Source organism: Leiobunum rupestre, chromosome 5, assembly GCF_980474605.1.
Source record: "Leiobunum rupestre chromosome 5, qqLeiRupe1.1.hap1, whole genome shotgun sequence".
Classification (NCBI taxonomy): Eukaryota; Metazoa; Arthropoda; class Arachnida; order Opiliones; family Sclerosomatidae; genus Leiobunum; species Leiobunum rupestre.
In genome coordinates this window covers 33,118,865-33,190,953 of record NC_143388.1, presented here as the reverse complement: position 1 = coordinate 33,190,953, position 72,089 = coordinate 33,118,865, and the positions used below count along the sequence as shown (strand labels likewise).

The following is a 72,089-nucleotide window of genomic DNA, read 5'->3' as shown; positions in this document are numbered from 1 at the left end:
TTCATATTTAAAAAAATTGTTACTTCTCTGAAGGGAGTAATTTTTTAAAATTGGGACGCATTTTACCTGGTTGTTTTGACATGAAGATAATATGATTCGTTTTATAATTTTAAAACTAAGATGGTACATTTAATTTCTTATCGCATGGTGTAACATTGGATGCCATGCCATACCTATGAAACTAACAATTAAGATGGTACATTTAATTTCTATGAAACCTTTCATTTCGGGGCAATCCAATAATATCCTTATTGATCGAAATTATGTTATATGTCCTACTTTTCGTAAAACGTTTCATTTTGCCATACCGATTATTTTTGCATTTTAAAACATTTTCTGACAAAAATTAGACTAGAATAAACGTTAGTCTGAAGTACAAGTACACTTAAAAATGAATAACACTAGGTAGTGGCCTGCACTTATAGTTTGTAAGAGCCAGCCATGGAACTCTTTTCATGGTTAAAACCGGTTATTGGCTTTAATATTTTTAGACTAATTCTCGAACTATACATATCTACGATTGGTTTTATTATCAGGTGGTTTTAACCAGTTATAACCATTGTTTATAACTGGCTTTTTAATTAAAAACAGGTATTTTGCCAACACTTTTACATTTTGGCAACATTTGGAAATTCATTAAATCACTTTCACATAATATTACAAATTCCCAAAAACTAAATTTATTAAAAAAAACTCATTTTTACATAATACTGATTCAAGGATTTCATTACAAATTCCCAAAAACTAAATTTATTAAAAAAAATTGATATTCAGCTAGTGATCCTCTACTTTTAACGTAAATTTAAACATCGGTATATTTTCTATAGTAATGACTTTATATAACATCAACTTAAATTTGAACAAAGTAAGAATAAATATTACCACAGCTGACTTCAGTTGCATGTCTCCTCGATTCTGTCGCTTTTATGAAGAACGTGTAATATTGAAAAATATTGACGACAGCATTTTTGCTATTACTAAATTTTCGAGTTTTCCTGATTGTCTCTGGTATTTCGTTTCATACTCTAATCTTCAATTTTACACGACATTACAAGAAATCATATTATATTGAATTCATTGAATTTTTCTCCACGGATGGCCAATTTTTGGGTTTATCCGCGTAAAATGTATATCTGCCTTAACCGTGGACAATGACTCGTGACAAATGGATTTAAATTGTGTTATAATTCTTTCCTAGTTTAATTTAATTTGGATATGGCTTTACTTTTCAGATTTCTTTCGGGTTTATTTATTGTTAATATTAAAAAAAAACTTTGGTTTGTTTCAAAAGTTTTTAAGTTGAAAATATTTGTTTCCTTCAGATCCTGTACCGATAGTTGATTAAAACAAAGGTGTTTTTTTGGTTTATATTTAACTTAAGTAGATATGGGGAAATTTATTTTTTAAGGAAAAGTGTTCTTAAGTTTAATTTTTTCCTTTTACCTTACTACCGTAATACAAATACCATTTTTAGATGAAACAGTTTACAATATAATCACATATAGCGAATGTATTAAACTATTGTGTCGAAAAAATATGATTTATATATAAAAAATTTAAAAGAATGTAATTTTTACATTCCACATCTTTCAGCGGAGTAATACTTTTCTCATAATAGAGATATAATAAAATTGTGGTTAAAATAAAGTTTAGCGGCAATTATCTTTCATATCAACTTTAATAACTTATAAACTGTACAGTTCTATTTTCGACTACATCTTGGTCATTATTTAATTTAATAAATAAAGAAGTAAAGGTCGCGAAGGTCAACTAGAGGGATGACGGACAAGATTATTTTCCAATTCCGTGACCATGATGGATTAAAGCGGGGTGCTGAATTTGGTGACCATACGCTTGTTGATGACCATGATGTCCGTGTCCACTGTTCAAGTGTACATGGTGACCTTTGGAGTACATTCCGATAAGTAACACGTTTTCGATCGTTTATATATATTTTAAAAGAAGTAAAATGATTTACCATGGCCGTAGCCTCCGTTATGAGCTTGACCACCGTGGGCAGAGTGACCAAAGTTGCCATGTCTGAAAAATGGTATATCTTATAGTAACCAAAAACTATCGAATTTAAAAGAGAAATATTTTACCCAGCGTGATGGTGGGAGTTCAATCCACTGTTGGTACCATAGTTACCTTACAACGAAATGATTTATTAGATTACCAAAGATTCAATTAAGTACAGAATATTAGCAAACATAAGGGCAATGGTCAGTAACCAAATACCTCCGTGAGCATTGTGGTGACCTCCGATATCGTGGACAGCGTGGATTTTATCATATCCGTAAGACTTTTCGTATCCGTAGCCCTTGTTCCTCGAATAAACACCTCGGTTGTGATGATCGGCGTTCAAACCGTGATGTCCTCCGTGAGCGCTATGGTGTTGGGCTAATGCTCCACCGTGGTGACCTTGTGAGCCATGAGCTTGATTGCCGAAATGACTTTGTCCACCTTTGAAATAAACAACATTTGGTTATCAGGCAACACTACATTTTAAAAATGTAATTTTAAGAATTGGTTTTACCGTGATGTCCATGCCCGTATCCACCGAAACCTTGGTTCAAGTGTCCTTGTGACCCGTAACCTCCTCCTTGTCCGTGGCTAACCTCTTGTAGACCTCCTAGTTGTCCAAGAGCGATTCCAACAGACAGGAAGAGGAGGGCAAGCTACCGACAAGAACAAATAAAAGTTCATTAATCGCGTTTATGAATTTTAAGCTCATTAATGCTAAACATAGTCCATTGCACTATTTTGAAACTTTGAAGTTCCAATCTATCGTATTATTAATTAAATTAATGAGATTTTAAATAATTTTTACAATCATTTTTACTTTCTAACTTCTACAAATAAGAAATAACTTTTAAATGAAACGTTACATTTAAACATATTAGTAAGAAATATTTTTCATTTTTGCTATATAAATGTATTAGCAAACCCAAACGAATTATAAGAACCATTTAACTACTGTTAGCAGCAACTTACTTGGGCAATCATGGTAGTTCTTGTTGTGAACGGAGAGTGAATGATGACTTTAAACTCTGTTCCATTACCTTATATACTCTAGTCCGTTTCTACAAATCACGTAAATAGTTTACTAGTTGAAATAACTGAGTGTCATTCTGGCGGAAAACTGAGGCGCGTCCAAAGGTCAATTTCACTAAGCGAAAAACCGCCCAATTGAACAACAATTGCCACTATTAACGAAAGTTTCCGATAAGTTACTTCGACCAAAAAAATTCAATTTGTACCTAGATTCGAGGTCAATTATTTTTCGAAATTATTTTAATGGTTGGGTGCACTGAAGCTTATAAAACAGCGTTTTGTTAGGTATTTAGAAATTAACATATTTGTTGGTCGATCATTTTGTACGATTTACAAAAGTAAAAGTTTGTGGAAAAGTTATATTGTCCTTCACGTATAATTAAACTGATTTTGACAGTTTCTCTTTTAAAATTTTCCCATTTAAACGCTACAGGATAAACGTAATTTTTCAAACAAATGATAAATGATACTATAACATTAATTAATAGTTAGGTTAGCAGTGCTATATGCGTTGTTAAATTGTAGGTTAAAATAAAAACTTCGTTATATTTGCATATATTTAAAACTTTTATTAAGGCTTAAGCCTTAGTCTGACTAGTTTCTGAAGATGGCCAGCTAACTTGAGCTAAGCTAGCCGAAACTAGTCAGACTAAGGCTTAAGCCTTAATAAAAGTTTTAAATATATGCAAATATAACGAAGTTTTTATTTTAACCTACAATTTAAATGATACTATGTTAGTATAAAGAATAATTAACTAGGCTAACACCCAAGGCACCACCTTAGGCACAAGTTAGCTAGTAACTTTTACTGCATTTAGTTCAGGTGGTTATAATGAAGGAGGTTGCCACGCGAACTAACAGCTCTATAAATTAACTATTACGCTAATCTCAACACGTTTTTGTGGAAAGGGAAAACCGAAGAGCTCGAGCAAAATACCTGTAACTATTATCTTAACCTAACATAACGTTAGCCTATCTAACCTAAATTCACAAAACCTCTGTGAGCGTCAGGCAATTTGTTTTAAGTTAGACAAGGCTTGTTTGGATTTTAATTTAAGGCATGTGGTTTATTTCAGTAAATTAAAATTGTTCCATCTTGAAAGTTTGCTATCCCGCCAAATTTTATGACTTTCTATAGTTCCAATAGAATATCTTTAATTTCACATTTACCACCAAAATAGTTTTGAGTTACTTTTAGTAACTAGATTAGTTAATTAGATATTATGTCGTAAGTTAGGGATAGTTGTCGTCCTTAATGATTTTCCTCAAAACGATACAATTAAATAACTATTGAATTTAAATCTGTAGTTTGTTCGAAAACATTACTTCTGTAAACCACGCAGAATATAAATTCAAATTCAAATTCAAATTCAAATTTTATTTGCAGTAGTAGTTGTTTTACATTTGTTGTATGAATGACTTGTAAGCCCTCTCTTTTTTTTACATAAGATTAATCATAAGCACAAAAACCAAAAAAAAATATATAAATTAAAAAAACAAAACAAAACAGAGAGAAAAAAAATACAACATCATAAGGAAATATACAAAATTTCTATATAATTAATACAATGCAAAAATACATTAAAAAATTAAAAATAAAAATTCAAAAAGTCAGTGGGATAAGATTATAGATTTATATTTTCATTTAGTAGTAGTGTTTTAAGCCTTTTTTTAAAAAGGTTAAATTTTGTATTTATATCTATGTAATCCTTCGCACTATTTAATAGTTTCACCCCGTTATACATTATTGATGTGATTTTTTTTGTTGTGTTACACAGAGGGAGAGTAAAAAGGTTAAAATGTCTGATAGAATCAGAAGATAGCGAAATTATACAAAGTGTTTATGAACGAGTAAACTGTGGAATGGCGAGTGTGTATTATTGACCATCTTAATACTGTTTGTATTGTATCGCGTATTGCCTATTGTTAAAGTAACAATATACTATTGTTCCAAAGTGATTTAACAAGTGACTGGAAATACAACAATTATATTGTATCACACAAAACTGGAAAATAACATTGTATTGGTGAACTCATTCTTAATCAAACAGATTTGTTCAGAGCAGAAAAAAATTGCTTACTTTTTGGTCATTTTTTGCCGTTAGAGGTTTGATATTTCGTGAAGAAAATCAAACAATTATTTGACCCTTTTTTGAGAGATCATATATAACCCTAAAAAATGCTGGACGGGGTGGCCCAAAGTATCTAACTTCAAGGGAAGAAATGAGTCAACGTATTATTGAAAACATATTATTCTTGGTATGTCTTGCATCTTTCAGCTTAGGTCAAGAATGTAGGATTTTAGAAGTCACAAATATAACGCTTGAATTGGTGTAAATTTGGTTTTGACTCAGGTAAATGTTTATCATTATTCAGAACACAAAACCAAACTTATATATTCAAAGGATGATAAAATTAGCAAATGTGTAGATTAGTCCATTATGAAAAGGGATAAAAAAGCTAAACCCTAAACAAATTTTAAGATATTTAAAAACTTACTAATTAGCTCGTACCGATAGGTCTTCGAGCAAACAAAAACTATTTTTCTAAATACTTTAAAGTAACAATTTGAATTGGTATAGTAAAAAATCTGTAAAAATTATGTTCAGTGGAAAATAAGCAAACTTAAGTCTTCTACATGCTTTTGAATGTATCAAATTGTAATACGTTTCATTTAAATTTAGTTGCTTCAGTGCTGCCAAATCTTGGGAATGTGTGTTCTCTTGATGGATCAGAAGCAAAACCACATTCTCCGTCAAATTAACCAAACAGATAATATCAAAAGCGGAAACCATTCTTATTCACACTTTATTGCAATTCGTACAAAAAGGAAAATAATATCACTGGATTATCGTGTTTTTTTCCTACCGAATCGTGTTCAGAGACTACACTTAAACAAGCCTAGAAACTGCCATGATGTGAGATTCCAATATCATGACCGATTCCGCCTCCGAAACTACCCAAGTCACATCCGTGATGGCTGATTATTTACGGTTGTTGGTGGTGTTGCTGCCTATGGCCGTATTGATGCCCATGGTGGCCGTGTCCGATGTTCAAATGTCCCTGGTGACCATGGCTGTGACCCCCGTGATGAGATTGACCGTGATGTCCGTGACCTCCGTGATGCTTTTGGGCGAGTCCACCACTGGAACCATCTTCAACTTGGGGATAAGAGATAAAAATTAAATTCCGAATTGTGAGACAGAGTTAAAGGGTGAATTACCTCCAAAGGCGTGTTTGTGGCCTCCTTGCTCCTCGTGTTTGTTGACTTTGTCGTAAGAGAAATGCTTCACGAAACCGGAGCCGTGGTCGCGGTTGTAATGCCCCTTTTTGTGATGCTACATAAATAATACCCCGCATTAAATCCATTTCCCTTTCAAAAATGTAATGAACACAAGTACCTTGGCGTCCACACCATGGTGACCTCCGTGAGAATGATGGTGTTTTTGCAAGGCGCCACCTTGATGACCTTAAAAAAAGGTATTTGACCATAAATTAAGTTCCGTAAAGAGAGATATAAGAGTGATTTTCCTAACAAGTCTTCCGTGGGATTGATCACCGTAGTGTTTGTGACCTCCGTGTTGTCCGTGAGAATGACGTCCATGACTTTATAGAAGATGTCTGTGTTTTCCGTGAGAGCCACCGTGTCCGTGACTTTCTTCGTGGCCACCAGGATGTTGAATTATCTGTTGCTGGTCACTGTTTTAAAAAACCTTTTTGGGTTTACCATTTTTCTTAACCGAATATTTATATAAAAGTGCGTAATAAATGAAAAATATGTAACACAATGAAAATATTTTTTCAGTCGTCTATTGTGTAAATCCTAATAGAGGAATAATTTTAATTACAGAGTACGAAAGAATTGTTTTATGTTTAAGAATTGGAATGCAACATCATGTTAGGGATGTTTTAAGTTTACCTCAATTAAAATATGTTTGTCGATTGCAAACGATGACAAGCCATTCAATCCATTTGCACAAGTCCAGCTCTGGACTATTAATGTGCGACATTATCGATTGATCAAATACTGTAATTCCACTGGTGGTGTGAAACCACCATTTTGGTTGCCAATCGAAATATTGCCTTATGAAGTTAGGACAATTATAATATTTACGAAATCTTACAAATTACGCATTAATCTTGTCAGTAGAGAGTGGATAATTAAAATCGTACTTTTCTAACATGATATTCAAGAATTGAAATAAATATATCTGGTTTAGCAATTTTGATTTTACGAGTTGATTGCATTTAATTTTGTAGGATAACATTAAAGTAACTGTAAAATGAAATGTAATTTTACCGTAAAATCTCTGACTTTTTACGGTGAAATATACCAGTACAACTCGAGGTCACAGATTTAAGTTAGTAAAACCGCGTGTTAACATCACTATTCTGATCCGCTGTATATATTGTTTTTGTAATTATTAACTTAATGGTTTTTGTTATTATTAACTTAATTGTTTTTGTAATTAGTAACTTAATTGTTTTTGTAATTATTATATATTTATTTCTTATTGTATTATTGTGCATTCTTTTTGTACTATCTTCTGGATGCTTATATACAAGCCTTCTAGGCTTCTTAAGCAGTTGACATGATAAATAAATAAAAACAAATCAACATTTGATAAACCTTTAAATTTTTAGTAGTAATTCAGTCATTTTAATTGTACCCTTGTCGTTATTTTTTGTTTTAATTTAGCTAAATATTTTAATGACCATTTGATTATTTTATTTTACGGTCAAATTACTGGATAACTAGCTGCCAGAAATTTGACCGTAAAAATTAAGGTAATTTCTTAGAGTGAAGTTGTGATGTGAAACCCAATGAAGCACGGCATTTTATGTATCGACGAGAAAGCAAATAGAAATTCTTTAAAATGGGTCTCCGCTCTCCGATCGAAAGGGCTGATCGTATCAAGCGCGGGAAAGGTGAGTACTGGCACGTGTGTCTTCATTCGCTTTGTTGTCAAATATGACAATCCGATAAGGGCGGATTCCACTCAGAGTCTGTCGAGCATTTCATCATGTACATTTAATTTCATTCCTAACTTTTCTCATTAACAAAGACTTTTGCAGGCACTTGTGAATTTCTTGATTGAAAACCATATTCTTCTATCATACTGCAGTGATGAGTCGTATGACAATGCGTCAAATATGAGTGGACACTATACACAAATCGGTCATTTGAATCAACTCTCTGTCTAGTACCAGTGTACTCGACACAGGTTGAAAATGTTAGAAGTAAAAACATTGTGGTCTACCTATAGTTCATTTCTTTGTCGGTTTCAGGTGAATTTACTTCTTTTATTACATTTTACCACGAATGTATTGATTTCTACCATGAATATCGAACTATCATTGCCCTTTCTGTTTCTACCATCTTGGACTAAGATGGGCCATGTCTTTCTGCCAATGGCGAAATACCCAATAGCCGCACAAGGCTTGGGTCTACTGCCTTGTCGTCTCTAGTGCCTTAAAACTTACGCAACAAAAAAAATTAACTGAAAGCTCCTTATAATAAAAATGAGCCTAGGGCATAGTCGTCTCGAGGGGGGCCTCAAAAAAAAATATAAAAAAAAATATCCAATCACGAGATAGCCGCTTGTCGTTGACTCAATCCACTAAACATTTCCGGAATTCGATGTTTTAACGGGCCTCGGAAATTAGTTGTATTTCATTGAAAAATACGTTTACTACTACAAAATCAGTTGATAATCATAAAAATAGATTTTTTTGTCAATACTTTTACCGATTTTCGTTCAAAGAAAAGGTGCGTGTTAAAATTTACAAAAAAAACTTTGCTCTAAGCCTTGGCAATTAAACTAGCGTTTCTTGAGGCCCCTTCCATCGTAGCGAATGAGGCGAAACTACCTAATGCAATTCCATATTCATATGCCCTATCACGTGACCGGGATGTTCTGAAGCTATCTTTAGGAAAATATCATATTGTTTTCTTGTATTGTACCTAAAATTATATCGGACGATATCAAATCTGGAATTTCCAAATGTTACAATAGTTTTGAGAATTATCATATAGAGTGTTGTCGTCTGATACGATTTTGAAAACTTGTAACGTCACAGCCGTAGTGTTAATAGTGGCCGCCATGACAGTTACCATTTTTAATCAATAGGCAAACGGTGACGTCGCAGGGTTTCAGACGACAACACTCTATACATGATAGTGACCAATTGAAAAGGGTAAATGTCTACCTGAAAACCATTGACTTCAGTCCAATTATAAATCAATAGTTCTTTTTATAAACTAACGTGGCCTTCTTGTTGAAATGTTGCTCTTACGTCACAGTCTCTTACTTTGACAAGCCTACGAGCGCGCACTACAGTCGCGAGGAATATAGCTTTTTCTAGCGCGCGTGCAAATCGCTCGTGCGAAGAATACACTAATAAAGCTGGGTCATGTGACGTAAGAGCAACATTTTAACAAGTTGGGCAAGACCACTTTTTATTTTATAAAATCAACTATTCTCTAATAGGGAAGTAAAGAGGTGCAAGTTGGAACCTTCCAGAGAAATAGATAAGGGTAGCAAAGGGGTGGCAGTCAAGAAAAAAATTGAAAGCCGAGACCAGCCGGAAAAATAGATAAGGGAAACAAGGAGGCAAAAGTCCAAAGTCGAGTAAAATAAAAATAAAATTGAATTAGATTAATAACCATGTGGGGTATTTGGAATTAGGCTCGTTTAGTTGGAAATCAGGCCCTGAGCTAACCGAGGTTTTAGGAACATGACATACAAATAAATAAATAAAAGGACAAACTTTAAGACTAACAGTTATAGATATATAAACGAAAGCTTCCGAAAACCGCCGCTTGAGGGAAATCCACTCAATACACCATTTTAGTTTCGCTATAGACTCGCATGAGATAAATCAAGTCAACAAAAATAAAAAACAAAAATAAATAAACACCAAACTAAGGTGATTGGAAATTCAACTTCGATTTACATTTTATATAAATTAAATGTTTATTTATTTAAACCACGTGTTCCATTTCACCAAACGCCAGTGTGGCCCGTGTGGACCCTTAAGCTCATTTTAAAGTATAGTCTGAGCCTCGTAAGTCTTTGGAAAAAAATTGAAAAATCCGGTCTACGGGGCTGTCTCAGGCAACTATTTATATTATTATGAAAACAAACCCTAATTTGTGCCCTAAAACTAATTTTTCTAAATGCTTAATAAAACCGTCTTCAAAACGCAAAACTTAAATGCTACTAAATGATGCAAAGTGCAAATTTGCTTTCTTGGGTTTTATATACAATTAGTTGCTGCCGTCTAGGAGCAACAAGCACAGCACCCCACACAAGGAGAACGCAACCCGTTAAAAGTCGTACATTTTATGGTGTACGTTTTTCATTGGCTAGACGCTTTAGCGCCCTCTGCCGTCGGAAGGGAAAAATTCGGAAATTGACTTCCCCTTTTCCGTAAAACGTTTAGCGGAAAGGTTCGTCCAATGAAATTTGTACACAACACTGCGTTAGCGTGTTTAAAGGCTAGCTGCGTTCTCCATGTGTTGCTCCTAGGTGCCATCTTCTGCAGTTTTTTAAGATTTACAGAAGGGGCAAAATCCCAGGGGCCTGACGGAAATAGGGCGTGCTTTTAGGGGCTTATTGTCTTGATCTTCACCCGAACCCCCCAGTTGGAAATTTCAGTTAGAACTTGGGGAGGTAGGCCATCCATTTGGAGCCCCCCCCCCCCAAATTATGGGGCTTGTCTTCCTTGATGAATAGGAAAACAAAAATGTTTTTTACCAACTCAACCAAACGGATTTTATCGAAAACATAATTTATTCACATTTCAACTTTATTGCAATTCGTACAAAAAGTAATAATCATATCACTGTGACACTGGATTAGAGTTCATTATTTCTAACAAATAGTGTTTATGGACTAGACTTAAACGAGACTAAAATCCGCCATGATGTCCGAATCCAATTTCATGACCGATTCCGCCTCCGAAACCACCTTCTTGTCCACCTCCGGAACCACCCAAGTCACCTCCATGATGATGGCCAACGTGATGGCTGATTATTTGCGGTTGTTGGTGGTGTTGTTGTCCATGGCCGTAATGATGCCCGTGGTGGCCGTGTCCGCTGTTCAAGTGTCCGTGGTGTCCGTGGCTGTGGCCACCGTGATGAGATTGACCCCCGTGATGAGATTGACCGTGATGTCCGTGACCTCCGTGATGCTTTTGAACGAATCCGCCACTGGAACCGTGTTCACCTTGGGGGGAAGAGATTATAGTTAGATTCTCCAATGTGAGACAAAGTTGAAGGGTCAATTACCTCCAAAGGCGTGTTTGTGGCCTCCTTGCTCCTCGTGTTTGTTGACTTTGTCGTAAGAGAAATGCTTCACGAAACCGGAGCCGTGGTCGCGGTTGTAATGCCCCTTTTTGTGATGCTACATAAATAATACCACGCATTAAACCCATTTCCCTTTTAAAAATGTAATGAACACAAGTACCTTGGCGTCCACACCATGGTGGCCTCCGTGAGAATGATGGTGTTTTTGCAAGGCGCCACCGTGATGACCTTAAAAAAGTATTCGACCATTAATTAAGTTCCGTAAAAAGAGATATAGCGTGTTTTTCATACCATTGCTTCCGTGGGATTGACCACCGTAGTGTTTGTGACCTCCATGATGTCCGTGAGAATGACCTCCGTGACTCCGTTGAAGATGTCCGTGCCCTCCGAAAGAACCACCGTGCCCTTGGCTTTCTTCATGACCACCAGGGTGTTGAATTATCTGTTGGTGGTGTCCGGCTAACGCCACAGCCGCGGACAGAAGAACCAACGCGATCTGAACAAAAAAAACAAGGTGCACAGATTAGTAATGAGCAACAATGCTTAACGAAAATGTTATTTTGGGGCTGGAGTTTTCTGGAATCTGTCAATTCACTTGGGACTAACGGGGAAAAATTGTGATTCTACGTTAATAGTTTCAGTTTATTTCTGCTCGTAAAGTCGCAACTTATGGTCGAACTGTCGAAGTTTTGTCAAATTACGGATTCACTTATTTTACCATACAATCATGGTCGTAACTAGGCCAACGCAAAAAAATGCGTTGTTTATAGAGGGTCAACTAGAATCACATCCCGGAAAAAACGTCTTGTACATTTTTCTGCTAGCACAGTACCGTTTGGAGGTATTGTATCATTTTTTTTTATGATAGATGGGGTTGTTAATTTATCATTTATTATCCAAGAACCTTTTCATCAAGCAAAGCGCCGCTGTTAAACTAAAAATGAGGAATATTTCCCTTATGCTTTGCAAAAGAAACTGCAAGAGCTGTGCTTTACCGAGAGTTTCATAGTTTCCGTTTGGGCAGAGGAGAAGTTGTGATGTGAAACCCAAGGAAGCAAGCCCTTTTATATAGTCGAGAAAGCAATTAGAAATTCTTTAAAATGGGTCTCCATTCTCCAATCGAAAGGGCTGATCGTATCAAGCGCCGGAAAGTCCGAGTTGACTTTGACGGGCGACCAGAGCTAGACGGTGATATGGTACCGCTGACATAGTGACGCCAAAGGAAAATGTAGCCATAGCCTATAAAGTAAACAATAAGAAAAATCTTTACTCTAAACTTGGAACTGACGAAACGTGCCGAAGTTTATTTTTGATTGGAAATTTAATTTCTTCCGTCAATTAAAATCCATTGGTATTAAACAAAATGATTTGGCTAATGCGTGTCATCAAGACCTTGACAATACTGATATTTCAATAAAATGTAAGCAATTCAAACTTTGGAGGACTCTAAAGCCCAGTTCACACTATACAATTAATTGGGCCACTTAATTGTATAGTGTGAACTGGGCTTTACTCTATAGTGTTTCTATCTGAAAATTAAATTGGACTATGTGAAATATGTTGACATAGCTTCAAGACTAATCATTTTGTATGATGGCGACCAACTGAACATTGAAAACGACCCTGTGAAGCTTGACCAATGATGTAATAAAATTATAATTCAATTGTACACAAAGAATAAATTATATAGCTTTATAAAATTTATTAATTTATAAATCTTAAGATATTTTCCCCGATGGAATAGTTTAGAAAGTTTGTATAATATGTATTTTGCTCCTCATGTCTTTTGGAAAATCAGCGGTGGCCTACGAAGTTACATGTTTCAAGCGAATAATAAGCAAAATCGGTAGATGAATACGTCTTTTTAAAAGACAATACTTCAGCTTGTACTTAATGTAGTTACATATCAAATTTAAATAAATCTTTGTGTTGGATAATTTGTTTTACTCATAAACCTCAAGTTCTATAATATCATTGTCGTCAGTAAAGTATTTCTTCAAGCATTTGAACTTTTTAATTCCTAAATGTTCTTTCGCGTCGATATTCTTTATGTGAAAGTGTCACAGAAATCGTAATTTCGGAAAATGACACGCTGAAATCCGAGATACAAAAATTAACAAGATGGACCAGATCGGAATGTGAGGGCTACGCGTGAATAGACGAGTAAAGAAAACTTATTTTCGTTTAAAATATTTTTAACGAACTTCCGAGGGAATTGTGGGTAGGACAGGAGAACCTGATTGGCTATTACGGGAGTCTGCGCAGAACCTATATTATCCTTCTTGTACACTTTTACAAAATGTTCCGGCGAAGTGGTGCTACAGTGTTTAATGATTAAAACGGTTTTGAAATATTAAAAATATAGCTCCTGAAGATGAACTTAACATTGGTGTCTAAGGCTCTAGCCGACACCATATCGCGGTACTATCAAAATAAAAAGATGAACATAACAACTAGAAAAAAAGGTATGATAATAATCAAATCTAACTTTAAAAATGTTTTTCGGACAAGGCTTAATTCATCTTTCAATGTAAGACGGCTTTGAATTTTTTTAAATTGATTTTAAACGAAGATTTAAGTTTACCAAAAGGAAAGCTTCTACAACTTTTAACGCAACACTTTGAACCACCCTGGACACTCATAAAACAAAATTAATTTAAAGAAATTATATTTAATAATAGTAAAACGATAAAAGATCTTTTATGTAAACAAAATCTGACAACATAAGCAGCCGACGTTCATAGACCCATGAAAAAAGGTTGATAGTTGTAAAAATCAGCCGTAAGATGTCGCTACTATCACCAATATCACGTGACTAGTGTGGATAACCCTCATTTTCTTCCCCCTTTTTCAAAATACCTTTCACGTGAAAATTAAAGAAAAACTGGCAAACAATTTATTTACTCGTATATTTACATCTTTTGGTTTAGGTTAAAAGTGTAGGATTTAAGCAGTAACAATTAAAAAAAGTTAACTACATACTGCTTCGATCAGTGACTTCAATCTAGAGTCATTCGGGACCAGATTTCACATAGATAAAGTTGGTTGTTATCTCAGGTAATTATTTAAAATATTAAGAAGACAAATCTAATTTGCCTAAAACTATTATTAAAAATATCTAATAGAATCATCTCTTTTAAATCATGATTTATATCCTGATTACTAATTAAATTGTCAATGGGCCGTTAACACAAAACGTAAAGCGGTAAGTTCCTGCCAGCGTTGCTAAATGTTACTTAAAATATCACAGTCTTTTACTAAAACGTAAATTTTGATTTATTTTAGGTCGCAGCTGCAATTTAGTACTTGTTTTTATCATTTATAATATTCTGATTAGTTTTCTATAAGTAAATATAAATAAATAGGCTTAGTTATGAAAGATATTTAAATATATTAAGGTTTATCTTGCTATGATAATTAAGGGCTCAGAGTATTTTTTATTAAGTAATATTTTTGCGTTACGTAATTTGCGAACAACCTCTTATTGTTAATCGAATTTTAAACTGAAATTAATAATTATTTATATTGAACTTTATCTGAGTCATGGCTTAATTATTGTTAAAAATGATTTAATCAAAGAGACACCATGCTTAATGTACAAAATTTTGTTTTATTAAACATGAGGCCATTAATCAAACTTACAATAAACAAAATTTATTTATGAAGAATCGGGTCCCTTTTATTAAATAATTTTATTTTAACTGAAATGACCAAGGTTTCTAGGAATTTGATCAATCAAACACCAATAATAATTTTGTTAAATAGAAAATACGTAAAATTAAATCTTCTACATGCTATTGAATAACACAAAGTGCCATGCTTTATCAGGTTTTATGTATTAATATTTGGTTCTGTGCTGTTAAATCTTGGAAATCTGTTTCCATTGATAGATTAGAATCCAAAACATTTTCTTATATTCAGATATTATCGAAACCAGTATTAATTCACATTTCAACTTTATTGCAATTCGTACAAAAACTTAATATCATATCACTGGATTAGAGTTCATTATTTATACCAAATGGTGTTTATGGACTAGACTTAAACGCGACTAAAATCCGCCATGATGTCCGAATCCAATATCATGACCGATTCCGCCTCCGAAACCACCTTCTTGTCCGCCTCCGGAACCACCCAAGTCACCTCCGTGATGATGGCCAATTTGATGGCTGATAATTTGTGGTTGTTGGTGGTGTTGTTGTCCATGGCCGTAATGATGCCCGTGGTGGCCGTGCCCGCTGTTCAAGTGTCCGTGGTGTCCGTGGCTGTGGCCACCGTGATGAGATTGACCCCCGTGATGAGATTGACCGTGATGTCCGTGACCTCCGTGATGCTTTTGAGCGAATCCGCCACTGGAACCGTGTTCACCTTGGGAACAAGAGATAAAAATTAAATTCCGAATTGTGAGACAGAGTTAAAGGGTGAATTACCTCCAAAGGCGTGTTTGTGGCCTCCTTGCTCCTCGTGTTTGTTGACTTTGTCGTAAGAGAAATGCTTCACGAAACCGGAGCCGTGGTCGCGGTTGTAATGCCCCTTTTTGTGATGCTACATAAATAATACCACGCATTTAATCGATTTCCCTTTTAAAAATGTAATGAACACAAGTACCTTGGCGTCCACACCATGGTGACCTCCGTGAGAGTGATGGTGTTTTTGTAAGGCGCCACCATGATGACCTTAAAAGATTTTCAAGTATTTGACCATTAATTAAGTTCCGTAAAAAGAGATATAGTGGTTTTTCTTACCATGGCTTCCGTGGGATTGACCACCGTAGTGTTTGTGACCTCCATGATGTCCGTGAGAATGACCTCCGTGACTCTGTTGAAGATGTCCGTGTCCTCCGAAAGAACCACCGTGCCCTTGGCTTTCTTCGTGACCACCAGGGTGTTGAATTATCTGTTGGTGGTGTCCGGCTAACGCCACAGCCGCGGACAGAATAACCAACGCGATCTGAACAAAAAAAACAAGGTGCCCAGATTAGTAATTAGTATATTAATGGTCCAAAATACGTATTGTTTTATTTTGAATTATTTCAATTAACGAAACTGTGATCTTGAATTTGTTGCACTAAGGGGAACAAAACGTGATTTTAAATTACTATTTATCAAATTATAACTGCACTTATTATTGCGTAATTGCTATAATAGTTGCAATTGACCACTAAATGATAGGGCACGTATTTTTCAATTTTTAATGTCACCTAGTATTTTAGTACTAATTTCTATAATTTCTAACGATAGATGTCGTGGTCATTTTCTCATTTATTTCTAAGTAACGTTTTAACCGATAAACATATTTCTACTAGCATTATCTAGTTACATTCGAGCAGAATCACGACATCCGTATGATCTACGGATCTGAAGTGCACAAGGAAATTTAGGAATATTTTTCTAATGCTTCCCAAAAGAAATTGCAAGAGCTGTGCTTTACCGAGAGTTTCATAGTTTCCGTTTGGGCAGAGGAGAAGTTGTGATGTGAAACCCAATGAAGCAAGCCCTTTTATATATCGACGAGAAAGCAATTAGAAAATGGGTCTCCGTTCTCCAATCGAAGGCGCTGATCGTATCAAGCGCCAAGTTGACTTTGACTCGCAACCAGAGCTAGACGGTGATATGGTACCGCTGACATAGAAGCGCTAAGGGTAACAGTAGCCATTACCTAGTCCTTCGAAAAGTAAATAATTAATTCGTGCCGTTGTGTAGTAGAACTGGCGTGTCAATAAGAAACAAATATGGAGTCTCTGAATTTGGAACCGACAAAATACATTTTGTTAGAACTGTCAATTTAAACACAGTTAGAAAAAAGAGTTTGATTATAAACCCCCAAGGTTCTTAAAAAAATTCCACAAATTCAAACCCCCAAGGTTCTTAAAAAAATTCCACAAATTCAAACCCTCCAAAACCCTTTAACGGAAATTTTCAAACCCACAAGGCTTAAAAATGAGCACTTTTATGATTATCAATTGAACCATTAGAAACCCCTTAAAAACTTCCTAGGGTTTGCAACAAACTCCCCCCCCCATCTCGTGTATTTATAGATTACATTAAAATTTATTAATTTAATTTACGGCTTGATAACAAACTTTGGCGATTACATCGGCCGCGTTTCAAACCCAAGTCCTCTAGCACGACAGGCGGGCGTTTTACCACAGAACCACCGAAAGATGTATGATTGCAACGATGTTTAGTGAAACCATTTTGGGGAAAGTCCGTCTTCCTTTACGTTTTATGAAATTATTATAAGGCTTGATATCAAATTTTGGCGTAGATGGCGTGAGATAGTTTAAAACGTGCAGGGTTTGAAAAGGGTTTTAAAAAGTGATAAATTATTATTTTTTTTCTATAGGTTCTTAAATTGGAATCCTAAGGGTTTTCCATTGACCTATAGGGGTTTCCTTTAAACATTTAAACCCTTTTCAAACCATGCAAGTTGCCAAAACAAACCTTAAGGGTTTATAATTTTTTCCTAAACCTTTTTTAAACCCAAAGCAAACCCTAATAAAACCCATGGAAACCCTTTTTTCTAACTGTGAACCTTTGATTTTAATGAGTTGAACAAAGAAGATTTGGTTTCCGTATCAGAAATCTGGGGTAAATTTTTTCGAAGTGGCTAGCCTCCCGGTTTGTACCTCGGAGTTTGCCAGTTCTGAGTTGGCTGTTAGTCGCCGGCCGAAACGGTCGCGCCAGATACGAGATCCAGCACGCCGCGCAAATGAATGTAAGGGTCTTATGTGCTAAATAGCTTTTGATGAACTCTAGTTATGTTGTACCTCAAAATGAAATCGAACAATGTGAAGTCTGATTTTCCAAATGTTGAAAGAGCTTTAAAAGTACTTCAATCCAGTTATAAATCAGTTGTATTCATATTCAAACTATAAATTACTCTATATTTTCCACATGTTTATAAAATCACTAGAATATATACATCTATTTTATTCCTACGAAACGGATTTTGGGAAAGAAGATTCAGGTACATGTTTTAAAGGAAGAATAAGATTCAGGTACATGTTTTAAAGGAAGAATAAGATTCAGGTACATGTTTTAAAGGAAGAATAAGATTCAGGTACATGTTTTAAAGGAAGAATAAGATTCAGGTACATGTTTTAAAGGAAGAATAAGATTCAGGTACATGTTTTAAAGGAAGAATAAGATTAAGGTACATGTTTTAAAGGAAGAATAAGATTCAGGTACATGTTTTAAAGGAAGAATAAGATTCAGGTACATGTTTTAAAGGAAGAATAAGATTCAGGTACATGTTTTAAAGGAAGAATAAGATTCAGGTACATGTTTTAAAGGAAGAATAAGATTCAGGTACATGTTTTAAAGGAAGAATAAGATTCAGGTACATGTTTTAAAGGAAGAATAAGATTCAGGTACATGTTTTAAAGGAATAATAAGATTCAGGTACATGTTTTAAAGGAAGAATAAGATTCAGGTACATGTTTTAAAGGAAGAATAAGATTCAGGTACATGTTTTAAAGGAAGAATTGGACCCATTTCGGTTGGACTGAAATACTATAATATAACACCCCCTTTAAGCAATTTATAATACTAAATCGAATTTATCTCATAAATATCTAGTCTAAGAAATTGCCCAATTTCTTAATACCAATATTATTCGGTTCAAAAAGCTTTTCCAAAAATCGTACTTTATAAAATCATTTAAAAATTAAATTCCATCCTGATTAATGTTCAAAATGAAATCTATTTATATCTAGCACAATTTCCTCGTACGACGTGCTTCACTCAAAACATTGTCAAAGGAGAAAGTTAACTACATTTTAAATGGCGTATTTTATCAACTGTTTAAATCTTCGTGCAATGTAAGCAGAAAATAATTAACTTTAGGAAAAACCTTTACAAAATAGGTAACGTAAAGCAGTAATACTTAGTGCTCGGAATTGTTTATTCATTACCCACAAATTTTCCGAATTATTTAAAAAAACGTTGGTAAAAAGAATATCATTTTAACTTAATTAATTATGTTTTTTACGCAACCAAGCATTTATTGGAATAAAAGTGGTATTTATTTAAATAATTGTTTGTTTTATTTAAATAATAGGTTTATTCACTTTCGATTATTTAAACATTTTACAATTTTTATTCAACTATTGGTTATTTAAATATCGTCGAGCTAATTTTATTCATGGATAAAAATTAATCGAATGCCGACCACTAGTAATACTTGGGCAAAATGACTATATTGATAATATTGGAGTAAGTTACTTTCCCCTAAACAGAATTAAATTAGACAAGTATCTCTTTGGTTCCCTAAGAAGCGATTGAAGCACACGCCAGTGACAAATTTCCTTCCCCCCCTTTAGTACCGGAGAAAAGATATCCAAGGATTATCTAAGCATAGCCATTATTCTTAAATATAAATAAATACGTTCTTGGTTACAGATATCAAAGGTGATCTATTATTAGGATTCGTCGTCAGTAAAATATTTCTTCAATTCCGGTCTTCTCCACTGTCGTCATTAAATTCCTAGCTAAACTGGCCAACACAACATAGCACTACTTCAGTAGGACTTGCAAACTTATATATTATTTGATAATTTGGTTTTCTTTACCCATAAAGTCTATTTTAAAAAAATAGTTAAGGTAGCCTACGTGAAGATAGTGTATTTCAAAATATAGTAAGTCTATAACTGAACTATTTACAAAATCAATGACATATAGTTAATTAACTATTTATTATGGTTCATATAAAACTATAACCGTTAAATGAGTTGGATTTTCATCAAAATCCACTATTTATCCAGACAACTAGGTTGGCAGGTTTGCCAGATAATCATTTTTTGAGCTTCCCTGGTTCATGAAAAATCGGGCCAAACCTACGGCCTTTCTATACACAACAGTAAATAACCACAAAAAAGTATTTTATAGAATGGTATATTTAATTTTTAACCATGATGAAATCAGAGGTACCAAACTAAAAGATGAACCAGGTCAGACATATTATACACTGGGATAGGCTATAAATTTTAAAGTGATTTCAGAAATCAAAACCCGATTTTCGTGTTCTGTTATTTCAGGCTGATTTCGAGATATTGGAACTGAGTTTCGCCAAGATTTCGGGATTTTCAAGTAAATTTCTAAAATAATTTCTTTCTAGAATTTTATCTCGGTGTGAGTTCAAATTGTGATATTTATCGAAAGGTAGTACACATTAAAACATGTTTAGATAAAGAAAAATTTCAATTTTAACTATGCCGTAAAACACCATCTCAAAATATAGGATAGGTTTTTAAATTAGATTTTATTTTAGGTAAAATGTTAAATTAAAAAACAAATCTAAATGATTAATTAAACCATCTCCAATAAATGATGATTTACATCGTGATTAAATATCGTCACTAATTAAATAAACAATTTAATATTGTGGAATTATTTATAATTGTTTTATCAAAGCGAAATGACCATTGATAAATGTTTATGTCATTTCTTTCAATAGGAAATATGCATAGCTTCTACATTCTATTAAATTATAAGTGCAATGCTTTATCAGGTTTTATATACAATTATCTATTGATATTAAACCTTTGAAGAGTATTTTCATCATAGATAAGAATTCAAGATATTCTTTGGTAACTTAAACCAACAGATCAAAATCGAAAACGAAATTTATTCACATTTAAACTTTATTGTAATTCGTACAAAAAGTGAAAATCATATCACTGAATTGGCGATTGTTATTTATACAAAATGATGTTTAGGGACTAGACTTAAACGCGTCTAGAATCCGCCATGATGTCCGAATCCGATTTCATGACCAATTCCGCCTCCGAAACCACCTTCTTGTCCACCTCCGAAACCACCGAAACCTCCTTCGAAACCACCCAAGTCACCTCCGTGATGATGGCCAATTTGATGGCTGATTATTTGCGGTTGTTGATGGTGTTGTTGTCCATGACCGTAATGATGCCCGTGGTGGCCGTGCCCGCTGTTCAAGTGTCCGTGGTGTCCGTGGCTGTGGCCACCGTGATGAGATTGACCGCCGTGATGAGATTGACCGTGATGTCCGTGACCTCCGTGATGCTTTTGAGCGAATCCGCCACTGGAACCATGCTCACCTTGGGAACAAGAGATAAAAATTAAATTCCGAATTGTGAGACAGAGTTAAAGGGTGAATTACCTCCAAAGGCGTGTTTGTGGCCTCCTTGCTCCTCGTGTTTGTTGACTTTGTCGTAAGAGAAATGCTTCACGAAACCGGAGCCGTGGTCGCGGTTGTAATGCCCCTTTTTGTGATGCTACATAAATAATACCACGCATTAAACCCATTTCCCTTTCAAAAATGTAATGAACACAAGTACCTTGGCGTCCACACCATGGTGACCTCCGTGAGAATGATGGTGTTTTTGCAAGGCGCCACCGTGATGACCTTAAAAAAAGTATTTGACCATTAATTAAGTTCCGTAAAAAGAGATATATCATGTTTTTCTTACCATGGCTTCCGTGGGATTGACCACCGTAGTGTTTGTGACCTCCATGATGTCCGTGAGAATGACCTCCGTGACTTTGTTGAAGATGTCCGTGTCCTCCGTGAGAGCCACCGTGTCCGTGACTTTCTTCATGGCCACCAGGATGTTGAATTATCTGTTGGTGGTGTCCGGCTAACGCCACAGCCGCGGACAGAAGAACCAAGGCGATCTGCGCAAGATGGATCACATTGATAATTAGTTTCCAACGTAATTAATATCGAAAAATATTAAATCTTAAATTTTTCCAACACCGTTTAACGAAACTATGATTTGGGGCGATTCTAAGCTACTAATTTTAACTAATTCTGCTCCCAACGTTACCACGGGTAAAAGATCTTGTGGAACTGTCAAAGTTTCATCTAATTACGTTTGCACTAATTGATTAGTAAGTAGTACCACATCACTAAAAACGCGTCCTGTTCAAAGTTCTAAGTTAAAGAAACACCGTCGATGGCTTCAGTACCAATTGGAAGCTACCCTACAATTACTGACGATAGATAGGTGATCATTTACCCAAGTGCTAAATTGTGCTATTAAATAACCTTTTCATATCGCTTTAACTATCTACCACAATCACAATTTTATCCTAAAATGCACCGGAAAATGGGGAATATTTCCCTAATGCTTTACAAAAGAAATCGCAAGAGCTGTGCTTTACCGAGAGTTTCATAGTTTCCGTTTGGGCAGAGGAGAAGTTGTGATGTGAAACCCAATGAAGCACGCCCTTTTATATATCGACGAGAAAGCAATTAGAAATTCTTTAAAATGGGTCTCCGTTCTCCAATCGAAAGGGCTGATCGTATCAAGCGCCGGAAAGTCCCAGTTGACTTTGACGGGCGACCAGAGCTAGACGGTGATATGGTACCGCTGACATATAGGCGCCAAGGGTAACAGTATCCATAACCTAGTCCTTCGAAAAGTAAACAATTGGCAATTTGTGCCGTGGCGTAGTATACCTGGCGTGTCAATAAGGAAAAAAAACCATCCGGCCAATGTGCTCTAATTTTCGCTTGGCGAAGTTCGCTGGAATGAGAATAATTGCGATAACCGAGAATTTTAAATTGTAAATTATAAGTTAACAAGGGTGTGTTTTAGTTATACGTTTATCGATTATTGATTATCCAGAATGACAATTGTAAATGACGTTGTTAATTTTTTTATTTTCCTTTCGTTACAATAATTTGAAACTCGACTTAAGAATTTAAATGGTTTATAGCCATAGGAAATAAAATAAACTAAAAATGCGACAGAGAAAAATTTCAAAATGGGTTTGTTAAATTCCATTTATTTATTTAATAAAATAAGTCAATGCGCTTGATTTAACATCATTAATTTAGTTGGAATACGTAAGAAATTATCTTAATAATGGTCAAAACGACGATAAACTTTGATTTTCATCCATTTTCGATGAGTTTAAAATTTGCTAATAAAGAATTAAACGGATTAAGAAAACGAAAACAGGGTGTTTCAAAAGGTTATGCAAAAATTTGAAGGAGTTGTAGGGGGTGAGTTGAGAAGTATGCCTGTTTTCCCCCATTTTCCTACGATGAGTTAAAAGAGCGCCAGAGAGCCTCAATGTGTGGCCTACTAGCCCCTGGAAGTAGGCTGCAACAAGCGCACAACCAAGAAGCAGGGACTTTAAATACTGTTTAAGTTTACCTTTTTACGCTGATTACCTCGATTTGCTTACAAAGTCCTTTTTTACCTATCACACGTACACAAACCTTAATGTTCGCGTTTCCCTGCTGCTTGGTTTTGCGCGTGTTGCTCTTAACGTTGGATTTCAACGGAATCCCGAGCGTAAAAGATGTCTGCTGCATAGCGATCCTAATGCAATAATTGGTGGAAAATTTCACTATAAATTTCAATGAACTGCTCACATATAGGGCACCTAGAATGTATATTGGATTTACTGGTACCAGCAGATTTCCCCGATTTAATATTAATTACTATTTTTCTTCTCAAATGTGTATTAAAATATCGGCGGGAACTTAGGAACACGTTTCGAGCGAATAACGTGAGCAGTATTTTGGCATTAAATGGATTATATTTAAGATTAAAATTAAATCTTACAAACAAATATCTAATTTTAAAATAAATTATTCAATGAAATACCGAAAATGTAAAATTAAAACTTTTCACGCAGCAAGTTGGCTACGAATTTGACATTTAATGGATTCAATTTTACATTAATATTTATCGTAAAATTAAACAGGTGTTTAGTGCGTAGTTTAAATTTTTCTTACAAGTATCGCTGCCTACCGACCGAAATCCAAATTGAATATATGAAAGCTGTCTGCTCGTTCAAAATTATTTCTGCGCAACAACTGAAAGTATCAAACTGAAAACATTGATATTCAAAAGTCGTCTGCTATTTCTTCACATAATTTGTTGACTGATATTAAGGCAGATGGCGCTATATTACCTAAGCTCGAAACTTATTCGGTTCTTAGTATCAAGGAAAAAAAGGAGCGAAAAACTTGTGTTAGGCCTAACGGAGATTTTTGCATAGGCCTAACGGAGATTTTTGCGTCGACACGAAAAATATATAATAATAAGCTGTTTATGCTTTGTCGGTTTCAAACGAAAATGACACGCAGTGCCTCTCATGGCGAGCTCGCGCGTAACTTGGTTAAAAGTTTTTCCACGCCCCATTGAAATTAATGTAAAGTTGGCGATAATTAAACGTTAATTAACCTACCAAATGATATAAGAAATATTCCACTGTCAATTTTTCCGGTTTATATGAACTGAGATGTAATATAAAATCGTCTTGAAAAATCGTTTATCGCTTTATAACATTCAAAAATAATATTTTTAACGGGCCATGTAGATAATCGAACTGCTGCTCGTCTAGGTAAAGTTTGCGTTGTCAACGCGCGTATTAGAAAGCAAAATGAGATTTTAGAAAGTAGGTTGTAATTCGGAACGATATTAATAATTTTCTCGAATTTTGTCATCAGTGAATTATAAATACTTGAGATAAGTTTCAAGGTTTATTTAAAAGCTAGTTTCATAAATTTTCATTCACTGGTTCGTTCACAATGTATCTTTTAAGTAGATGAAAATTTTAAGGCGGTGAATTTTGCCCAGTCTTAAGCCTGGATTTAATTAACCGCGTATTTTGAAACGGAAAAACCCGAGTACTATCGTTAAATGATGGCGAACGCTAATTGTAATACGAAACAAATAACGAAATAGTGGGATTTTTGGGGTTAAATGGACTTGGAACCTGTTTTAGAGAATCTACGAATAGAAAAGGTCAAGCTCTTTTGGAAGGCAATCGTATATTTAACGTTAGTTAGATCAGTAGTTCAAGGGAAATGCGTACGAGAGACGTCGGTGACTAAAAAGGTCTACCATATAACAATTAATGAAAATAATTTAATTTTAATTGTCATATAATTTCTATAAAATATTACTCTAGGCTGTAAAAGATAGAAGTATTTAAAATTCACCGGGAATCACCGTTCTCTCCCTAGATGTATATCTAGGCATACGCATGAACTTTCGAAAATAAAACGATAAATATATCTTAAAAGCTTTTTTAGGTTTCTTTGAAATTAATTTATTATGTAAAAATGTTTATCAAATATTTTTTTCTAAAAAACAGTTTGTTAATTTACTTTAAATCATCGCTATATTTACATTAGCTTCAACGGTAATTGTAGTTTATTTTTAACCAAGTTACGCGTGAGCTCGCCCCTAGAGGCGCTGCGCGTCAATCGCTCGTACTACCATGGAAACAAAATGGTCAAAATTTTTCAAAGCTCTTTATCAAAACGTATTTCACTAACTTCCTTAACACGCGCTCTTCGTCATGGAGTTGAAAATGTAGAAATTTAACTACGTAGTGAACCACATGTTTCCGGAAAATTTGCAGTTGCCTGGGAAGGTACACGATTCAAGGAAATAACATAAGTAGTATAGATTGGTGCGCACTTCCGTCGTAGTAGTTTGTGGAGGAAGTTAGACGGAGGACTCGCCTAGTCCAATACAAATTTACAAGTTGCTGAAATGGAAACATTTTGTACGGCGTAGTAATATGTTCATATCTTATTATTAATTAATTTAAATTAAATTAACATCATTCTTATTATTAATTAAATTAACTTCATTCTTATTATTAATTAAATTAACTTCATTCTTATTATTAATTAAATTAACTTCATTCTTATTATTAATTAAATTAACTTCATTCTTATTATTAATTAAATTAACTTCATTCTTATTATTAATTAAATTAACTTCATTCTTATTATTAATTAAATTAACTTCATTCTTATTATTAATTAAATTAACTTCATTCTTATTATTAATTAAATTAACTTCATTCTTATTATTAATTAAATTAACTTCATTCTTATTATTAATTAAATTAACTTCATTCTTATTATTAATTAAATTAACTTCATTCTTATTATTAATTAAATTAACTTCATTCTTATTATTAATTAAATTAACTTCATTCTTATTATTAATTAAATTAACTTCATTCTTATTATTAATTAAATTAACTTCATTCTTATTATTAATTAAATTAACTTCATTCTTATTATTAATTAAATTAACTTCATTCTTATTATTAATTAAATTAACTTCATTCTTATTATTAATTAAATTAACTTCATTCTTATTATTAATTAAATTAACTTCATTCTTATTATTAATTAAATTAACTTCATTCTTATTATTAATTAAATTAACTTTATTCTTATTATTAATTAAATTAACTTCATTCTTATTATTAATTAAATTAACTTCATTCTTATTATTAATTAATTAAATTAAATTAACTTCATTCTTATTATTAATTAATTAAATTAAATTAACTTCATTCTTATTAATTATTAATTAATTAAATTAAATTAACTTCATTCTTATTATTAATTAATTAAATTAAATTAACTCCATTCTTATTATAAATTAAATTAAATTAAATAAATTAAATAAATTAAATAAATTAAATTAAATAAATTAAATTAAATAAATTAAATTAAATAAATTAAATAAATTAAATTAAATAAATTAAATTAAATAAATTAAATTAAATAAATTAAATTAAATAAATTAAATTAAATAAATTAAATTAAATAAATTAAATTAAATAAACTAAATTAAATAAATTAAATTAAATAAATTAAATTAAATAAATTAAATTAAATAAATTAAATTAAATAAATTAAATTAAATAAATTAAATTAAATAAATTAAATTAAATAAATTAAATTAAATTAAAATAAATTCATTATTATTATTAATTATATTAAATTAAATTAACTTCATTCTACGACATTATTTCTTGGGGAGGCTGTGCTGTTTATCTTTTTTCCAAAATCGAAAATGTACAAAAAAAAGTTCATAGAACTGGCGCACACCCACTTCCTCAAGAAAGAGCCTTACATTTATGGTTATTTACTGGGGGGCTTGGGCATTGATACTATCCGTTTATACTGCGCTAAGAGAGAGATTGCCTTTTTATGGAACCTCCTTCGCACCTCTTGTCACTCTGACTTACTGTCTTGCCTAAATTTTTATGTACCAAATTATAAAACCCGCCATATGTACACGTTTACCGGTAAATCTTCTGATTCACCACTTCGACGTATGCAAACACATTTAATTCCTATTGTAACCAAATTGATTTATTTTCCTGTAAATATACCGCTATTATGCAATTAACTTAAACATGTTCGACTGTCAAGTTGTCTATATGTTTCTTATTTGTTGTACGTTGTAGTGTTCTACCTTGTTGGTCATTTTGTACTGTTGTAGTTCACTGTAAATAAATTCATTTAATTTCATTATTATTAATTAAATTAATTAACTTCATTCTTATTATTAATTTAATTAACTTAATTAACTTCATTCTTATTATTAATTTAATTAACTTCATTCTTATTATTAATTTAATTAACTTCATTCTTATTATTAATTTAATTCACTTCATTCTTATTATTAATTTAATTAACTTCATTCTGATTATTAATTTAATTAACTTCATTCTTATTATTAATTTAATTAACTTCGTTCTTATTATTAATTTAATTAACTTCATTCTTATTATTAATTTAATTAACTTCATTCTTATTATTAATTTAATTAACTTCATTCTTATTATTAATTTAATTAACTTAATTAACTTCATTCTTATTATTAATTTAATTAACTTCATTCTTATTATTAATTTAATTAACTTCATTCTTATTATTAATTTAATTAACTTAATTCTTCATATTAATTTAAATAACTTAATTAACTTCATTCGTAATATTAACTTAATTAACTTCATTCGTAATATTAACTTAATTAACTTAATTTTCAATATTAATTTAATAAACTTAATTCTTAATATTAATTTAATTAACTTAATTCTTAATATTAATATTAATTTAATTAACTTAATTCGTAATATTAATTTAATTAACTTAATTCGTAATATTAATTTAATTAACTTAATTCTTAATATCAATGTAATTAACTTAATTCGTAATATTAATTTAATTAACTTAATTCTTAATATCAATGTAATTAACTTAATTCGTAATATTAATTTAATTAACTTAATTCTTAATATCAATGTAATTACCTTAATTCGTAATATCAATTTAATTAACTTAATTCTTAATATCAATGTAATTAACTTAATTCGTAATATCAATTTAACTAACTTAATTCGTAATATTAATTTAATTAACTTAATTATTAATATCAATTTAATTAACCTAATTCGTTAAATTAATTTAAGTCACTTAATTCTTAATATCAATTTAATTAACTTAATTCGTAATAAATATTAATTTAATTAACTTAATTCTTAATATAAATTTAATTAACTTAATTCGTAATATTAATTTAATTAACTTAATTATTAATATCAATTTAATTAACTTAATTCGTAATATTAATTTAATTAACTTAATTATTAATATCAATTTAATTAACTTAATTCGTAATATTAATTTAATTAACTTAATTATTCATATCAATGTATCAGCAAGTTAACACACAGTTTATCATGTATAAACTGTGTTAACTTGCTGATACAACCCTGTATTGTTTTAATGCACATTAAACCACTTTTTCATTTCATTTCATTTCAAGTTAATTCTTAATATTAATTTAATTTATTATTATTAATATTAATATTAATTAATAATTTAAAAAAAAATAATATTAATTCTTAATATTAATTTAATTTAATACTTAAAATAAATTTAATTTAATACTTAAAATAAATTTAATTTAATACTTAAAATAAATTTAATTTAATACTTAAAATAAATTTAATTTAATACTTAATATAAAACTCTGTTTAGAGTAGGCCTATAAGTCTATTGAGACTTGGCCAACGACAATTTGTAAATAAATTGGTAAATAAATTGGAAATTGGAAATTGGAAAATATTAATACTTAATATTAATATAAATTTAATTTAATACTTAATATTAATATAAATTTAATTTAATACTTAATATTAATATAAATTTAATTTAATACTTAATATTAATATAAATTTAATTTAATACTTAACATTAATATAAATTTAATTTAATACTTAATATTAATATAAATTTAATTTAATACTTAATATTAATATTAATATAAATTTAATTTAATACTTAATATTATTATAAATTTAATTTAATACTTAATATTAATATAAATTTAATTTAATACTTAATATTAATATTAATTTAATTTAATACTTAATATTAATATTAATATTAATTTAAGTTAATACTTAATATTAATATTAATATTAATATTAATATTAATTTAAGTTAATACTTAATATTAATATTAATATTAATATTAATATTAATATTAATATTAATATTAATATTAATTTAAGTTAATACTTAATATTAATATTAATATTAATATTAATTTAAGTTAATACTTAATATTAATATTAATATTCATTTAAGTTAATACTTAATATTAATATTAATTTAATTTAATACTTAATATTAATATTAATTTAATTTAATACTTAATATTAATATTAATATAAATTTAATTTAATACTTAATATTAATATTAATATTAATATTAATATTAATATTAATATTAATATTAATTTAAGTTAATACTTAATATTAATATTAATTTAATTTAATACTTAATATTAATATTAATATAAATTTAATTTAATACTTAATATTAATATTAATATAAATTTAATTTAATACTTAATATTAATATTAATATAAATTTAATTTAATACTTAATATTAATATAACTTAATTTTAATACTTAATATTAATATTAATTTAATTTAATTTAATACTTAATATTAATACTTAATATTAATATTAATTTAAATTTAATTTAATAGGGTCAATGGAGGTAAGTGTTATCAAAACATTTTTTTTGGGAGTTTACTTGAAATTACTCTTAACCTAAAAATAGCACCCTCTTAAGAATTGGTACCATTAATACGGCCACTTTATCCTACACAACCACGCAATCAAATATAATATCAATTAAATAGTGATATAAATATTAATTATTTAATTTAACTCTGTTACCGATCACACTCACCCCCAAAATGCGGGGCAAGTGTGATAGGGAGGTGGGGTAATTGTGATCACTTGAAATCTTTGACCAATCGCAATGAAATTGCACACAGCGGATAAATATGATGTCCCAATAAAGCTTAATTTTTTTCATAGCTGTAAAATAATATCTTCGTGTGGTCACATTTACCCCGCACTGCAAATTTTGAAATACTTTTTTCAGATTAAATTTTGAAAACCTCAAAATATTAGCAAAAACACCAAATTTTCCTAGCATTTAAAAGGTTAAGAATACTACAAAATACCAAAATTTAAAACCGGTTTGTCAGTTAGAAAAGAAATTACAGAACTTTTCTTTTGGGCTTAAATTCTCTAAACACGAGTAGAAGAGTATAACGTTTTTCAACTTAAATTTTTAAAAACTAAATTTAATTTAAATTAATATTGAAAATAAACAAAATGTGTATATTTAAAAAGTATATTTCAATATCCATTCATCAAATATTTTGTTATAATAAGATTTGGGGAAATTATAAGGGGTGATCACACTTACCTCCATTGACCCTACTTAATATTAATATAAATTTAATTTAATACTTAATATTAATATAAATTTAATTTAATACTTAATATTAATATAAATTTAATTTAATACTTAATATTAATATTAATTTAATTTAATACTTAATATTAATATAAATTTAATTTAATACTTAATATTAATTTAATTTAATACTTAATATTAATTTAATTTAATACTTAATATTAATTTAATTTAATACTTAATATTAATTTAATTTAATACTTAATATTAATTTAATTTAATACTTAATATTAATTTAATTTAATACTTAATATTAATTTAATTTAATACTTAATATTAATTTAATTTAATACTTAATATTAATTTAATTTAATACTTAATATTAATTTAATTTAATACTTAATATTAATATAAATTTAATTTAATACTCAATATTAATATAAATTTAATTTAATACTTAATATTAATAAAAATTTTATTTAATACTTAATATTAATATAATTTATAATTCTTAATACTTAATATTAATATAATTTATAATTCTTAATACTAATTTAATTTAATTCGAAAGTTACACTTCTATGTTTAGCCAACAGGCTCACTACATAAAGTGCTCCATAAAAATTAAAATCAGCTAGGATAATACCCAAGACATCTGCCCCTTAAGCGACTTTCAATTTAATTTATTCAGGTGGACGGGTTACAATGAGTAGGAGGCTGACAGTGGAAAGCTCTTCGTACCACGTATGCCAAGTTGCCAACAGCTCCCTACATTTACTATTACTTGAAGCCAGTTTGCTGATATCCAAAGGCCGCCGAATTTAGAAATCTGCGAGTTGGGGCCTAGGCCATTATTTTTAATTCAAATATTTATATACTTAAAACTTAAGCAAGAAAATATTCAGCTCTAAATATTTAATACTATATTTATTTTAAAAAAGTGTTCTTTCTAATACCTCATCCGTCAATGAATTCATAGATAATAGTGTTGTTAATTTTCCGGGAAAATAAAATAAAATTTTCCGCAAATCGGAAAAATAAAAAATTGAAACATAAATTATTTTTAAAGGGTTTTTAATGTTTTTAACTTTTTATCGATATAAATTGTCTAATATAAGTAAACATACTAAAAACATTAATAGTGTTACATTGTTAATCAGTTTAAACTAGTCTAGAGGTTTAGTTTTACTTTAGATTCGAAAAAATTAGCCGAAAATGCCGCTTTATTTAAATTTGTAAACAATATATTAGACTAATCATGGAATGAAAACTTATTTAATTTTTTTCCGGAAAAAAGGTCTCGGTCATTTTCCGTAAAATTTTCCGACTTACAACACTGATAGATAACCAAATTTCAGAATAATATATGTGTACATGGATCAAGGCTAGATTATTAAGCCTTTCTTAGCCACATGCATACGAATGTATTTTAGGCTACCTAAATAATTGGGTGAAACAGGGTACACGACGACGCTATGTTTTGTGTTTGGACGAATCTATCGAACTCAATTTTATGCTTATTTCATCCTAATGTTACCTGCATGTTCAATATTAAATAACTTCTGAATTCGGACAGTGATATTAGAAATTTTTCCCTGATTGCAATTTATCATTAATTTTATATCTGTAGGGGCTCTGCCCCCGTATGTTTTTCTCTGTGAATGACTTAGTGTCGTAAGTCGGAAAATTTTCCGGAAAATGACCGAGGACTTTTTTCCAGAATATTTTCTGTATTTTTCCGAAACAATTTTAAAAAAAGTTTTCATTCGATGATTAGTTGGCATTTTCGTCTCATTTTTTTACAATCTAAAAGTAAAACTAAACCTCTAGACTAGCTTTAAACGAAACACTATTAATGTTTTGTAGTATGTTTACTGATATTAGACATTTTATATCAATAAAAAGTTAAAAATATTAAAAACCCTTAAAAAGTAATTTATGTTTCAATTTTTTATTTTTCCGATTTGCGGAAAATTTTCTGGAAATTATTCCGCATTTTATTTAAATTAACACCACTAACAAATGTTATCATTCGCAAAATATTTATTTAAATTTTTAGAAATACGCGACAAAATTTCCCTTGAGTAGATTATTTTTATCCTTGTTGTCCGGTGTTGTCCGGATCCGTTTTCTGCCGTTTCTTTTGCTTGTTGTTTTTCTTCTTCCGCAATTGCTTCTTCCGTTTGCGAGCCCCGCGAAGGGCGGCTTTTCCTTTGAATCCCCCGAAGGCTTCCCCGTACTTCTCTTTCAGTTCCAAAGACTGGCTGACCACCCCTTCCAGTTTCTCGAACAACAATGCCCCAGTTTTGGTGTCGGCGAATTTTAACAAAGCCTCCGTCGCATCTCCACCTTCGACAAATAAAATAACTACCTCATTTTGTAATTCCAGACAAACATCTACTATAGACCAATCATGGATTAACAATAACTCACAGGGATAGAACTATCATTGTCAGCCAAAAATACGTTTTCTACAAACTCTCCCCCCCCCCCCCTTACAATCCTACACTCCCCACTTTCCGCCCCAAAAACGATTCAAATCCGGAAATAGTAACGCCATCTCGTGTCTGAAATCGACACTATGGTATTTTAATATGGTTTTTAAATATGGCGATTGTCAGTAAAATTGGTCCGCAGATTATTTTATTCGGAATTTAATAGGATTTGTCATTGTTTAAACCGTAAATTTTATAACGCATAGGTAAATAGTAATTAGTTTTACATTAATAAAAATTCAACAGTTATTGGATTCTATTATTATTATTATTATTTAAAAAACAATTTACCTGATGAAAACATTTTAAGTTCTAAAAACAGAAACGCGATGCAAAAAATTCATTAGATTTTGCGGCGCCAAACAAACTGCCCGTCTGCTCGCCGAATTGACGGCTTTTAAAATTCATTTTGCGCGTGAAAATACCTCTATATGTTATGGTAAAAAAAGGACGCAAAGAAGGCTGTGTGCCCAAGACATGTTTCTGTAGTGTCGCGCGCTAAAACGTCATTTCAAAATCCGTCAATTGAATCGTTCCCGCTTAGGCCTAGTTCTGATTTCACCCGCTAGGACCGATGGCGTTTGAATCAAACTTATTTTCGAAGAGAACTATCCCTGTGAGTTTAGGCCATGGTTTAACTGAGTTATTGTTAATCCATGGACCAATACACAATTTTACAAGAGAGAAGATGCTTTGGAAATCGTTACGCCATTAGAGAGCCATTTTTAAATACCCGAAAACTTAATAGATGGCGCTTACGTAGAAATTTTAAATTATATAAAAACTTAATAATAATAATTTTGACGAATAGGCGATAGCTAACTTGTTAAAATGTTTCCGGAAATTCGACATAGCCAAACTTCTATAACGCGCTTCCGCGATCGGGGTTGGCCATGGTCAAAATATAGAGGTTACCTAGGTTAAAAACGTGTTCTAGAACTTCTAGTCTGAGTCTTTAATTATTTAACAATTTTCTAGTCACGGACTTAACATTACTATCACAATAATAATGCTTATTTCCGAGTCGTCTTTAAATTAAGTTTAACAAATTAATTTTTTTTCTCTTAAAAAAGTATATTTAAAAACATAACTTACCTCAAAAATTTTAAGTTATGACTTTCTTTAAAAGTTAAACTTTTAAAAATTTATTTAAATAATAAAGCTGGAAATCGCTGTTCAACGGTAAACTTTAAAGCAATTTTATAACCACGTGACTATTTTTAAAGGTTTCTACCGTTTGATGACGCTTAAATGTTACCCGAAAGAAATTTTACCCAGTATACCTTGCAATTTTTGCTATCGCCTAACATTTGGGAAAAGGACTACATGGAAACAATCACCCCCGCCACGAATAATGTCTAAAGACGTAGGTCTAAGGGAACCAATTTGATGTCTTAATTTTCTTAAGGGAAGGCGATTACCTTTAGTAGAGGACGGGGACGGTTTATCATTATCCATGATTAAATTCATTTTTTTCGGGAAAAAATGTAAACAAAGAAATTTACCGGTTAATATTTCGGAAAATGATTAAAAAACATGTATTATTCGGAAAATTTTAGCTTTTTATCGCAAAAAACGTCGTTTTTCCGATTAATTTTACAAATCTATCAAAAAATTAATCGGGTAATACAGAAATATAAATTACTTGATCAAAACGTTTTAAGAATAATTTTGAGAGCTTTATCTATTGAATAAAAGTTAACCATCCCCGACCTCTAACCTTTAGAGCAAAGCTAAATTTGTCTCAACACTTTCATTCTACCAAAGTACAAATAAATTCATTCTTTGTGTTACATAAAGCATTTTTTCCCTGTACGCAAATTTGCGAAACGGTCAATCACTTTTGAAAGCCGCGTATCAACAAACCTCGTGCAATTCCTTCGAGAACTTCAATGGCCACTCGTATATCTCCATCGACTAAGAAGGCCTGCGCAATTTTCACAAAGTCCGGGGCTGTGAAACTGGCGAAACTATTAACCACACTTTGTATCAGACCCCCGGCATCTTGCATGAACTGCGACACCTTCGACAAATCAAATCCTTGTCCCGATACCACCGCCGCTAAATAAACGTACGCGAAAACCACGAACACAATCTGGTCCACTAACATAATAGGGGGATGCAGTCCCCTTCATTGGACTTCAACTGTCAGACGACACGACTAACTGGCGTAAGTTTCAATTGCCGCTGTGCAATCACAACTCTTCAATAAAAATTAACAATTAAGGGGAAAGTTAAAAATCATATAAACACGTTTTAATTTCATTCTCTGGGCGGAAGAAAACGAACCAGTACTTCGTTCTTCCACGCAACCCCTATTCTTAAAAGGTTCATTAATATCTCTCCCCTTACTACTTCCGAGACAGACGGGCGCTAACATTATTGACTCACCAGTCATTAAACCAACAAATGAAACCCTGTACCCAAAACTCGCGTTTTTGCTGGAAGAGTAATATTCTAGAATTCATTCTCTCGATGTTAATGGTTTCTGGTTCTTTTCTAAGTAATGAAAAGTCTATAATATCTCGTACAGGTATTAATATAGTGGAATCGTACCGCGACTCTGAATTGATGCCAAAGCACGTTCCTGTATGACGGCCAAAGTACGACTAACTGACGCGCGATCGCATTACTCGAGTACGGTTTGAGGTTACCCTCATCTTTTTGCGCATTTTTGTAACGTGAGAATGGATCTAGAACGCCCCAATTTGGAATTATTGGATTGAACGTCGGTGGAAATTTAGTTTCGGTTTTGACTTTTTAGGGGCGTCGCGCAACGATTATGAATGACTTTAGATTAACGAAATTGAACCTCATATGTTTATGATATCCTAATATATCAGGTACGTTGGTATATTTCTGTATATATTATTAATATTTTAATTTAATTAACAGTGTAATTGAGATATAGTACTTTGGCACATCAAGTGTACATTTCGATATTAAAATCGAAAGAAATTCAAAGTGAATTCAATTAAAATGGAAAGAAATTCAAAGTGAATTCAATTAAAACGAAAGAAATTCAAAGTGAAATCAATTAAATTCGAAAGAAATTCAAAGTGAAATCAATTAAATTCGAAAGAAATTCAAAGTGAATTCAATTAAAATGGAAAGAAATTCAAAGTTAATTCAATTAAAATGGAAAGAAATTCAAAGTGAAATCAATTAAAACAAAAGAAATTCAAAGTGAAATCAATTAAATTCGAAAGAAATTCAAAGTGAAATCAATTAAAATCGTAGAGATCATATTAAAAATTAAACAGTTGAAAATACAAAAAAAAAGTGAAATCATTGTTGAAATTAGTTGAAATAACATATACAAAGTGAAATCACTGTTTAAATTAGTTAAAATCCCAAATACAAAGTGAAATCATTGTTGAATGTAGTTGAAATCATCAATACAAAATGAAATCATTGTTGAAATTAGTTGAAATCACAAAAACCAAGTGAAATCATTATTGAAATTAATTGAAATCAGAAATACAAATTCAAAATGAAATCTTTGTTGAAATAGTAAAAATAAATTCCAAGTTAAATTAGTTGAAATTCAAATTCCAAGTTAAATTAGTTGAGATAAAAATTCAAATTAAAATCACTGTTGAAATTAGAGGAAAGGTGAATATCAAGCTAAATTAGTTGAAATACAAATTCAAAGTGAAATCACTTATGAAATTACAGCAAAAAATAAATTACAAATACAAAATTCGACACGAATCAGATGAAATAGAAAAATTAACGGTAAAAAATGGTTTGAAAATCGAGCAAAAACCCATCGCAACTTGGAAAAACAAATGTAGAGGAAAAGTTGTAAGTACTAACGTAGAAGTTGGGCAAATATAGCGTACTTCCTGTCGATTTTCGACACCGCATTTTTAAGAGATAGACGTTTGCTAGAATCACTCTCGGTTGTCACTAACAGCATTTAGTTCTATCGATTACTTAGAAGCAAAGATGGTCGAAAGTGGGCCGAGAATGAGAGCTTAGCTGGAAAAGCGAAACTTCCTCGTGACTAATAGGAAATAAAACTGATAGCGTTAGGAGCAGAGTCGACGCCAGGGCGTCCGCTTCTGTATCCTTAGATACGCTGATGACGGGAAGAGTGGCTTTAATGGGCTGTTGGGGTTTTTGTTGACGAGAATCCCGCCGGCCAGTGAACACTTCAGCTGACGTTTTCAATTGTTTCAAAACACTCCCCGAACTCCGTTGAAAATTAGAATATTTACATTATGTATTTTTACAACTCTTAGGACGAGAAGAATCGAATAGACATGGATCCGAGACTAAGCACTTTACTTTATCTTGGAATTTTCGTCGCCTTTACTAAATCTACTGGTAAATATACTTCCCAATAAAATAAATATAATTATTTAACAACATTAAACAAATATATTTACAGAGTCGCCAACCTTGATAACGACTGAGGCTGAAACGGCGAATGGACCACCTAACGTTGAAACAGAACCTCCAGCGATAAACCCAGCAACGATAAAGGTCATTGAAACCACAACGATCCCGCTTACGTCTACAAGTCAAGACGTTAGCCCCATACCGGTACCGGAAGTGTCCACGGCCGATGCCACTACGACTTTGATAAGCAGTAAACCAACGAGTACGGTTAAAGAGAATCCTATAGTATCAGCCACAAATGAAGATATTTCAAACGTTCCGTCCAAGATTGAAAATGAGACCTCGAGTCAAAATGGCATTCCGTCCAAGACTGATAACGATACCTCGAGGCAAGATAACGTACCGTCGCAAATATACACTATAGAACCAGTAGCTAGCCAAAGTACGTTCAGTTCTACCGAAACCCAGTCCCAGAAAGCTTCCACTCCTATAACCAAAACAACCGGATCCATGACGGATAATATCATGAACGTTACATCTAACGAAATAGTGTACAATAATAGCCACAGTTCAAGTCCGATTATGGACAACGTCACCGCGGAAACGGAGACCACAAACGAAATCGACACTTCGGCGATTTACTTAAAATTCAGAGGAAACTGCGTAACTGAAAACTATTCATCGCAGGATATGGATTTCGTACAGTTTCAAGAGAAAGACAACAATGTTTGCCAACTAACATTAAAAGTGGTCCCGATAGGGAATGCCGAAGAAGTCTTCAACCAGTTACGACAATTGGTCGGAAAGTTGAGAATCTACCACGACGATGTGCCCATGAAGTTAACGGAGATGGAATCCAGTTTCAAGTATTTCGTCACGAACGATACTAATTCGGACGACGATTGGAGGTTTGCGAAAGGACTTAGTTACAACGAGTTCGTGGCGTACGTCGTGATTGGTTGCATTTTTGGCGTACTCCTGTTGACCGCGTTATGTTTACTGTGCATCAAATGCTGTCGTTGCAGCAAAAAGAACGAACTAAAGGACATCCCCCATTTAACCTTGAAATTGGAGGATTACGCCTTGACCAGAATACCGAGACCCAATACCATGTACAGCGAAGCGTCCAAAATACCAATCATAAGCGATGATATGAGCACAGCTTCCGTTCAAGGACTAGCCAGGTAAGTCTACTATACTTAACAGACGTCTAAAACACAAACTTTATGAAAAAGGTAGCGACCGATGGAGGCAGATTTTTCGGAGGTCACGTGCCGAAAATGGGTTAACGCTTTGTTACAAAACCGTCGATCAGAAAGCTCTCAGAATTCCAATTTAGGCTACGGAGTTCTATATTATCTTGGCTTTGATTAAGATTGTAAAATCCAGAAACTAGTAGGAATAGTAACTTGGCAGCTTGACGTAGATAATATGATTTTCCGATTGGAAAAGAGCATACCAACATGGTGGCCATAGCCTAGTCCATATTATCATATGTAACATAATCACTCATAAGTATGCCATAAAAGCATTTTCGTTAATGAAACCTTGTTCACGGGATATGACGTAAATTACGTCACTTAAAACTCCGTGACGAAATACGCGTCATCAACTTTACTAATGGGAAACGGAAGTTAGTGAGAATTCCTCGCGCGTTTCTGGCTTTGCCCTTGTCAAGTTTAGCTCGTGCCTCACGATCACGTGATTTCATTTCCATGGTAACCTTTTCAATAGCGCAAGGATTATAAGCATTTTTGCATTTTTGGGTCCGCTTATTGTATGTTCCGCGTGAAACAAGGTCTCATTGAATTTTTTTCAATGGAAATGTTAAACAGAGGCATACTTATGAGTAATTATGTTACATATGATATTACTACTAGTTTCTGGATTTTACAATCTAATAGCGTTTTCCATTTGACTGCTCTCGAGTGCTCTACACTTCTTTCGCAAAAAATGTGAAATAACTCTGGTACTGACTCGCTATTAATTTCAAGGTCAACAAACGGTCATGATGACGGCGCAAGAATGTCCCGGGCTTACGACACGGGAGTGATACCCATGGAGGAATACGAGTACGATGGCAACACACACTACGCCACTCCGGGCTTCCACAATGGAGCTCACAATGGCAAAGAGATGAGAACATTTCGCGTCAAAAACGATAGTCCGACCAAAGTACACGGCGAAATGGAAGAACGCGTTTCCTACAATCACGACTCCATCGCGACCAACTCGACGGAAAAACTAGCCAGGGACTTCTACAGGAGACAAGCGACGGGGTACGGCGAAGAAAACCCCACCTATAAAACGTGAAAGATAATTACAAAATGTAACGAATAAGATACTCGCGCCGAAGAAATGTAAATCACGGTTGTCCAACGACAAGATTCGAACGGGCCATGGCGATCATAAATATCGTCTGAATGATATTGTTCACGAATGCCATATTTTTCTAATCCAGAAATAAATTATTTGGTGGAGTTCCCTGGGAGTCATTTTAGTTTATAAATATACTTCCATATAAAGGGCCACATAATCATTTGAAAAATTCGGTCCGAATTTCAGGTAGTTCCTCCCCTTACTTCGTGATATAAAATCCAACGAATGATAATTTGTCATGAATTTTCAAACTATTCTGTGGCCCTTTAAGTTGATTTAAAAATCATATTATCATAAGTAACATAACAAAGTTAAGTATGACACTTCCTATCATTTTAAAGCTAATTTCCTGACTGAACCTTTTTCGACACTGACATTCTCACGAAGCTCCAATGTGGGCTACTGGACTTGCACCTAAACTGACAAGGAGAGTACCCGAGGTGTTTATTGCCGATTTTGTTCAAAGTCGGGCGTAATGTAGACCTATATGAGGTATGAAATTTCTCAAAAGGAGACGTTGCACTACCCATTCGTTTTGCTATAGCAACCAAAAATGTTTTTGATCACTTAAAACAATAAAATGTCCATTTAAAAAAGCATGGGATTTTCTCGGTTTCACGAAAATTTAGAAAAATTTTGAAAATCACGAAATGTGTAATTTGGACCACATTTAGGTAAATTTCATCAAGTTTGGGTAAATTGAAACATTTTTAGTGTAAATTTGTAACAAATTTTGGGTAAAAAAAGGGAAAAATCTTATTTTGGTTGTAAGTGGTCAAAAACATTTTCGGTTGCCATGGCAAATCGAATGGGTAGTGCAACGTCTCCTTTTGGGAAATTTCATATCTCATATAGGTCCACATTACGGCCGACTTAGAACTAAATCGGCAATAAACACGTCGGGTACTCTCCTTGTGAGTAGTATATTATCATTTTTGGTAGTACTATATTTCGCCTTGGGCATATCTAGAGACCACGGGGCTCAGTGCTGAGAAGTAAACGTTGATTGTGTAATAACTCTGAAAACCAGTTTAGTGATAATTTTTATTGATTCGCCAGTTTCAATAAGGTAAAGGTATTTTAAAACACCACATGTACCGCAATTGGCGAAGATGGTACTTGTGCGCGAGACTAATTTGAAGAACACTCAGCTTCTTTCAGTGCTAAATTTTTGAAACCAATAGATGGCGGTAATGTTTTTCATCCTCGAAGCTTTCTTTATGAAAGACCACAACAATTTTAGTCAGTGCATTAGATATAAAACCTTTGTTGGGCCTTTTTCTAAGATACACGCTTTGCAAAAAGAAATTCTGTGAAATTCCATGTAGGGAACGTTTGGCCCTCTGGTGGCAGGTAGCGAAATATAATTTATATTTTCGGTTACAACTTAAATTAACAATTTAAAATATATATACATTTATTATATTGAGTTGATTTTTAATTTTGTCACTAAAAAGTCGATTTCGAAACACTGTGCGGTGGAAAGAAACATTACCACAACATTTGCACAAAAGACAATAGCAAAATGAATAAGCAAATTATATAGTCGCTGGCCCATTTCTTGTGGACAATTATTTTTAGACATTTTTCAGGCTCCTATTAGATGCTCATGGGCTACTCTGTACAGGACTCTGACCCCTAGTGATGTCACAACAATGGCCCACCCCCTCTGCACAGCCATGGCCAACTTCGCGCGCTCACTACGCCTGGTGCGAGCGTAGTGAGCGGGCGAAGTTGGCCATGGCACAGCAATGGTAAATTAAATTTACCCAATGTCTTTTTTTCATTAATAAAACCATAAGTAACATAATAACGATAAGTATGACACTTCCTATTGCTTAAGTGCTAATTTTCTAACCGAACCTTTTTTCGGCACTGATACTCTCTTCAAGCTGTGACTTGGACTCGCGACTTACCGTTTAGGATGACTACGTTTTGATAAAAAGTTAAGCCTAATATCGGAGAGCACGTTCTGGAGTTGCGAGGGGCTTTGGCTTTGTTTTGAAGCCCGCGTGATAAAAAAAAATTGTTATCATTTTAGCCTAATATTCCGCCTATCTATAGGAAACCAGATATTTCGGCTTAGCGGAAGTCTCGCGTATTTTAGACACTAGAGGGCTCTGTGCTGAGAAAACATCTCGATTACGCAATAACTATGAAAATCAGTTTGGTTGTAAATCTCGGTGATTGTCATACTTATTGTTACTATGTTACTTATGATAAAACCAAATAAAAATCGTTGAAATATAATAATTTAAAACAACTTTCTATTTTTGTTCATTTAAAATAGTTCAATTCCGCAACTCTGTAATAAAGGTTTTTAATTATATCTTACAACTAGCAAAAAAAAAACCACCAAATTATATAACTTTGTTTTTAATAAAATGGTCTCGTATTGCACAACTGAAGAGAGTTAACTGACAAAAATTATTATCAAAAGAAAGAATACAATAATATAAACCGGATTTCTTTCACATAGGGAAAAATATAAAATATTTCTAGTATTTACTAATCAGGGAAAAAACCCTCATCTAAATTATAAATCATGATAGTTTTTCTAACGCTAACCTCAAACGTTTTTGAAGTTTCAACAACAAAAGTCTGACTAAAAAATATGGCATTTATAGGCTATTTACAGAAATTAACATTGTATAAAAAAGTTATTTTTAAATTATCGCAATTATAGTAGTGAAATGAAAGAAAAGTCATCCTATTGCTCTTTTAAACCTTTGACGCAGTATTAGAGTCAGTGATATTTTTGGCTGCTTGGGGTTTTTCACATTAAAAGTATTCCAAATTACAGAGCAAGAGGAAATAGTAAAAACTTATCTCCGTTAGATTTATGGCATACGTAAAACACGATGGACGGTAAATAACAGAGTCGAGTAAATTAGGCTAGAGCTAAAACTTAACATAATGAAAAACAAATTATTCTTAAAAAATAGCAAACGCAAAATATTAACTTTTCAACATACCGGGAGGAAATCATAAGAAATAAGCTCATCTATAAGGAGAAATGCAAGCGTGGCGAGTATAAAAAATGAAGTTTAACAAATTATCTATCTATTGCGTTTAAGTAATAATATGGTCCTTGCGAGATAAAACTGCCTTTCGATTATAAAAATACTGCCTCAAGCAATCTGAGATATGTATGTAAATAATAATAATAATTTTTTTTAACACATGATTGAAGCATTATATAAACTGTTTTACCATAACCGGAACGCTACTTTAAATTATGAAGTTCCATGTTTTTAAAATTAAGTACAACTGAAAATAAATCTATTTAGGAGGGCTGAGTAGTTTCATACTGTGTGAAGTAACACCGTGCTGCGCCAGGGGAAAAAACTACATTTTTCCTGTTATATACATCTATTAAATACTTCTTCAATACTTTCCCTGGGTCTTTTAGGTTACTTTTTTTTCCGATACGTACATTAACTTAACAATAGCACGCATCACTGGAAACCCATAATTACTTAGTCACTAGTCAACCAACAATGTAAATCAAAAATAGCTTATAAAAATCTGTTCTTATCCTAGAAGGTACTTCACACTGTGCTCGTTTGTGCTTTAGAAGTCGAATGCGTATGGTTTAGTTTCTTCCATTACTCACTTTGCACCAAGGTAGAGAGTGCCACGTGTGAGATATTTCTGTAGTTTTTTTTATATTAGAAAATTAATTTCTCGTAAGGCACTGAAAACACTATAGACTACAGCAAATGTGTCACTGCACAAGTGTGACCATATTTTCCCAAACTTGCACTTGATCAAGGAGCTTTAGTTGGTATGGTTCCGATAAGAATCTGCCAGAAAAAGTTAATTTCAATTAACACATTTCCTTCTTTAGTTCAGAAACCTTTTGAAAAACCTCCATTATTATTAACTTTAATCCTAACAAGTTTTTAAATATACAAAATATGATTCAGTTGAATATTTGAAATGTAAATAATTGTTGTTATAAAATCATACTGTTAAATTCGTAAGCAAATGAAAAAAGTGTGAGAAATCAATAAAAATATTAAGAAGCGGTTTGGTAAAAATTAAAACTTAATTCTATACTAAAGAAAAAGCATTTGAAAAATTGTCTTTTCAATTACTCAACAAAAGTATCAAATTTCGATAATTATTAAGCTTGTTCCACCACATTTAATACACAGATTTAAGGATTTTAGAAGATTTCTGAACTTTTGCCAGATACATACTTTCTTAAATACAAAATTATTTGTATGATTTAACTAAACATAAGCATGCTTCACAATTCATACGCAAAATTCTAATAATATTAAACTGTATAGCAAGCGTAAAAAGCCATTACACACACCAGAAATGCCTATTCATATTAAGTGCTAGGATTTCAGTGCTTATTAAATTCTACAGCCTACGAGTAGCACTGGGTAGTCAATTTCTCTACTACATTGGCTATTACGCATCCCTTATAACCAAATTACATAGTTCGAAGAGTATGCACAATATCCAACAAAAAAATAGGGATGCACGGATATCTATACAGCCGATATATCGGCTATTCGTGGCTGATAATATCAAACGATATATTGAACAATATATCGTCGAAAATATCGCACTATATTAACAAAGTGATCTATCATAACCATAGTGTATATGACAAAATCATTGTAAAAGACGGTTTAGTACACTGTCATACCATTTCATTCTAATTTTTCATGAAAAAAAGTTCGCAAGAGCATATCCGAAGGTTTCTTTTCATTTTCCGTGATAAATATTTTCTATTACAAATTGAATATTGTTGTTTTTTATTTGTTTACGCTCGTAACCCCCTGTCTAAAAAAAGGTATGATCTAGCTTCTGAAGTCTGGCGTCCGTGGCGCGGCCAATCAAATAAAATATTATCATTAGTTAGTTAATCTCTTAATACTTTTATTAAACCAATCATCGACTATGGCATAATTTTCTATGCGTCGGCGACTAAATCTGATCTTGCTAATCTTCAGAAAGTCCTAAACAGCGCTACGAAATTAATTGCCGGATTCCCAAAATTTTCGTCATTAACTGAAGCTAAACATATTGCTCGTATTAATTCTATTGATTTTACCTATTGGCATAATCTCTTAAATTTTATGTATAAAATTAAAAAGAATCAAGTCCCACGATATATCTTAGATAGATTCCTCCCCCCTCCCCATAATATTAATACAAGAGGAGCTAATGATAACTTCTATATAGAAAAAATTCTCAAAACATTTCGGACAAAAACTTCTAAAAGTGTTAAAATAGTAGGCTCCCAAAATTGGAACAAACTTCCAAATCTCTTAAAAAACGTTGAGAGCATTTATCTCTTCAAAAACCTAATCACCACCCATTATTTGACTTATATTAATTCATCATTATGGTGATTTTAGTGACGCTTGTTGGAAATTTCTCCTTCTTCTTAATTTTAATTTAATTTAATTAATGTGTAACTGGACTCTTATGTAAAGAAGTTGTAAACTTATATGATGATCCAATGAATAAATCTATTATTATTATTATTATTAATCAAGAATTTTGAATTTTCCTATTTTTAAATGTTTTTCTGAAAATATTTTTCTAATATCAGCTTAAGCGAAGCCGATATTGGCCGATACTGATATTAGAAAAATAGGCTGATATATTGGTGCATACCTACAACAAAATATTGATAGTAAATGAAATCAGCAAAAAAAAATGCAAATAATAGTTCTATGGGAATTGCAAAACCAGTTTTTAAGAGACAAAGGGATACCTTTATACTCTCTCCAATCTCGATAATTTGGGTACGGTCCTTTTATGAGTATCTGATTGGGTTATGGAAAAAGTATGCGATCACATTAATGGTCAGAAGACTGAGACATAATAAGAGCTAATGCCCGATTTAAAAAATAACACCAGCAACCTCACACGGTAAATAAGAAAAACCCACACGCTTATTTAATAACACAGCAAAACTCTGAATAAAAATAAATGAAAAATAACTGTACCTCACTGAGTATCGCCCAATGATCGCTGTTAGCGTGAATAAATATCCTCATAATTGAAATTGGTCCCAGTTGAGTAGGAACATTTCCCTCCGCCAGCCCAGTTTGCTCTTTAAACCAGCCAACTATGTAAAATCCATCTTCTGTCTTAGGTAAGCCAATGGAATTTGGAGGAGAAACTGGTTGAACTTCAACTGACGAATTTACATATTTATCATCCGGATGTTCCGCATTTCCGCTACGGAACCGGAAACTGAAATTGGATTAAAATTAATATATTTTCTAAGGTACTTGAAGTTAACAAATAAAATAGTGCGTTGCTTATACCTATATACATTAACGGGTGGAGTGAATTTTATAATAATGGTGTCGTTTTTCTGTGGGAGAAGACTCCAGAAAAAGACATCGCCATTGTATGCCCGTTTGAGAGTGTAAAGACGGTACGCTTTCATAGTAGTGCTGACAATTGCAGCCGGATTTTTGTGAGGATGAAACAGTTGAAGCTTGCCAAATTGTTTATCCTACGTGTTAAAATTAACATTATCAATTTCAGTATATGATCAACATTTTTTGGAGCTAGGAATAAAGTATTTTTACCTTCAATTTTTGGACTTTTCCTTTCAAAGACGAGTGCGTCCCTACATGTTGGAACAAAGAGGGCTTGTAGTGAAACCATAACAAGTCTTTTTGCTTTTTACAGTCTTTCTGTTAAAGCGGTAAAAAAAATAATATAGATAATTATTGCGAATAAAGTGCGATAAAAACTTACTAAATCTTTGTCAAAACGGCATACTTTAGTCTGGATATAATTATCGAGAAGCCAATCAACTGGTTTATCATTGTAGAACATTAAAAAGAATGATACTAATTTGGATAGATCTACGCATTTAAATAATTTTCCTGTAAAATATTTAAAAACGAGTATAGTTAGTCTGAATTATATTTTTGAAGGAAATGACAGGGTGACCAGAGAAATGTAATGGAAAAATATTAAGTTTAGAAGCAAATTATTGGAAACAAAAATTAACAAAATAATGGGCTAGTTATTGGAAAATAAGCTATACATCGTCCAAAGGTGCTTAAAAACACACACACATAAGCAAATATAGTAAATAAAATTAAATAATTACAACCTTAAAATGAATAGGAGCTTCAACAAATGCTGCCTTCTTTTGCTTTCCTTCCCTACAGGCTAGAGGCATGCACAAGTCACTGAATAAAATAGTCACGCGTTTATGTTACGTTTTATTTGTAACGCTTAAGCTGATAGCGCACTAATATTTATTTCTTTCCGGAGGCGCGTGTGAAATTGAACAAGCCCTTCTATATTGAAAGAGTAAGGAGCGTGCGCTTAAAAAATATAACGCTTTTTCCTGGCTGTCTGTATTACTACTTCTAGGAAAATTGCTAAGAGTCTATTGAAAACAGTGAATTTATTCTTATCCATTCATTGTAAAGTTGGAATTTATACTAGGAAATTTTAAAATAGGTGAAACTAAAGGAATTTATAGGAAGATATTGAAAATATATGAAAAATAGGAAATGCAGAAAGTCTAGTCACAATGATCTAAAATATACACATATTTATACTTAGGAAGAAAGATTATATTAAGATGATCCGCAGGCATCATAGTTAAATTTCCCTGGCACGAGAGAGGGGAAGTGGCAACGTCACAGGTGATGGCAGATACCTGGTATCAATAAAATACCAGGCTGATTTGATTTTTTAGGGAGGGTAGGACATGGTTCGTACGAAATTTTTGGATTTAAAATTCCTGACTTATCCAAGTTATCCCTGACTGTCTTTTGGCAATATCACTAACCTTTTTGGTAATATTTCTGGTAATTTTCATGATTTCATAGGTAAAAGTACAAAGTGAAACTATTTTTTTTAAATTTCACAAACTTAATTATATTTTATAACAACACACTGAGAGCGTCTCTCTCCTCTCTTGGGAAAAGGTGCCAGACACGAGTGCCCAAGAGAATATACTTAATTTTTATCTGCGATGCAGAGTTAGTTGACTAATAAAATCCCAGACTTTTTGCAATATTATTTAAATCCCCGACTTTTTCCCCCAATTTGAAAATCCCTGACTTCTCCAAGATATCCAGGTTCCGTACGAACCCTGAAAGAGCTTTCTCTTAGAGCATGAGGGGGATTGGGAGGGACACTAAAAATTCTCTCAACTTATTCTTTCTCCCTAAGTTGAAATAAATACATTCTGACCCTGATATTAAAATTTTAAATTATGTACCAATAAATCCTAACTGGCAAAAATCCAAAATAAACCAATTCTTTTTGGATATCACTTGCTTGTAGGCATAGGTTTTCATTGTGGTAATGTAACCCACTTTAGAGAGTACATCGTCTTCCAGCTGTTAATAATGAGCCGTTAAGGTTAATCACAAAAAGCAGGTGTTAAGGAAGATTTTGACAGGTATACCTGCACGTAAAATGTTCCCTTAGCTTGAGCATACATCATCAAATATGCAAAGTCTAAATTCTGCTTTGTTCGCCACTTCACTCTTTCAAGAGGGTCTCCAAGTGTTTGGGATATTTTGTCAAATTCGGGATAATAGGATGAGGGCGGCGCAATCACTTCTAGTAGCCCAGATTCTAAGTGTTCTTGGAACATGTTTTGAATTTCCGCCGCTATTTTAGCAACGTAGTTTATATCCAGCTCCGCTATAAATACTATAATAATTGATTCATTTCTTTCTAATGGGGACATATTTTCTATAAGGTTTTGTAGTGTAGACATCAAGTAGCTTTGTATTTGTCGCTTGACTGTTGGAATTCCCAATATTACCGTCGCTGAAAGAATACATAATTAATCATTTGTGATACTACACTTAGTTTTTTAATAAAAGTCTGTAACAAATTATGTTTGCTTATCTAACAACGTAGTAACATAGCTACTATTAAAATAATATATAATGTTCTTTTATGCCAACATGTACTAGTTAAAATAAATTTAAATAACACTATTGTACAATAAAAACAGCTTTATAAAAAAACCATATAGCCATTTTGACACCCTATCATGCGTCATTTTCATTCAAATACAAAGATAATAAAGAAATTGTTATAAATATAGTTTTCATATATTTATGTTATAAAATTCATAATACCTTATCCTTTTATATATAACAATTGAAATTTAAATAAATTGCAGATAATTTCTAAAATAATTGTCTAGAATAGATTTTCTTAGATATTTTTTCTGAGCAAATATTTTTGACTTATAGACAAAAGTAAATGTCTTATTCACAAAAATGACAGCATTCTAAAACTGTTATCTATAGTTAAGATAAGACCTTTCTACAGCGCCTGTGTAAGTTTTTTTACCCTTTTCTATGATTAGTTCCTTATCAAATACATAATATATTTCAAAATGGAAACTGTTCAATCCTATTTGTAGCCTAAATTACTTCATTTATCTCTTGGGCAATTTTAAATTTACAAGTACCATATTTTGCATAAGTATTTTGAATTGTCATTCAATTGCTATATTTAAGAATTATGAATAAACAAACTGTTTGAAAAACTGTTAATTAAATGTAGCAGTTTAGGATGGCACAAGTGCATTCATTTAACCTTGGAAACAGCTGATGCATGACATTAATGACACATAAGGTAATAAGTCATAAATCACTTCGTTATCAAAACAATCATTAAATATTGGCAACTAATCAGTATAAAAGCTACCTGTAGGATCATATATCTTCTTAAGTACAGATAACTTGCATCTATTACACGTATAATGTAATTTAAAGCTATTAATAGGCCGAAAACCAAAGATAAATTATAAAATATTATATAAAAAAATCAATACCTCCTGTTCTTCCTTTAGATAATTTAAAAGCAGGTTGTAAATGCTCAATATTGCCATGAAGATGCGGAAGATAATGATGAATAGATGGCAATTGCAAATCCAAACCTCCTTGAGCATTCGAAAACAAAACCTGAGATTCCTTAGCTCCGGATTTTGCGCCAAATTTCATGTTGGGATCACTCAAATTGGAATCCTCAACAGTTATATTAGCTGCTGACAACACAACACCAAAGTCTCTACTTAAAGTTGCAATATCACGACTGCGTTCTTTATTTAACATCTCAGCATGTTTTAATCGTTCATGAAGTTCCGCAATTTTCCCTTGTAACAACTGCTCATTAGAATTATCTACCGAATAAAAACTTACTTTAGATTTAATGTAAAAAACAACAAACAATTTTAAGCCTTGGTTAAAAGTGCTTGTCAAAATCTAGGCTAATAACATGCAACAGTGATTTTGGTTATTTACCTGGCCCCCTCCAAAGAAACAAGAGTGTGAAAAATGGTGTCGTTAAAAGGACTATTCCAATGTAAAATGCGATAGCGGGTTTTCTAAGGTTCATGTCTGCGCGAAACGTAGACACAATTTAATACTTATTATTATTTAATAACATCTTAACATCTTTAGGTAGGAAAAATTCGACAAGAGGCCAGAGCCATGACTATTGACTAAACGCTACCGCAGCTGCAACGAGCAACCTCCTCAGCACCAAAACCGTTAAATAATGAAGTAAGAGCAGACGAATTCACTTTTCCTGCTAGCTCAGTTGCGAACTTGCGTGGTACAAGACATGTTTGAAGGATATAGATGAAATCCAGACATAAGGATGGGCAACTACATAGTGCAATTGACGACAGCCGCCTTGGATTAATAATATGTCATATTATTAATTCACGACAGCCACAGTCTGTTAGAGTCTGCAGATAGAGATATATATAAAACCAGTAAAAATTAAAGATCAATAGGTGTTGATCAATTCATTCAAATTAATCTTTATAACGAGAATAACATAGGCCTAGCAGCCTAGGTGAAAAACTTTTTTATCGCCCAAAAAGCCTAACGATCGAAGTAATGTTTTATTTCCCTAATAAAGCTTAGTTTCCCCCAAAAGCTAGTCTTTTTTATTACTTAACGTTTTCTTAAGGACACTACTAAAAGCAAAAAGAAAATGGTATTTTGAATTTCGCGGAATTTCGGCATAGTAATAATTTATACCTGCTAGGTGACGAAACTACTAAAGGGGGGTGATCAGAATAATGTAGAGGGGAAATTGGTGTATACAGCTACAAGCCTTCATACCATGCGCGCCAATTTTACGTTCCGAAATATACGTGAAATGTCAATAAAAATACAAAAAAAAAACAAAAACAAATTAATAAAACTGTACAACATAATAAAGTCAATTCAATACAGGTTCGTACGCAGGGTTAAAGTTATGGACGAATAGCCTTTCGCAGAATGTCACAAGTTGCCTCAATCACACCGTGGGACCCGGCGTGGATCCCCGTTAGTACGCCAAACAATGTTTCCGGAAGACCCTTATGATGTAAGGTACATCTGAGTAGATGCCGAGCAGCGGCATTTGAAGGACAGTCAAAAAGGATATGGACTACCAAAAACTAAATTAAATTGCAAAAATATAAACGTTCTATGGAGCAAGTGGCGCTAGAGTCGCAGTGAGAAATTAGAGTATGCACGATTTACGAACCTTGGAGTATGCCGATTTGTTTATAAAGTTGCCCATCCTAATGATTTTTTCGAAAGTTTTAGGTTTTAGACAAGGTTGTGGCAGATGTTCTTTTAGTGCTTATAGTAACCTTGGTTCTTTGCAACCGAAAAATTTCGCTATTGGGAGAATTACTCTTACCTTTTTTTATTAAATTTATCTATTTTTGGAAATAAATGTAGACTTCTGTATGCAACAGATTACAATACAATACACGCCCTTTTGAAAATATTTGAGTTAAGACAAACGTATCGACCCTATTCCCCCCCCCAACTTGACCCTTTCAGCACACCCCTGCTCTTTGAGTTTACTCTTGAAACTGGTTTTGATAATAAAAAAACTTCCTCTAACTGATTCCTTTAAACTCTTTAGTTTAAAAACAGGTTATTGACCTTTCATATGAGAAATTAGAAAAACAATTTGGTAAAATGAACAATCTTTTATTTTGTTGAATGAAACACAAATTAGATTTCCAACATATTTTTTAAATTAAAAAAATCAAACTAAACAAGTGTGAACACTAACTAATGATTATTTGTCCTAATCAGGATAAATCTCCAAAACTTCAAAAATTAATTAAATAATTGGAACTACTCTTTAAAACTTTTAAATTCTTTTAACACCCTTAACATGTGCGTAATGTAATTTCAAAATTTTTCATTTAAAAATAAGTACTCCTGATTAAGATTACAATAAAAATAAAACTAAAAATTGAAAATTCTCGCTACATGTAGTGGATTTAAATTTATTTTGACTATTTGGGTCCACAAAATGAGAAATATGTCAATGACGAAATCACTTAGTAGACTTCAATCATACTAGATCTCTCTTTACCGACTCCAATCCATTTTACACGAACTCCAATTTGATTTTCTAGTTCTTTGACATAGTTCTGCGCCTCAATAGGCAAGTCGCGAAATTTTCTTACATTTTCAGTGCAAGACATCCAGCCAGGTAGAGTTAGATACTGAACTTTTACTCTCTGCATATCAGAAGCATTTGCCGGAGGGGTTACTAGCAGTTTGTCATCGAGAAAATACTCAACTCCAATTTTAACCTCCTTCAGTTGATCAAGTATATCCAATTTGGTTAGAGCGATAGCGGTATAGCCATTAATCATTGTTGAATAGCGCAAAAGAACAGTATCTAACCATCCGCAACGGCGCTTTCTTTTCGTTGTAACTCCAAACTCAGCTCCTCTTTCTTGAAGCATGGCACCTATTTCATCGTGTAACTCTGTAGGGAATGGACCATCCCCGACTCTCGTCGTATAAGCTTTGACTACTCCATAGATTTCTCGTATTAATGTTGGCGGGATACCCAGTCCAGTGCAGGCACCCCCAACGGTGCAGTTGGACGAAGTGACATAAGGGTAAGTGCCAAAATCTATATCTAACAATGCTGCGTTAGCACCTTCTACTAAAACCACCTTTCCATCTTTAATAGCTTCGTGCAAATAGAGGACGGTATCAGATATGCAAGGTCGAATCTTTTCAGCGAATGTTTTATACTTCTCAAGCTCCTTATCAACATCTACTTCGAGATAAGGGAACATCTTTTTATAAAATTCAACCAGAGCACGAAACTTTACTTCGAAAACAGCGTAATCTCCCATTAGATCAGCGAAACGCAAACCAATTCTGCTAGCTTTACTTGAATACGTTGGACCAATTCCTTTCTTCGTAGTTCCAATACTGCGATTACCTTTCTCCTTTTCCTGTAAACCATCAACTTCCTGGTGAAAATCGAAAACTAAATGGGCCCGGTCAGATATTAATAATCTCTCCTGCCAGTTACTCAAGCCCTTCTTTTCATTCTTCACAATTTCTTCAAAGAGTTGGCCCAAGTGAACTACAACACCGTTACCAACAACAGAGGTGCATTTCTCATTTATAATTCCACTGGGAAGCAAATGAAAATCAAACTCGACATCACCAACGACGACGGTGTGTCCAGCGTTGTTTCCACCTTGACATCGACAAATAACATCGCAATTCGAAGCCAGTAAATCGACTACTTTACCTTTGCCTTCATCGCCCCATTGAGCGCCTACAACCACAGTCACACCGGTTTTAGGCTTAACGCCGGCATCGCTTTCCATTCCCATTTTCGGACGTTTTGATGCAAGTAAGTCGGCAGCGATTACAGAATTACCATTAACAGAAGCCATACGATAGTCCTCGAGCTTATATCAAAGATAACGTTCTGACACAAACAATAAAATCAGAAATAAGCAGTTGAATAAACATTTACGGTGAATGTGCGTAAGGCCATATCGCGTTCCAATTTCCAAAGACCTTCGCAGTTCGCAATAACAGTCGCGAAGCGAGGGAGACGTCTGCTCCTATCCACCAAGGTTGTAGGTCAGAAAACGTCACCAAAATAGAGATTGTAGCGACATCTCGGAACGACATAGATAAAATATAGATAGCGCGCGAAATTCAAATTGATGGCATTTTATTTTTTGCGTCAGTTTTCGCAAGACCATGGGGTCATGGATGGGAGAATGAATTGAGTCACCTACTCACCTGTTAAGACCTTTCTCCTTATTTGTAAAAAATGTGGCAGCGCTGTAAAATTGTATGGTGCTGAATAAACAAAATGGCGAAGCCGAGGGTTAAATAGAATTGATTTCCCCATAAATATTAAATAGAGAGAAGTTACGATTGTAAAGTGGACTAATTCTATTTTTTCAAATTTCTTAACACGCTCTAGAACGTCACGGTTTGTTTAATATAATTTGCCTCTTCATGCGCAGAAAACAAAGACATTTAAAATCAACAACGCTTTATTAATAACAGTTTTCAAAAAGAAACATTGAAAAACATTATAAAAACAAAGCTATCAATACACGTAAATGAAAATGCTACCCGCTTATAGCACTTGAAAATTCGTTTAATTTCGAAATGTGCGCATTTTTATTTCAACAAACATGAAATGTAAAAAACATGATGGCAGTTTCTCACTATTTATTTGGAACGGATATTATTCTATTTTTAAATTCAGCGCGACGGATAATTAAATGAGCTTTTAGATTATTATTCATTCGATTTTTTAATGTTGTTATTTAAATCTGAGACTATCACAGCGTTAAAATGTACCCGGTACAAATTAAAACAAAATATTTTTGTTTAAATGAGCATACCTTCTAGTTCGTCGGATTGTTGAGAATTTTTCTCCGGAGGAAAAATATTGTTCTGGTACTCGCCGATGACGTTGCCAGATGGTTTGTAGTTTACCACGACGAATAACTTCCCGCATCTGGTTTTGGCTTTCCCTACGCCTATATCAGTACTGCTGCGCCATACCATTTGCGAAAAATGACCTGGATGAATAATATCACTCTATACTCCTAATCAAAGTGACGCGATAATAGTGTGATCACGCAGAGAAAAACTCAAATTTTCAGCTTTAGTATATTATCAAGAATGTATTTATATCATTGTTTAATGTCAAATTTACCCCCGGGAGGAGAGGGAGGGAAGGAAATAAGGCACTAGCGTGCTCTTCAATCACAAAAGACGTTAGTTTTAAGCTAGGAGCAACAAACACAAGGAGAACGCAGCTAGCCTTTAAACGCAGTGTTGTGTACAAATTTCATTGGACGAACCTTGACGCTGAACGTTTTACGGAAAGGGGCAAGACAATTTCCGAATTTTCCCCTTCCGACGGCAGCAAGCGCTAAAGAAAATGCACGACTTTTGATGGGTTGCGTTCTCCTTGTGTGGGGTGCTGTGTTTGTTGCTCCTAGGTTGTATTATTCTACGTCACGAATTTCGAGGCAAAAAACCATACGATTCTGCTTAGCTAAGTAATCACGTGACCACCTTTAGCGTCTTAATGCCATGGCCGCATAAACTCGTTACCATGGCAGCCAAAATAGGCCACACCCACGAGCAACCTACGATTTGTTAGTGTCTTGAAAAATAACTTCGTAGGCTCCTGTTGATTTTTAAAATTACGGTATGGAAAAACTAGTTAAATAGTGAAAATTTGTTATTATAGTGATTTTAAATGTCTTATAAAAGTTATATTATATGCTTCTGGCTGGGGTCTTACATAAGGAACCCGTTGGAGGTTACATTCCCTTTAAACTATCCGTATTCTAATCTATTTACCAGCATTAACATGTAGAGTGGATGGTTCTTGGTTGAAGTTGTAATTTTTCACTTCTTCGTACCAATATTTCGCAAGTTGTTCACCTAAAATGTGACAAAATATTTAGATTTTTATTAAAAAAAATATATATTTGTCCTTGGAACACGCTAATTCTCGTAATCACCTGAAATATCAAAATCGGCGTCTATGGACCAACGGGAAAACAAACTTTCTCCAATGTCTTTCAAGTTTCGATGATAAAATGTATTGTGATGGGCTAAATGATTCGCCCACGATTGAGCCAAAGCGCATAACTGCAAATATTTCAAATCTTTATTTATTATTTATTGGTACGATATCCAAACAAATTAAAATATATTTATTTCTTTAATTCTTTAATTAATCTAAATTCTAATTTTTATAGTTATATCATTATTTAAGCTGAACATTGTGGTTTAAAATAGTAAAATGAATCAGTATACAATATACATTAGTATAGTGCAACCCTAATTCGTAAATGTTTTTCCAGGTGGTAAGACAAACGTTTATATGGATGGAATAGTCCTTTAAATAAAATATTATTCATAGCCGATTATAGAGTTTGTGCAGCTGCGACTGGACATAAAACTGGTTTGTCTTTGGTTTATCTTTATACTGTTTTCTAGGCATAGACCTGGCAGAATTTTTCAACAGGGGGGCAAGACAGTCAGAGAGGGGTTTATTTAAAAGTCGTGCATTTTCTCGCGTACAATTTTCATTGGTTAGACGCTTTAGCGCCTGCTGCCGTCGGAAGGGGAAATTTTAAAAATTGTCTTCCCCCTTTCCGTAAAACGCTCAGCGTAAAGGCTAGACCAATGAAATTTGTACACAAATAACGCAGTATTTTGTAACACAATACTGCGTTAGCGTGTTTAAAGGTTTGTTGCTCCTAGATTTAACCAAGGATCCTATATGTTAGAAGGATATGAGGTGAGAGACGAAAAATGGCAGCGCCGTCGGTGGGTCATGCGCGATAGAGAATCCGTCAAGGACAAACCATAGAGGAAGCACCGCCAAAATTTGTCCTTGAGGGAATAAAAACAAGACGTCCCACGTTTAGACGCTCTCTTAATATCGACGGCGCTGCCGGTGTTTTGAAAACACAGGCTAGCCGGAGGGATACCTATCCTTCTAACATATAGGATCCTTGGTTTAACCGCCTATTGACAAAAGAAGTCATTAAAACGTTCTACAGATGTATAAACAAAGGAATGTTTACCGGATTGGAGAGTCGAAGAGGCGGCACGCTATGAAGTTCCCGATAAATATTGTGCCATTTGATTATATCTTTCACGAATTCACTCTCTCGGAAATCAGCCACGTTCAATTCGTCCTCGAAATTGACCAACACGGGCTTGGCCAAAATCTAACCAAAGATACAATGGCGTTCATTAAGAGAACATAAAGTAGTTCACTTTTGAAACGGAACTACCGTAGTTCTCTACATTAATTCTAAAAACAGGTACCTCAAATAGGTAAATTTAAAGCAAGTGGCGGCTCCGGTCTAGTGGCATTAGATGTCGTTAGCGTCGTTAGCGTAATAATCAAAACAAGTTGACTAACAAAGAGACTACACGAGGTGGTTATCACTGATTTTGTTGAAACTCGGGGGTTAGGTAGACCATATGTTAGTATGAAAATTGCCAAGGGAAAAATTGCAATGGGCTTTAGTTTTCCCAGGGCAACCGAAAATGTTTTTGAACTCTCAAAACAAAAAATCTCCATTTAAAAAAGCATGAGATCTTTTCGATTTCACAGGGTACTTACTTACTTAAAAAATTTAAAAAAATTAAATTTTCAAAACTAACCAAAAAGATGAATTTGACCTATTTGGTTAAAATTTTCCAAGGATTTTGAGTAAAATTGATCATTTTCGGTTAAATTTTAACAAAATTTGGATAACCGAGAAAATCCCATGCTTTTTTAAAATGAGAGGTCAAAAATATTTTCACTTGCCATGGGAAAACTGAAGCACATTGCAACTTTTCCCTTTGGGAATTTCCATACTACCATAAGGTCTACCTAAGCCCCGAGTTTCAATAAAATCGGTGATAGCCTCCTCGGGTAGTCTCCTTGTAGGCATCAAAATCTAGCCTAAAAAGTGTGCCAAATAGACCTTTCTATAAATTCCTAGCTAAACAGGCCAAACACTTTCACAAAGACAACTTAGCGCTACTTCAGTAGGACTTGAAAACTTATTTACTCTTTGGTTTAAAAAGTTCTGCTTATGCTCATTCCTATTTGATTAGTACTTTTTGAAGCGTTTAGGGAACCAATGAAATACCGGGCTTACTATCAGAGCGTGAGCAAATTTCCTTCTTTGGTTTTGGAACTAACTAGATATGCAAAAGTAAGAGATAGTGACGTAAAAGAAACATTTGAACAAGAAGACCAAATTACTTTATAAACGACATACATGTATACTTTATTCGCGACCGAAAACTATCGCTACGCCCCCTTTGGTTCACCATTGAAAACTAGATAGGTAGTGGCTAAAGCAGACGCTATTAGTTTTTCCTCATCGTTATTCGTAAATTTGACTTAATAAATAAGGATATTTTAATATAATTTTTGAATCGTTTGATTATGTTTTGATAAGTTTATTTAAGAAAAAAACGTTCTTATGACTTTTTAAAATGTCTGTAGCAGACGCTAGATCATAGGCGCAACCTCGGAGAAGCTAGCGCCGTTACGCCACCTAGACTCGTTTCGGTCGCCAATAAAAAATCGTATTAGTGCTCATAAACCTTGGAGGAATAAAACAAGTATACTTGTTTTATTCCTCCAAGCATAAACGACATACATGCAATAAGTTCAATAATTTAAGCATCACTACAAGTCTACGAGCGCGTGCTAGCGTCACGCGGAATTTCGGAATTTCTAGTGCGCGTGAAAATATTTGCGAGTGCTAGGACCAAGCTCTGTTTCGTCTGACGTAAGAGCAACACGTTATCGTCACCTGAAAGCAAAATCCACCTAACTTTATACACAAATTTTGAAAGATACGTGATTTTAGTCTTCAGGCGACGTTATATTTTTACAAAATACACATAAACTTGGTAGAAATAACCGTTTTTAATTCAAAGAAACTACCGTAATTATTATTGCTGAGAATTTTAAATGTTTTAAGCATGCAAAAAAGTGAAAAAAATGCGATTAAGAAATGCACGCTAAAATGCATCACAAAGTTTTATCCGGAGCTAGGCATCGAAATAATCTAGTGTTTGGTCAAGAAAAAGACATCCAAAAGAAAACCAACTTTATCGACAATAGCAGTTGAGGAAGTGAATCGAGACAAATCGGAAGAGTCTTCGGGCACGACTCTAGATTTGAATCTCGATTTGGAGCGATGGTTTTTCAAAGATCGAAGTTTCCGACTCATGAAATCCATGTCTGAATCGAATGCGGGGTTTCTTCCGCACCAAGACGCGTCAGGTAGAATCACCTCATTATCGGTAAACTAAAAAAGCAAAATGGTACCGGTTTTCGTAAACGATTTTAAGCGTCACCAGCGTGGTCTACGCGTCAATGCGGAGTTGAAAAGGATAGGATATTTGCATACTCACATTTGCTCCCACTCTCGATGATTGCGGTACCGCGTGAGATCGGCATACAGGACGCGAAATGTTCGCTCGCTCTACCAATTCTCAGGAGCTTCTGTCGCAGAGCGGGAAAATACCAGCATCGTATCCCCTTCATGGCCAAGACCGCCAGCGTCGAGCTCACCTCGCAGTCGCGTCAGAGACTTCAACGACCAATCCCAACCTCCGGAGACGCTTCCGGATAACGGCGGGCCCCCAACCTTGCCGGGACTAGGGATTCGAACCTTCGTACCTCTCTTCCCTCTCTCATCTTATTGATCGGAACCAAGTGCCCCACTCCCGCCAGAATAGTCTTGGAACGAATATTTTCCCTTCAAAAAAGAATTTCGCCAAAATTTGAAGGCAAAAACTACCTTTGTAAAATTCTTTTCGCCAAGAGCGTTATTTTCGCTCAGACTTTTAAGAACTCGTCGAGATCCGGATGACGCGGACGAGATACAAAGAGGGAAATCTTGGATCAATGGCGAACCTGATATTCGATCTTTCATTGATTTTTTTTACGAAAAATACCCCCCGATGATGGGAAGAACTGCAAGATGTTGCTTCGACCTGATTGAACTTGTTAGATGGAAGCGAATGAGGGCCGTTACACTTTTGAAAAGGAGACACACAATAAATTATGTTTGGATTGAAGACGTTGTTTGTCGTTGTAATTCAGCCTTTGCAATTATTAGAAATTTTGTTAATGAAAAGCATATATTATGAAATGAACGTAACCCACTATTGTACAATAATTTTTTTTATTTAAAATACTACAGCCGTTTCGGCGCCAAAACTAGCGCCGTCGTCAGGCAATGTTACAATAATGACCTCGAGTCTGTTGAGGGCAACAGCACGATAAAATATAGTGTAAATGAAATTAGAGTAGCACAACAAAAACAAACAATCAAACATGTCTTATGTAAACAAGAATTAAAAATAAAAATTAATAAATTTGAAAATCATTGCTTTATCCAATTTTACCCTGGATTGAATAGATTAGTGTAATGTAAAGCAATTTCATGGGCGGGACCATCAATGTCATTATTGTAAAATTGCCTGACGACGGCGCTAGTTTTGGCGCCGAAACGGCTGTAGTATTTTAAATAAAAAAATTATAGTTCATTTCATACTATATTATGTACAAGAGGGTCCATTCTCACATATAGAAAAGCATATAATCATTGTCATTTTAAATTACGCTTGTTTGGTCTGATAACCTATGATAATGACTACTCAGAAAACTAATTAGGGCAATGTCAATAAATGTAACTAAAAGTTGGAAATGGGTTTGAAAACTTAATAATTCAGCCTTAGAAATTCAACGGGACTAAACTAAAGATCTAAACTAAAATACATAAGTCTTTAGTAAAAATCACTGGAAATTAGAAATGTGATTTCTTTGATCAGATATCTAAATTAAAGTCCAGTTCACACTATACAATTAATTGGGCCGCTTAATTGAAACCAACTAATTGTAAGCAAGAAAATTGAATAGTGTGAACAGAAAAATTGTAACCATTGTTCCAACTTTTTCTGTTCACACTGTACACATCAGTTTTTCTTTTTTATTCCCCACACCCAGCATTCTGATTTCAATCGGTATCTCATTTATTATCTCAAATAACCGATCTGAACTGACTTACTGTAATTAATCTCATTATAATCTTCTGGAAAACCAATCAAAATAAACATAAATTAAAATGATCGATAATCGCGAGGCATCTGAAATCCACTCACCTTCTATCTGTCAGTTTAAATGAATTGAGATTAGTTTCGGGTTTAAACTATCTGGTTAGCAATAGGAACCATATCAATTGATCTGATTAGTCTGAGTGTAATAATAATAATAATAATCAGCTAGGCTAATTCCCAAGGCACCACCTTAGGCCTAAGTCATCAAGCGACTTTTAAAGCCATTATTTCAGGTGGCCGGGTTGCAATGCGTAGGATGGTGGTAGCCAGCCCTTCATGCCACGCGAACCAACAGCTCCCTACACTAACTATTACCGTTAACCTCAACAAGTTTTTATGCAGTAATTGCAGATAACCCGCTATCTGAGTGAGTGTAGGGAGCTGTTAGCTCGCGTGTGGTGAAGGGCTTGTCACCACCTTCTTACGCAGTGTAACCTGGCCACCTGACTAAATGGCTTTAAAAGTCGCTTCATGACTTAGGCCTAAGGTGGTGCAAAGGGAAAGACTACTAACTATCGAAATGAACCAAAGATTTACCACGGAAACGCCAACGTTTTTACATTGAATAATATTGAATTGTAACAAAGTATTTTAGGAACAGAAATACGAAGCATCGAAACACCTGCTTGCCCACGATTTTTGTCGCAATGATCAGATTTTTTCAGTTCGTCTTGTTTAACTTCGAACCACATCCCACGGGTACACGAGAATAAACCATTCTTGTCTTTGATAGTTTCGAAAGAACGCGAGTTGTATCTCAGCTGCCACAGTGTCCGAGATCGACCAGTCGGCGCCAAAGACCCCAGCTTGCATTAATGAAATGGATACTTTGATCGCTGGCTCCCGACATCCCAAAAGGAGGAAGACATTTATCTCTCTCGCCCACCAACAAACGAAAAATATCCGCATACATTGCCGCAGTAGCAGTCATGATTCTTTATTTATGGTTTCTGGGGCAGTGCCCGCCACCCCCCAAAAACGGAGGATCAAATTATAAACGACCTCGAGTTTGGCACTTCGTTTCAACGTATCCATTAGGGTGGTTCAAAAAAATGCAAATATCGAAATGTTTTGGTGCACATGGATTTTGATGAGAACATGACGTAAATATTAATGAATGTACGTAAAATTTTTCCTGTGTCATTTTCCGACCAAAATGAACGAGAAAATCAATGTGCACCAAAACATTTCGATATTTTTTTGAACCACCCTAGTATCCATCTCCATTAAAATTCTATAAGGTAAAGCCAAATTTGCTTGGAATTTGTGATAAACTGACCCAACTGATTTAATTAAAAATTAAAATATTATTCTAATTTCAAATTACCACATTTTGTAAAATAGTGGAATTTAAATTCATTACATTATTTCTAACTCAAATAAATTGAAAATCATTATCATATTTTATAATGAAAATTGTAGTTACAATTATGACAATAATTTTTCATTTGAAATTAAAATAATCTTAAATCAATACATTATCTCTAATCCAAATATATTGAAAATGATGCATGATCGTTTGATAATATTTTTTTATGAAAATCTTAATTACAATTATGGTAATTCTCGAAAAACGTCAAAAAATCTCATGTTTTTAACTTGGAATCAAAATAAAATAAATTTAGTGTAGTCTCTTAAATACACTGAAAATTATACATTATAGTATTTAAAAAATATTAATTGGGTATATTTATGGTAACTCTGTGAAAACGTCAAAAAGGTAAATTTTGAGTTGAAATTGATTTAATAGTTAATATTACAAACGTCAAGAAAGCTCACGCCAAAAACCAATTTCCTTTACGCGCATAAAAACCTTTGTACACGCTAAAGTTGAGATACGGGGGGATAAGTGGGAACAGGGGTGGGGACACCCGTGGCGGAAGTATTCCGACCACCCATTGGGGGATTGGTGGTCGTCCTCACACGGCCATACACAAACTCTACCTCCCGGACGCTTGGGATTACAGGAGTGAGTTTTTGCGTCAGTACAAAAAATAATTGTGTTAAGCTTGGTTTCCACTAGCGCGCGTACCGGCGCGTACCGGCGCGTCAATCAACTTTAACACGTACAAAACGATTAAGCACGTAAAAAAATTAACATTAATGACGCGCAAGTGGAATCTAAGGCTAAGGTCTAATGCTTAGTTTACACTAGCCCGCGTAACGTCGAGTCACTCAACTTTGGGATGTACAAATGTTTTTACACGCGTAAAGAAATAATGTTATTTTCTTTATGCGCGTAAAAACGTTTGAACGTTTCAAAGCTGAGAAACGCATCGTTGCGCGGGCCAGTGGAAAACAAGCATTATGACGGGTGTTAGTGGAAACAAAGCATTGCGCACGCTAGTGGAAACGCTAAACGAAGAGTTTCGGTTGACGCAAAAAAACTGTTAGGCTTAAGGCTGGTTTTCACTACGACAAAAACGCCACAACGGTGACGGTCGACGCAAAAATATTGCATTATAGGTTAACGAGAATTTTTCGCGTTGACTTACACCGTCGTGGCGTTTTTGCCTTAATGAAAACCAGCCTTTCCAGGTACTAGACTGATTAGCAAAAAGGAGGAAATTAGCAATTGATTATCATGCAGTCCCAATTAGCAACAACGGACACGAGGAAGCCGCTCTGTTGTGAATCTCGGAGGAAGGCGGGCGAGCTGGTAAACAAACTCCGTGGCCTTATTCCGCTAATTATAATCCATCTTCGCCGTCCTATAGGCCCATTTATCGACTTCAATTAGGGACGACGCCATTCCGAAGTCTCCCCACCTTCGACCGTGCTTCGCTAGTTGCAAATGGTGACTACCATTAAGAGCTATAATTACTCGCGCTGAAATAGTCTATAATCGACCTTGGATGAAGGTACACATGCTTTTGCAAGTCCCGGAAATGAGAAATTTCGACATTTGTTTTCGGGCCACCTCTATTTATAAGCGAGGGTGGAGATTACTTTGCCGTTCAACGTTACATTTTAAGGTAACGTTGGTTTGTACCTAGTGAAGAGAGAAACGAGTTTCGACACTAGTATTACGGTAGGAAATTGCGAGGTGAGTGGGTAGTGTTAATAAAGTCTACGCTATTTTATCTTCAATGCATGCTGAAACCGGAAGTAACGGTACTGGTGGGGTCCCCGTGTTACTTGACTGTGCCGTGAAGGCTAGGGCATTGATTTTTCCTGTCGCGTTGGATTTAATGATATGCACCTATTGACAAGCGCTGAAAGGACACGATGTAAGGTGACATTTTGGACGGTCACAATTTAGTTCGCCAAGTCCGGTTATAATAACCACGCCCGACATACAAGTGGCAGAAGCCATATGTAGGTCACCAGTTATTCGAAGGTTAAAATGGCTAGACATTTTTTTTTTAGTATTTCGTAAAAGGTCAAATAACAAATTCGATCACAGCTGAAATAAATGCTTGGCTTCCCGGATATAAAAAATATTTGACAAACTTTATTTAATCAAAAGTTTAAAAACATATTTGGGTCAGAGAGGCCTACTATTTAGAAATTGCCGCCATTTGTAGCCGATGTGACACCTTTTTTTTGGTTGAAATTCGACGCCATCTTGGAAAATGGTGGATAAAATTACATTCCTTAAACGATAGCTGAAAATGTTTTTAGTCGAATTTTTTTAAACGTTTGTGTTATCTGGAACTTCTCAGGAAATGGACCAGAAATACAGAGTCTTTTTGATTGTGGTTGATCTACCACGTCATCTTGGAAAATGGGGTATAAAATGATATCAATGATACGTATTTTAGGAAGGGTAAACGAATGTCTGAGACTCTGAGTCACGTGATGGAAAGGAAGGAGCTAAGTGAATTATTCGTTCCTAATATTTCAAATAATTCCGTGAATCTTTAAAAGATATCTGCCATAGTTTTTTGGTTGAAATCCGACGACATCTTGGAATATGGCGTATAAAAGTGTACCGCATAAGCGATAACTCCCATAGTTTTTATTAAATTTGGCTAAAATATTTTGTGTTGGTTGGTCACGGCCAGCAGATGAGACCTATTGGGTTTGGTTGAAATCCGACGCCATCTTGGAAAATGGTGGATAAAAGTTTATCCCATAAGCGATAACTGCCATAGTTTTGAACCATTTTGGCTGAAATATTTTCAGTTGGTCTATCCCAGCGGTGTTTGTTGTTAAATCGGACGCCACCTTAGAAAATGGTATATCCAATACGCAATAATTGCACGACGCGTAATGCTTATCCAATTTGGCTTCAGCTCCATCCAAGAATAGGAAACTAATTGAGTCTTGTACGGCCCAATAATTCTGTCGCCGATTCCGCTAAATCCTAAATTGGAAGCGTAACCAAACTATGTATATCTAATAAGGGATATGTTATATATTTATGACAATTTGTTGGTCTGAAAATAGCTAGAGAACAGAGCAAGGCGTTATAAGCCTTTAAATTGGAATAGAACATTTAATAACATAAAAATTACACCAAAAATCTATGTCCAAATGCATTTGAATTTTGATAATTTTGGCACTCCAAGTAGATTACTAGAACTGTAAATACATATTTGTAAGTAATTAAAGGGGAACGGTCAAGCTTTAACCAGTTAGATATCCCTATAGCCCATTAAAAACTCAAATTTATGGCGAAAACCGCATCAAAAAATATTGAGTGGTTAATGTTTAATAAAATAAAGAAATTTCGGGAAATCGAAAAGCGCGCGTCCGCCGCGACACCTGGTGAGAAGTCGGTGAGACAGAAAAACAACGTAAAAGCGCGCGCTGCTGAACTCTGAAGACGCGAAAAGATTTGTTTCGCACGCGCGGCGTGTTCCAGTTATAAGAGACTTAAGCCTAAATTGCGCGATTTCAAAAGTTAGGATAGTTCGCAAATCGCTCATACGGGGTTAGGGCGCTGGAGGCAGCCCCTAAGATGGCGGCGAAAATTCAAACCCAAACACCCGGCGTTATTTTTCGTTTCAACTTTTTGGGCCAAAAGCTATTTTTTCAAGACAAAAAAAGGTACGTGTTAGTATATTGAACGTCTTGTTAATCTTTTGATACGGAAATAAGGCCATATTTGGAAAAGATTGGCCGTTCCCCTTTAAATACAAGTTGTATCAGAAGTATATAACTTCTTCGAGATAATTATCCATCTGCTATACTGCTAAAGTTACTTGCTTCGCCTGCTTTTTCAAAATTCGCTTCTGAAGATATTACAATATGGTAAAGTATGGTTTATAAATAATTGTAGTATTTACATTTGAACTTGCCACTTGAAGCATGGACCAAGAATCTAAGGGGACTCACTGTTCACGCGTTAAAACGCACGCGTGAATACTGCGAATAGAAAAATCACGGATAATTTTAGTTCAATGTGGACAAACGTGGCGTCGCTGAGATCGATTTCCGGCGTAGTTTCGTAGTGAAGTTGGGGCGTTCACGTTCAATTTTGACAAAATGACGCCGTTGTTGTCGCTTAAATGATTAGGCTTAGTAAGTTTTAGACCTTTTATTTTGGAAATTGGTTCTTTAAAAGTTTAAGTAATGGTAATTAACCATTGTATAAAGTAAAAATAACCAGTAAACCGCGTATGGCTAAGGTTTTTAAATCAAATTTCATTTATAAACATAATCAAATTAATGAACTAAGGCTAACCAAACTTTCTCGTACGTACTGTTGCCTAAGCCCTGACTATGCCTCTCGTAGTGATAGTTGTACAGGTTCTTGAGGCGCTGCAAAGCGGCTGATGTACCTCAGTAAGTCAGTAAGCCTTCCGCTTTAGGCCACGCCTACCGTGTCAAAATATCGGGAACCGTCTATTTTTGAAGTACTGCTCCATGTATGCTTACAAATAACTATCTTTGAATTTTATAGCCTAGATGAATATTATAATGCACGAAATATATATTATTATATTTTAATTCGATGTTATTAAAAATATTCCTGGTTTTCAAATTTCCCGCAAATATTATTAAATATTTTATATTTTTGTAGTAAAATTTTACTGACAGAATATGAAACAAGTACTGCCCTTAACGATGGTAAAAAATAATTTTAATTTACCCGAAATTGATATCGCAAGTGTTACTTATATTAACAAACAGATGGCGCCTTATAGTTCCCTACGAATCAATAGTAATGCTATAGCTACAAGCCAGGCGGCAGTATCGGATCATCGACAGACGTGCAATCAGATTCAAATGGTGAAATCCTTAGCCGTTTTTAATTTAACACCGGTGTTAGCGTTTCAATCTGTAGATATTAAAGAATATCTGATTATTTTGAACTATTCTTGAGCATGACGAATTTCAAAAAGATTTTGTCTTGGAGCACTTGGATGTGCACACTTTTTGAAATTTAGGAGCATCACGCAATTGATCGCGTTTCATAATTTATTTGATTAAAAAATTTCCAATAAATTACAATGAATATTAAAATATCATTATGTAAATTAATTTTAACTACTGAAAATTAATTACTTTTTGGGAAAATATAAGAATTATTCGACTAGTTATTTTAATAGATAGGTTAAGGGAGCTCTGGAAAACTTGTAGCTGAGTGGAGACCCCTTCAATGTTTTCTATATTGCCCAAATTATAACTCAACCAATCAAATGATCTGCATACGTTACTGACCGTTGGTCACATAACGATTGCAATTCCCAGGTCACTTTCTACCACATTCATTAGCCAACTTACTACCAGCTTAGTTTAATATCGATAAGTACAAGTTTAGGTGTCAAATTGGAAAATAAATACCTTTAGAAACGAATTCAGAGTTTGTAATAATAAATTTTATGTTCCGAATCAATAATTCAGTATAATTTTGCTAGTAAAATTAATTATTAATAGAAAATTAGGATTGGGTTTATTTATTATCGAAGACTATTAAGTAATTTATGCTATCAATTATTCAAAATGCCAATCCGCTTGTGATAACCAACATCTAGCGAGTATTACCATAAGTGTATAATAATTTTACATAGGTGTGACACTTCCTATTTTTCACATGCAAAAGTTTAATGGCCTAGGTTTTCTTCTGCCTGTCACCCTTTAAATTTACTTTCCTTCCAAGCAAATACCCTGGTGGTAGGCCAACGTGTTCTGCTGTTGGCCTACCACCAGGGTATTTGTTTGGAAGGAAAGTAAATTTAAAGGGTGACAGGCAGAAGAAAACCTAGGCCTTTAACTGAGAGCTATTCCCAAGACAGACTGCATTACGGGCTTCGTCGCCGTTTTGCGTCCGCTTGCTAACGCGTCACACGTAGCTTTTGACAGCGCCTCACTAGGGGCAGATTTTCCTCTTGTGATGACGTCACTCCGTTACTAGCTCTCGGTAAAATATTCCCCAAAGTGACAAACTTATGGAACAATATTATAGACTTATGTTATTACTTAATAAAAACTTTCTTATTGATTCGTCTTTTCGTCATTCAAGGCTGGCTTGGCTAAAACTGGTTTTTTCCACATTGCGTTAAAACTGGCAAAATGTATCTTTGAATATATTGACAATTGAAGTTTTACGCTGTTGGAGAGGCAATAAATTAAACAAATTAGCCTTTTCCCGTAGCGGTCAACGTGAGAAGTTCACAAACTGCCAAGAACTAATTTACGCGAGCATTCGAGGAAAAACCTGGGACATTGGATTAATTAATAGCGCTATTAATTAATCAATGCCCATCTTGATTTTAGGTCTAGAGTGCCATCTTTTGAACTTAACACGAAACATTTTTCATAAGTATTATTATTTTAATTATTATAATTATTTAAAATCTTTTTAGTTATTTATGAATTATTTCGTAATTTATAGTTATTTATGAATTATTTCGTAATTTATAGTTATTTTTGAATTATTTCGTAATTTATAGTTATTTATGAATTATTTCGTAATTTATAGTTATTTATGAATTATTTCGTAATTTATAGTTATTTATGAATTGTTTCGTAATTTATAGTTATTTATGAATTATTTCGTAATTTATAGTTATTTATGAATGATTTGGTAATTTTTAGGTATAATTCAATTTTACTCATTATTAATTAATAATATTAAAAGAACTGAGTTTATAAAATAATATGGTTAGAGCATTTTCCAAAAGTATGTTTAGAAGTAGCTATAAATTTTGGAAATTTTTCTATTTGTGAAAGTTGCCATTATTAATGACGGCATCTGACTCTTAGCTCTTATAAAATATATTCGTAGATCTACATAGAAATTGGTTCTTGAAACTGTTATATTTTTGTCTGCTAACATACAGCAATTTATTATCTTAATTCTAGCATTTACCGCTATGTGGCTCTAGTGTAATTGATCTTAAGAGCTCCTTAAAAGTTCTGGAAACCACGTTGACATCAAAAAAATTATCGACACGATTATGAAGTTCACGCATACACCACCAGCGAATTTGGCGCTGTATGTACTCTTCTAGGTAATTTAAGAAATTCTTTTGCCAGATAATTCTTTGCTTGAGACCAAAGCTTATTTAAAATTAAAACGCTTTCAGAACTTGAAAACTGTAAAATTATTGAATCGGAACGTAAAAGTGACTATTTATCGTCGTTTCTGTAAGTAGATATTTTAAAATTTAACGTGTTTTTTCTCCACCAACGTAAACTGGTAGTTATTCTGCCAACAAATAGAGATAAACTTGCTAGGTGAAGTTTAGTGTTTCGTCTATGTAACTAAGCTTAAAGCCCATATAGAGCTAGGCTAGGCTAATACCCAAGGCAGCACCTTAGGCCTAAGTCATCGAGCGACTTTTAAAGCCTTTAATTCAGGTGGCCGGGTTACAATGCGTAGGAGGGTGGTGGCAAGCCCTGCAAGCCACGCGAGCCAACAGCTCCCTACACTAACTATTGCCCTTAACCTCAACAAGAGTGTTTAATAATTCAGAATTTTAGTTTGTTTCAATCTTAAATCTATTCCAAAGTTTACCCAAATTAAATGGCAAATAACTGAACATTTTTACTACTGAATTGAGGTTAAATTAGATTTAATTTCGAAGTCTAACTCAGTCCTTTTTTTATTGGCAGATTTTTAAATTGCCAAAGTCTTACCAGATGGCACCAACAGTCTAAAATGTCGAAATTTGAGGTCATGAAAAATAATTAATAATTATTTTTAAATTGCCAAAGTCTTACCAGATGGCACCAACAGTCTAAAATGTCGAAATTTGAGGTCATGAAAAATAATTAATAATTATTTTCAAATTGCCAAAGTCTTACCAGATGGCACCAACAGTCTAAAATGTCGAAATTTGAAATCGTTAAAAATAATTATTTCGTGTTCATTTTATGTTAAAATGCTTACATAAAAAATTGCTTAAAGTAATTCCAAAAGTATTTTTTTAAATCAGTAAGTATTTTTTTTCAAATAGGTTAAATTAACTATTGGGATTCGCTCTAAATGTTTGTTTCATTGTACACTATTTGCGAATCAGTCTAATTCTACAACTTCATTTTGGTTTGCGAACGCTTTAGGATAGATTTTAATTAAGGGATAATTTAATCAACAAAGTTATTGAAAGCACTTTAAGAGAATATCACCTCAATTATTTTTGACGCCCCCAAAAGGGTTCTATTATTGGTCACTTCCTCCTATGGCTTTTGACATTTCGGCGCTGCTTAGTGGTTTGTTGCGGGGGTTGGGGTCTTTCGTAAAGAACGCGTTAGAGGTTATATTCCCTTTAAGTCTAAATAACCACGGCAAAAATGAATTTCCCACAAGTTTTTGCCTACTTAAAACTACAAGGAAAAACCGTAACCAAACCGGTTTTGGACTTAAGGTGATGCCTTGGGTATTATTATAAATATTATTATACATAGTTTGCACCGAAGGGAGGGGCCTATGGTCTCCAAGGAAACTGGGAGGGCGATCAAAAATTCAAACCATTTCGCGCGTAGCTACTAAATAGGTAGCCATTTTGTTGGTAATCTCGTCAAAGCTACAAAACGTATTAGATTTATGCTTTAAAATTTTAAATGGGCCCTAAACAAAGCCAGATAAGATTCTAAGGCCGGGTTATTTAAATAAAATATCAAATTACGACAGAAATATCTACGAAAAGAAGTTAACAAAGCTTATCAAAGTTAGGCCTTTGCGGTCATCCTTTTTACAATTACCTTCGCTATCGAATAAAATAAACAATTTTCGTTCTCCCTTGGTAATTGAACTACTGGAACAATTTTTAACCAGGCAGATAACCATTTTTAACGTGAAAATAATTTCTTAATCATTTGAAAATAATTAAAATCCGCAAACAGACGATTGAAACTGTTAACCCTCCCGTTTTACTAAGAAATCTACACCAGAAAAATGGCGGCAAAGTACCGTTCATTCTTGCTCAAATTAAATATTTATTCTTGGTTCTTATATCTATACTTGGAACTGCGTCATTGATGACGTAGGGATGCAAACTATGTATTAGATAGGTTAAACAGAGCACTCTAGAAGTTTGAACAACAACGTCGGGAGTCACGTGAACATTTTGGACGTTTTACTTTTATCGTTTGTACTTTTGAGCAGTGTTGGAAATAAGCTTTTTAAAAGTACTGGTCAATATGACCCCAATACCCCCTACTTAAAAAATAATTTTCTGGTCATGACCACTCTTTTCTACCCCACTTATCTCCCTCCCTCTTTTATTTTACTTTTGAAATTGAATTGTTAATAGCGATTAGGAACTATAATGATATTTATTTATCACAAACCCAACAGCTTTGATATTTATCACATTTCTTAAGGAACTTAAAAAAATATTTCATCATCTTCTTGTTCTTCGAATAAAAACTTATCCGTATTTACAATTTTACATCATCTTCTAGTCCTTCGAATAAAAACAGTTTTACTCCTTTCTGACATTCTTTTTGTTTAGTAAAAGCCATAAAGAAATTTCAGGATAGGCATCAATGTCTTCTATGCTTATGTTTCTTAAACATATTCTTAGCTCGACGAATCTGACTGATTGTAGGCCTGCGGCGCTTGTAGCAGAAGAACGTCAAATTGCATTACTGCCAGATGCCAG

At 33.4% G+C, this 72,089-nt stretch overlaps 5 protein-coding genes and 2 long non-coding RNA genes across 7 annotated transcripts; 3 read left to right on the top strand and 4 right to left on the bottom strand.

The window, feature by feature from the left end:
* Positions 1-32,931: 32,931 nt before the first annotated feature.
* LOC149944207 (uncharacterized) lies at positions 32,932-35,715 on the bottom strand. Its single transcript, XM_090175766.1, has 2 exons — positions 35,276-35,715; positions 32,932-33,263 (listed from the first exon to the last, which is right to left on the bottom strand). The coding sequence occupies exons 1-2, from the start codon at positions 35,517-35,519 to the stop codon at positions 33,010-33,012; spliced, it is 498 nt and encodes a 165-aa protein (XP_090031892.1). The 5' UTR covers positions 35,520-35,715; the 3' UTR covers positions 32,932-33,009.
* Positions 35,716-36,165: 450 nt separating this feature from the next.
* On the top strand, positions 36,166-40,228 carry LOC149944206 (uncharacterized). The gene is made up of 4 exons (XM_090175158.1): positions 36,166-36,252; positions 37,657-37,741; positions 37,806-38,940; positions 39,751-40,228. Exons 2-4 carry the CDS (start codon positions 37,678-37,680, stop codon positions 40,067-40,069), a joined length of 1,518 nt encoding a protein of 505 aa, XP_090031284.1. The 5' UTR covers positions 36,166-36,252; positions 37,657-37,677; the 3' UTR covers positions 40,070-40,228.
* Positions 40,229-42,503: 2,275 nt separating this feature from the next.
* On the bottom strand, positions 42,504-50,554 carry Mgat4a (alpha-1,3-mannosyl-glycoprotein 4-beta-N-acetylglucosaminyltransferase a). The gene is made up of 9 exons (XM_090174310.1): positions 50,419-50,554; positions 49,950-50,297; positions 48,558-48,928; positions 48,369-48,489; positions 46,880-47,010; positions 46,708-46,815; positions 46,438-46,631; positions 46,114-46,363; positions 42,504-43,941 (listed from the first exon to the last, which is right to left on the bottom strand). Exons 1-9 carry the CDS (start codon positions 50,510-50,512, stop codon positions 43,906-43,908), a joined length of 1,653 nt encoding a protein of 550 aa, XP_090030436.1. The 5' UTR covers positions 50,513-50,554; the 3' UTR covers positions 42,504-43,905.
* Positions 49,719-52,200, top strand: LOC149944204 (uncharacterized). The gene is made up of 3 exons (XR_016480778.1): positions 49,719-49,750; positions 50,578-50,679; positions 51,364-52,200. It is a non-coding gene; the product is annotated as an uncharacterized LOC149944204 (long non-coding RNA).
* A 220-nt stretch (positions 52,201-52,420) lies between these two features.
* Adss (adenylosuccinate synthetase) lies at positions 52,421-54,014 on the bottom strand. The gene has a single exon (XM_090174311.1). It carries the CDS (start codon positions 53,844-53,846, stop codon positions 52,476-52,478), a length of 1,371 nt encoding a protein of 456 aa, XP_090030437.1. The 5' UTR covers positions 53,847-54,014; the 3' UTR covers positions 52,421-52,475.
* Positions 54,015-54,591: 577 nt separating this feature from the next.
* Positions 54,592-59,467, bottom strand: LOC149944202 (Golgi-associated plant pathogenesis-related protein 1-like). Its single transcript, XM_090175200.1, has 6 exons — positions 59,380-59,467; positions 59,073-59,273; positions 57,033-57,179; positions 55,959-56,088; positions 55,795-55,878; positions 54,592-55,001 (listed from the first exon to the last, which is right to left on the bottom strand). The coding sequence occupies exons 2-6, from the start codon at positions 59,202-59,204 to the stop codon at positions 54,808-54,810; spliced, it is 687 nt and encodes a 228-aa protein (XP_090031326.1). The 5' UTR covers positions 59,205-59,273; positions 59,380-59,467; the 3' UTR covers positions 54,592-54,807.
* A 6,453-nt stretch (positions 59,468-65,920) lies between these two features.
* LOC149944201 (uncharacterized) lies at positions 65,921-69,617 on the top strand. Its single transcript, XR_016481073.1, has 3 exons — positions 65,921-66,084; positions 69,346-69,494; positions 69,570-69,617. It is a non-coding gene; the product is annotated as an uncharacterized LOC149944201 (long non-coding RNA).
* Positions 69,618-72,089: the final 2,472 nt, after the last annotated feature.

Bases quoted from the DNA above. Each gene is read 5' to 3' on its own strand.
- LOC149944207 (XM_090175766.1), bottom strand. From the start codon at position 35,519: ATGTTAGTGGACCAGATTGTGTTCGTGGTTTTCGCGTACGTTTATTTA. The intron at 33,264-35,275 runs GTTTGTTGATAC...TATTTGTCGAAG, and splicing joins TCTCGAAGGAATTGCACGAG to GTGGAGATGCGACGGAGGCT.
- LOC149944206 (XM_090175158.1), top strand. From the start codon at position 37,678: ATGGATCCGAGACTAAGCACTTTACTTTATCTTGGAATTTTCGTCGCC. The intron at 37,742-37,805 runs GTAAATATACTT...ATATATTTACAG, and splicing joins CGCCTTTACTAAATCTACTG to AGTCGCCAACCTTGATAACG. The intron at 38,941-39,750 runs GTAAGTCTACTA...ATTAATTTCAAG, and splicing joins TCCGTTCAAGGACTAGCCAG to GTCAACAAACGGTCATGATG.
- Mgat4a (XM_090174310.1), bottom strand. From the start codon at position 50,512: ATGAACCTTAGAAAACCCGCTATCGCATTTTACATTGGAATAGTCCTT. The intron at 47,011-48,368 runs GTACATAATTTA...AATATTTTACAG, and splicing joins TTGCCAGTTAGGATTTATTG to GAAAATTATTTAAATGCGTA. The intron at 46,816-46,879 runs GTAAGTTTTTAT...CCGCTTTAACAG, and splicing joins GCCGTTTTGACAAAGATTTA to AAAGACTGTAAAAAGCAAAA.
- Adss (XM_090174311.1), bottom strand. From the start codon at position 53,846: ATGGCTTCTGTTAATGGTAATTCTGTAATCGCTGCCGACTTACTTGCA.
- LOC149944202 (XM_090175200.1), bottom strand. From the start codon at position 59,204: ATGGATTTCATGAGTCGGAAACTTCGATCTTTGAAAAACCATCGCTCC. The intron at 57,180-59,072 runs GTTGGTTTTCTT...ATCTTTGGTTAG, and splicing joins CAACTGCTATTGTCGATAAA to ATTTTGGCCAAGCCCGTGTT. The intron at 55,002-55,794 runs GTAAATAGATTA...TTATTCATCCAG, and splicing joins CACTCTACATGTTAATGCTG to GTCATTTTTCGCAAATGGTA.